At 45.7% G+C, this 72089-nt stretch overlaps 1 long non-coding RNA gene across 1 annotated transcript; it reads right to left on the bottom strand.

Moving 5' to 3' along the window:
• Positions 1-30189: 30189 nt before the first annotated feature.
• Positions 30190-38663, bottom strand: LOC108493851. The gene is made up of 3 exons (XR_001873623.1): positions 38648-38663; positions 32269-32362; positions 30190-30200 (listed from the first exon to the last, which is right to left on the bottom strand). It is a non-coding gene; the product is annotated as an uncharacterized LOC108493851 (long non-coding RNA).
• Positions 38664-72089: the final 33426 nt, after the last annotated feature.

Below are 72089 nucleotides of genomic sequence, written 5' to 3'. Positions count from 1 at the left end.
AGACCGTGAGGAACACCAGGAGTAAGGACTTGCTGGGAATTGAGTCGGGCTGAATGAGGGCTTCAAATGTTTACAGGAATCCGGAGTTATTCTGTGAAATTGTCCCTGAAGGGCTGGAAATTTGGAAATACTGGTAGGATGTTAAAGTGACAGCATCTCCCAGCCAAAGTTTGTGCCTGCACACGCACAGAAGCACACAGAGAGAAACTCCACATTAAATCCAGAGGCAGGCTTCAGATATTTGATAGATCTCTGTGTAAATGACTGTAAAACCCTCTTAAATATTATTATAAATGATCTCCCTGCAGTAGCATTCGTAGTTCCCCTTTATTTGAGACCATCCTGCCCTTCAGTCTGGGCCACACCCAGCTCCAGGATTGCACCAGAAGATCCTGGAGAGCTGCTGGGATTCCCAGGACAGATCAGGTCTGTTCTCCATGTACAAACCACCAGAACCACTCAAAAAACAGGTGTCAGGAGTTAACAGGAGCCAGACACTCTGCCCTGTGTCTGCTGCATGTCAGCAAAGATGCCTTTGCTTTGTCAGAACCTGGATCTTCACTGGTGATGATATCTGGAGTGACTTTGTGCAGGGAGAGACTTGGTGAAGGAGGGGAAATATTGGGAGCGTGTGAATCCCACTCAGTCTGACAACTCTGCACAACTCTGCATGGCCAGTGTGACAAATACAGTCATGGAGTGGTTTGGGTTGGAAGGGACCTTAAAGATCATTCAGTCCCACCCCCTGCCATGGGCAGGGACACCTTCCACTAGCCCAGGTTGCTCCAAACCCCATCCAACCTGACCTTGGACACTTCCAGGGATGGGGCAGCCACAGCTTCTCTGGGCCTCATCTCCTTCATATCCAAGAAGTCCTTCCCAATATCCCACCTAACCCTGCCCTCTGGCACTGGGAAGCCATTCGCCCTCATCTTTTCACTCCAGGCCCTTGTCCCACGTCCCTCTCCAGCTCTCCTGGAGCCCCTTTAGGCTCTGCAAGGGGCTCTCAGCTCTCCCTGGACCCTTCTCTTCTCCAGGTGAACACCCCCAGCTCTCCCAGCCTGGCTCCAGAGGGGGCTCCAGCCCTGGGAGTGTGAACAGTCTGACTTCTGCTGTTCCTTTTACCCTCCTGCTATAAAAGCTTCCTAAATGGAGCCAAGATTTTGGTGAGGTTTATACAATAAACCCCAGCCTGGAATGATTCACCATGTGTTTTGACATCCAGCATTGTGAGACTTAGGGTTTTCCTTACTCTAAATATCTAAGCCTTAGCACTATTTTCCTCTTCTATATCATCACAAGTAGTTTGTCCTCAGCTTCCACCACAAATTGTACTGGCAGAGACTCCCCTGGCTCCGGAGGAAGGTGGTGGAAAAGTCATGTTGGGCAGGAAGATGGATCACATGGGACTTTTGACAGAAACCAGGCCTACATTTGTTACTAAACTTGGATGTACTTTGAATTAAGAAAGTCTACACAATAGGTCCGGACCAGCATTTCTCCTTCCACAGATTCTTTGGGTCCAGTGGGAGCCATGTGAAGGAAACAGTTTTCTGCAGAGGGGAAACCTCAAAAAGATGTTTAAAAACTGAAGAAAGGTGGAGACATTAAAATAACAAACAAGCTGGTTGCTGGTATCCACAGCTGAATTTACCAGGCTGCCTTTCTCTACCTCACTTACACCTTTCAGCTACAATTTATAGGGCAAACACACTGAAGATGTGGAGCAGAAGGCACATTTCAGGAAGCTCTGCCAGTGCTGTCTCTCCCAAACTCTGTGTCTTTTGAGGTGGTCACAGATATCCTGCCAGGCTGGATTTCATGCCACCTAACACAGTTTCCTTGATCCATTTTACGTGTAGACCTGAACTAATCATTCCCTGAATGTGCCTCCTTCCCTCCAGTGACAGTAAAAGGGTCAAGGCTTTGCTGGGCACAGGTAAATGTCTCTTTTGAGCCAGGTGAATCTTCAGGAGAAACTCCTCAGGGCTGTCTAGGAAAAAAAAAAGAGTACAGAGGGACAGAAAAGGTTTAGGAAGAAGAAGGGAGAGGTCAGAAGGGAGAGGGCATGTTTTATCATGGTAGAAGAAAGGCAGATAGTCAGAATGACACTGCAGAGGAAAAGCATCAAAGGAAGAGAGGTTTAAGCTTAGCTCAGCTGCTGTCAGGAAACCTTAAGCCATGCTGGAAGGACAGTGTTTGAGCACTCCACTGGCATTTTCTATCCATTATTTCTGTTAAGCTATTTCCTGTGGCACATATGTGCCTCTGAGTGTGCAAGGCATTTATACTGTAATCGAGGCATGATGCTCATCATTAACATTTTCCCTACAGTCCACAGTGTAAAAACAGACAGGAAAAGTTTGATATCTAAGACAAACATCACAATTAAACTGTTACTGGCTTAACTAAACTCTGGCTAAACTAGTAGCCTAACCAAGCACTGACCCTCTGTTGTCCATATGTTAAACTCTTGGCATGGGTTTGGCTTTGTCTCTGTCCAGACAACACTTTCCTGAACCACACTCCAGTACAGCTCAGGGGTTATCCCAGACCAGGGCCATTCCCAGCAGAAGTCACTATGATGCAGGGACAAAGAGAGCTCAGCAGTATGGATCACAAAATCACAGAATAAACCAGGTTGAAAAAGATCTCTGAGATCATCAAGTCCAATCTCTGACCCGACACCACCCTGTGACCCAGCCCATGGCACTGATGCCACATCCAGTCTGTCCTTAAACACCTCCAGGGATGGTGACTCCACCCCCTCCCTGGGCAGCCCATTCCAATGCCTGAGCACTCTCTCTGTGAAGAATTTATTCCTAATGTCCAACCTAAACCTGCCTTGATGCAGCTCAAGGCCCTCTTGTCCTACTGGGAGAAGAGCCCGACCTCCACCTGGCTCCCCCCTCCTGGCAGGGAGTTGCAGAGAGTGAGGAGGTCTCCCCTGAGCCTCCTCCTCTCCAGGCTGAGCCCCCCCAGCTCCCTCAGCCTCTCCTCCCAGCACTTGGGCTCCAGTCCCTTCCCCAGCCTCGCTGCTCTTCTCTGCCCCTGCTCCAGCCCCTCCAGGGCCTTCCTGAGCTCAGGGCCCAGAACAGGACATAGTAAAGGATGCCAGCTGGCCTCAGGATCAGAGAACTGCCCCTGGCTTGTTTTGTTTCTATCTCTGAGTGCTCCACAGACCCAGAGCTGCTCATTACCCACCTTCGTTCCTCACAGGAGGCAGAGGCTGCTCCGTTTGCTCTCCAGCCTGGTATTTACAGAGGTTTTCCAAGAGGCAGATGTAATCTCCCTCCTGGCTTCCCTGGAGAGCTCCCAGCGAGCAGATCTGTGGCAAGGCCACAACACAGACCTTTTGCTGCATCTATCTACCCAAACAGAATTTATGAGCAGAGAGAAAGTCAGAGAGGACCTTATTCTTTAGCCCAAGGATACAGGAGTTTCAGTTTCCTGTGGTCATAGGAGAGTGAAACTGTGGTTTAAGGAACAGCAGCAGCTTCATGACTAATGGGGTTTTGCTGCAACCTTAAAATAGAAAAGGGGAAAATAAAGCTGGATTGTTATTGTTATTTTTTGGGGGGGGGGAAATAAAGCGATTTTCTGACACTTTTTCAAGGTCACATGACAGAGGGCCGTGAAAAATATTTGCAAAGTTGCAGCAAACCAAACTTCTCAGTGAGGAACCCGTGCCAGAGAGCAAAGGGTGTGATCAATGCTTGCAATTAAAATCTCTTTTGTTTCGTGCTACCCACATCCACCCACCCTTACATTCTGGTCATCCGAGCGTGCTCCACGAAATGTTCATCCCGGGCTTTGTTCTGTGCCGGGCTCGTTCCCTTTCAGGCAGGAAACAAGAGCCATCCCAGCCAGCACATTGTCTGAGCCCTGCTCTCTTTTGTTTGCAGCAACAGCCCCGAACACAAGGTCCCCCCGCCTTTATTTTTTAATTCCCCACAAAACACCCTTCAGAACTAAATTAGCGGCGTGTGCTCTAATTGTGTTTTCAGAGGGTGCACGGAGAGAACAATGCAACGGCTTGTTATTAAAGGAAAAAAAAAAATAATTAAAATCTCAACAGAGATGATACTTGGGTTAGGGAAAAAAAAAAATTAAAAAAAAAATAAAGGAGTTTGTGCACATTTTTATTTCCCAGCCTTTTGTAACAGCTTTTCCTAATAACAGGTTGGTTTGAGTTAAACACGAGTTAAACACAAGTTTCTCAGCATTCTCTGTGAAAGCCACGGGGAAACTGTACCAAACAGAGCTCCTCAGATTGTGACAGATTTGCCCCAGTTAGGTTTGTGATGTGGAAACTAAAATCCCTGTGTCTTTATATAATGATCTGCCCATCCTCTCCCACATCCCACGGGGACAGAAGGACCTTCAGCACTGCAGAACAACCCTCTGTCATTTGAGCTGTAGGATCTGGGAGAAATGTAAAGCTATTATCACCTGGCAAAATACATCATCCTCCTGAAACAGAGTAAAGGGAAAGGAGAGTCTGGGGAATTAGGGACAAGTCAGCTTGACTTCAATGCTCAGAAAACTCTTGGAGTGAGGAGTCAAGCAATCTGTCTCTTAGCACCTAGAAAATGGCAGGAGGATAAGTAGCATCCAGCCTCAATTTCCAAGGAACAAATCACATCCAACCAACCCAATTTCCTCCTACGACAGCGTAATGATCCTTGTGGGTCAGGGGAGCAGGAGCAGATGTAGGACAGCTTAACCTCAGCAAAGCTCTTCAAATGCTCAGGCAACATCCTCTCCATCAATAAACACCTCACTGCTTGATCGCCCTAAACCGGCAATTGGTGCGATCAAAACTCAGACAAATAATTGGGTGTAGTTGGCAAAGGTCCATTTGGGGGCCCCTCTCTGCCACATTTCATGTTTCTGTGTCAAATACTTCAGGGAACTGCCAAGGGAGAGCAGAGAGGAAGAGCCAGTGGAGTTGGAGACCTGGCTGGAGTCTGGAGCAGAGCCAGCGCTAGGAAGAGAGGATGGAACAGATGATCCCACCAGTGGGCCCTTCCAACCTCAACCATCCTGTGATTCTGGGGTTCTCTGAAGGATGTGAGAGACACCACCTCAAACCAGTGGTCAGGAGCACCGACCATACAATCTCATTTCCCCAGAGTGCTGGTGTTGAGATGCAGAGGCTCAGGGGAGTCTCCAGAGCAACAAAACCACCCCCAAAACCATGGTCATGTCTGTTCTGACACCTGCAGGTCTTCCTGTTGAGGTGATGGATCTGCAGACACTGGCTGTGACATAATGCCTTGGTGGGAAAGCAAAACTGATCCTGATTTTCTACTAAAAAAGGAAGAAGCAGGAAATCAAAATCAGTGACTAAAAATTCAGTGCAGAGTTTTGTAACCTTCTCCAACCCCACACATCAGCCTTGGGACTGATGGAAAAACATTGCTGGATTGGAAAATATATATATAAAAAAAATGGGGAAAAGTAAATATTTCACATCTGGCTTCAAGATATATACAAAAATAAAGTTTGAACCCCCAGACAGCGAGACTGAAGTAAAATACCAACTCCCTTCCCTCCTGCACTCAAATCGGGAGCTATTGATGGCTTAAAGACCTTGTCTTAATTTTCTCCATGACTAATCTATTCAGTTTTCACTTAAGGAACCCTCAATGGTATAATGAGACAGCTGTTGCCTTCTATCCCTCCCCCAACTCCCCCAGCTAGGAAATTAAATTTAAAACCACTGCTTTAAATAGGCCTGGCACTGTCTCATCTCCTCCTGAGCTGCTCTGGGAGCATCTTACCCATAAGTGCAGGTGTCAGGTCAATCAAAATTCACCCAGCTCTGCAGGTCTGCCCAAGACAGTAATTTTTTCAGGGAATATATAAAACATCAAGATCTCACCCCCGTGGGCTGTGGGTTGAGTTGGGTTTATTTCTTGCTTGTTTGTTTGTTCATTTCTAAGTGGTAAATGGGGTTGCATTGGCATTTTAAAATAGATTATGGGATAGTAGACTATACTGTATCAGACTAGATTTAAGGAAGAAATTTTTTTTATGATGAGGGACCTTAAAGTTCATCCAATTCCAACCCCTCTGCAATGGGCAGGGACACCTTCCACTAGACCACGTTGCTCCAAGTCCTGTCCAACTGGCCTTGGACACTTCCAGGGATGGGGCAGCCACAGCTTCTCTGGACAACCTATGCAAGGGCCTCACCATCCTCACAGACAAGATTTCCTTGCCAATATCCCACCTAGCCCTGCCCTCTGGCACTGGGAAGCCATTCCCCCTTGTCCTGTCCCTCCATGCCTTGTCCCCAGTCCCTTTCCAGCTCTCCTGGAGCCCCTTTAGGCCCTGGAAGGGGCTCTCAGGTCTCCCTGGAGCCTTCTCTTCTCCAGGTGAACACCCCCAATTCTCCCAGCCTTTCTTCATAGGAGTGACATCCCTGCTGGGATGATGTGAGTCAAAACACTCACATTTGAGTGCTGCCCAATAAATACTGGAGAAGAAAGCACGTGGGAATGAAGGAGCTTGTTTTGTGAGAGACATTGTACTGACCCTGACACCTGTACAACCCTGGGAAAGCTGTTTCCCTGCTCCTGACCTCTTTTTCCTTTGCTGGACATGAAGACATTGCCAACAAAGCCACAGTAACACCTACCAGGGGGAGATGGGGCTCCTCTGTGAACCCAAGGGTGAAAGAGTAAGCCCTAAAAGTGAGGGAAAGTGCAGGGCAGGCATTATCTGGGAGCCATGGAATTGCCTCTGCTAAGTTACTCCAAGCTGCTCCTGTGTTTTGTTGTTGGTCTGCACAGTGGGATCTGTGGAGTCTCCCATGGCCACCTTTTCCTCACCCCGCAGTTTTGGAGAGCTGGCCTCAAAAAAGCCCTTCAGTCAAATGTGTCTTGGCAATTGCTCCCCTAATGATTCTGAAATTAGTAGCTTCAGACAGAAAATAATAGGCATTTTTAATGCAACACAGGGAAAATATTCCTCTGTTTCTTACTACTACACTCTGATTAGGAGAAAATCACATGAACGATAACACATTATTATGAGTCTGCAGGACTCACATTTTATGTGAACAATGTGGTTTAGACTCCCACCTGAGCTCCCCCTGTCATGTTGCTCCCTTCTCTTCCTCATGCATTTCCCTTCTTTCACTTATTTTTAACTCCCTTTGATCTCCCTGAGCAGTGTCTCTTACCCTGTTTAATTCACTTTTCGGCTTAAGCCAAATCAGCTCCATTAAAAGAAAACTTGCTTAAAGGAAAGAAATACAGATCATGGGGGAGTTACACTGTCACAGTCTGTCCCTAATTTCTGAGGGACTGGCTGGAGTGGTTCTGGCTCAGACTGCTGGGCAGAAGAGCCATCACAGCCAAATTCCATGACTGGGTTTGCTGAGGGAGTGAAGCTGAGCATAGAATGAGCCCCATAATCCTGAAGGATCATTCACTTTGGGTGAGGAAAAGGGAGTTTCTCATGAGGAACAAGGGAGCTTCTCATCAGGGTTAAGCCAATTGAAGCACCTCTGAGCTGGTCTTACTCATCCATCCCTCTTCTGTACATATTCACACCCATTCACATCCCATACTCACCTATTTTTACCCTAAGAAGTCCAGAGCACCTCCTATAGAGGAGGCAAACAAGCATTTATTGCCACCTTCTCTTGAGGAGCTTATTCCCATTTATTCTCATGGAAGCAGAATCCATCAGCTGAAGCAATTCCTCACCTTTATTCCTTCGTGGTGTATTTCCAGTGCAAATCCACATCCCCACACAGCACTTCCAGCATTCCCCAGAACTTCTCAATAACTCTGGCAACACCAGGGGCTGCTTCAGAGACCCCAGGCAGCTGGACAATCTGCTCTGCCAGAAAAACACATCATGAAAAAGAAATAAAAATAGACTTTTTACTTACTTTTTGACCTCCCAATTAACTATATTATATCAAGAAGGGACCCAGAATCAGCTCAGCAGAGGCTCCAGTTCCGTGGACAGCTGTATTCCAAAGATAAATCAGACACTGCATTGCATATTTTATGCCATTTTCTTACTGATCAACTCCTTCCTTATGCCATAAGTTTATGGCATATCCTCATGGCATATGGAACATGTTTAACATTACAGAACATCTGGCACTGCAATCATATAAATCGTTGCAGCCACAATTTACCTGAGAGGTCACCATCTCTATAAGTGGACACAGGGGAGGTTTGGGGTGGGGGGGAATAAAAAGGATTAACTTTCTGAGAAATGTCTTCTGGAAATAAAGCCAATGAAATTCCACTTTGGTGTATTAGAAAGGGGAAGAAAGGGCACAGACAAGAGGATGCACTTAAAATGAGGGAGGTAGGCTGAGAATGGCTCTGTCTCGTACGACAGGAATGAGACAGCTATTCAATGCAAAGGAAATATCTTGTCTTCCAAAGTGTAATTAGGCTGAGGGACTCATTTCCATAAGATGTCAATGAGGCCAGGAACTCAGCCAGGCACAGAGATGGCTTGGACATTCAGGAGGATAACCTGAACATCTGAAGTTGTAACAGCCAATGGTAAAAAAAAGTCTCCAGAGAGGTCTGACATCCTGTGCTTCAGACTTGAAATTAGTCTCTTAGTTATTAGGAGGATACCTCATTATGGGGGAACAAATTATTTTGCCTCTATCTTAGAGTGGACCAAGACTTTTCTTTGAACCTCCTGCCAACGCCCACAGCCAGAAGTGGTGTCCTGCATTAGTCCAGATCCCTGAGTGCTGGGAGAATCCTGGTGTGACAGGGGAGGAAATATCCCTTAATTATGTATATTTATATTTGATGATCTAGCTCAGAGGCAAAAGCGGGAGCAGAAGGCAAACCCTGCAGGAAGGTAAAATAGTGTAGCTCCCAACTCCTCTGTGTATCCTGGGAGTTGTTCACACCTGATTTCCCCATGTGGTGAAGCCTTCAGAGCTTGACCAGGACTACAAGGGTGGATCTGTGACCTTCAGCCCGTGAGGAATACATCACTTCACCTTGGTCATCCCGTTGTATACCCCACTTTGGATACCCAGGAGCCCTCACTCACTCAGTCCTTCCAGCCACAAGGAAGCATCAACCATCTCTGCCTTTATTCTCCTCCTACATTGCCATCCCAGAGGCTCTCATCCCAATTTTAAACGTTTATGGCTTGAGACCTGGTGTGGGTCCTGTGGATAAATCAGCCAGTGAGTCGTTACACCAAACAGAGGGATTTTACAGCTCAGGAATTTGAAGGCCAATGGGTCTCAACCCAAAACTCTGCACCGTTGTGTGGAAATCAGCTTCATCATTAAAACACGTTAAACTTCCTCGGAACCTGGAGCAGCTCTTTTACTCTTAATTTTACCCTTTTAGTCTGTGATTGAGGTGACTGTGGGTCTATCTGTGACATCCCTTCTTTGGCAGGAGGGAGCAGGAATGTTCATGGGCTGAGGTCTGCTCGTGTTCCTCAGGTTATTTGAACACCAAAATATTCCCTGGCATGTGAGTGATCTGTGGTGAGGCTGCTCTAGGTTCAAACATCCCACACTCCAGGAATCTGTATCCATCAAAACTTGGGATTTCACTCCCCATGCTTCCTCTTGTCACTCCTGTATCCAAGCACCCGATCCATGGATCTTTACAGCACCAAGGAGCAATTTTTGATGAACTGCCCGTTTCCCGGTGGAAAAGGCCAGAAGGCCACATCTTTGGTGAGATGATGGGAATCTTTAGATGTATTCCAGCTACAGAAAAATGAAAATGTTCTTTAGATCGGGGTAACTAATCCTGCTTATGCTGTAAAGCCCTGGATGAACAGTCGATTCTACTTTCTTGTCAGATCCTAATCTGACATGCTGATAATGAAGAAAGGGAGGAGGAACCACAGGGAGGAAATCAGGAAGAAAGCTGTGTCATCGGGGAGGGGTGGGGGATTTGTAGGGCAGGGGTACAAGGGGAAGGGGGGAAAAGGGAGGGAGCTTTAAAATGAAATTGAATATTAGGAAGCAGAAAATCTAATGGAGACAGGCTGCACTGAAAGTGATACAGGCTGGAGATGGAGAGAGACAAAGAATGACAGGGGATCAGTTTAAGCATGAAAGAATAGAAAGGAAAAGAATAATAATGTTGGCTTGTAAAGCTGAAATCAGATTATAGTTTCCTCCAGTGAATTAACTCTCCAGTAATGTAGTGCAGGGGGCTTTGCAGAGCTGGGGTGATTTCCCTGTTGGGTGGCATTGGGACATTAAACTGGGATGTGTGTGTTTTGTGTCTTATTATAACCCTGCCTGTGTGTGTGTTAAATCTCTCAGAGAGCACTCAAGCATGAGACCTGCTCTGTATATTCCTGTGGGGAGTGAGATATTAAAAGTATTTGGGGATTGGAGGAAGCCACACAGTGAAATGGAGGTGTGCCTGTGTTTTTGTGAGGGTGCAACATTAAATTTCGCTGTGTGTTTGTGTCAGGCAGAGTCTCCCTAAGGCCTCAGGGCTTCTCTTCAGGATGGGGCTGTCAGGGAGCCACTTGCAGCTGGAGATTCCAAGGACTCAAGAAGCTCCTGGCTCCACTCCCCAGCAAGTGAGGTGACCCAGCACTAGGATGGAAGAGGCAGCTGGAGGTCAGATGGATGGTGTGGGAGCTCACAGCTTTTGTGGTACTTATCCAATGGACTGAACAGAGTTGGAGATGTGGTGGGAACACTGGGGATTCCAACTCACAGGCAGAGCATCCTCTCCTTCATGGAGACCTGGCTGGGGAAGAGGAGCCTGGATAGGAGCCAAAATCTTTTTTTTTTTTTCTCAGCCTTAACCATGAGTCACAGAACCAACAAAGTCCAGACTTTAGGTTCTGGTTTCTCCAGCTCTCTGGGATCCCAGATCAGGCTGGGAGTGGGATGAAGTCCAGCTCAATAGGAAGCCTTCCCTATCTCCCTTCTGCCAAATTTTCTCACTTCTTTCCTTGTGGCCAAGATGTTGCCAGTTAGTCCTGCTCAAGCAGGCTGCAGGTGTATTCCTTGAGATTATCCATTACCTGAGCTCCCCCAGTGGTTATTTGTTACAAGGGGACATGTAGAAGTTTTTATCTTCATGAAACCTGCTAGAATCTCTCTCCCCAGGGTTCCCAGACCATCAGGTATGAGTAGGAAACTCTACAAATCCAAGAGGAAAAGAGGAAAGGGAGTCATGGGAGTACAAGGGTACTCCAAGAGGTGGAATGAACACTTTGTGAGGGGTAAGACTATAATCTAAAATGCTACAGAAATGACTGGGTAGTCAGGTAATGGAGTATGTAAAATAATCAATGTCAAGGAAAGAATGAGTGGATAATGGTTGCTCATGGACTTTTCCAGTGCAGGAACTTGGTGGTCCCAGAAAAGGGCAATCAAGCTTTGGAATTTCTTGCCACGGATATATAGCTGGCACTTAAAGTTAACACGGGTTCAGGGAAGAGCAGGAAAGTTCAGAGAAAAATCCAGCCAGGGTTATTAAATTCACAGAGAACATCCTGAAGTCCCTGAGTCTCAAATGGCTGGAGGCAGGGAAAGTACCAGGGAGGAAACACCACAAGCCCCTGCCTTGCCCTCATGCATAATGCATGTGCCTGTAGCTGCTTTTGGGGACGGGGAGTTTGGAGGAACAAGCTGTGGAGCTGTTGTTCTGCATTATCTCTGAGAGAGGCTGAATGCTGACCCTTTGCTCTGTGCAATCCCATCTCCCGAGTGTCCTGCACCTTGGAAACTGAGTCCTACAGATTGTCACTACCCAGAATGTCCTGGCAGGGCTACCTCACATCTAATATGATCCTCTTCTGCTTTGAGCAGACAGGACCTCGCCTGCCCAAGCACACCTGGGGAGGTGTCTGACACACACCTTAGAGGTGCAACGAGGTCAGAGAGCAGGAAAGTCTTGCAGCAAAGTAAATCTAACTAGAGGGGCTGAGGGTGGTGTCTAAGTACTGCATAGAATCATCACAGAATGGTTTGGGTTGGGAGGAACCTTAAAGCTCATCCAGTTCCAACCCCAACACCTTCCACTATCCCGGGTTGTTCCAAGCCCTATCCAACCTGGTCTTAGACACTTCCAGGGATGGGGCAGCCACAGCTTCTGTGGACAACCTGTGCCAGGGCCTCACTACTCTCACAGGGAAGAATTTCTTCCTAAGATCTAATCTGAATCTCCTTCTAGGTTTCAACCACTGCCCTTGTCCTATCACTATCTGCTCATGTAAAGAGCCTCTCTCCCGTTTTTTCACGAGCCCCCTTGAAGTACTGAAAGGGTACACCTGGGATGTCTGAGAAGGGTCAGAGCTGTATCTTTTCTTTGTTAGATCAAGATTCTGTAAGCCTGAGGGGTGTGACATCACTTGAAACCAGAGCAAGGTTTGGCTTTTCCCCACAGTAGCACAGATCCTGGATGGCAAAGAGAAGATGTGACTCCGGCAGCGTTTTGTGTGTGCCTTCTTTGTGGGCCCTGTCTCTTCTGTATTCAGGGCACAAAGCAATCCCCAGAGTGCTTTAGATAAGGGCAGGCCCATCCATACCTTGGTGACACTGTGTTGTGATACAATGACATGTCCAATCCAACTTTCTTCAGCAGCAGCCGGACATTATCCCTGAGAAATGTATTGTCCTCTGCAGCAGCCGTGGGATAATTAACCCTGTCATTTGTGCTTATATGGAGTGCTTTGTTCCACCAGCCCAAGGCTCAGGGCTTTGGCATTGCTTCTTTCTGGTCATTTCCTCCCAGGATCCTCTATCTGCTGGGAAACAAGTTGATAAATTACCCCCTGTAACCACTCTCAGCATTTCTGCAGCACCTTGCGAAAAAGTTATCACTGGAGGAGCTGCAGATGATGCTGAACTTCAATTAGGCCTCAAATTAGTTGTGCAGGGTGACATTTTCCAATCATGCAACATTAGCATCCTCCCTAATTATGAAAATGTAAAGCTAACTTCTGTTTCATAATAAATTAGGCTTGTTCTCTCGGTATCTAAAACACACAAGCACTCACACAGTGCAATTCCAACCAGGGCTTCTCTCCCTGTTTTGCTGATGCTCAGGAACAGACTCAGCCACAACCTCCCTGTCCTCTAAAGGTCAGGCATGGTGGGAGTGTGTCTGATAACTTGGAAGGGGAAGGGAAATTATCAAAAAAGTGGAAAAAGTCAGTGGAGAAAAAAAGATTTGATGCGGTGGGCACAGCTTTAGACATTCTCACAGCAACCAGCACCTTTCTCCACGGAGGCAGAAGGGGCAAGAGGAAAAATCCCATCATCTTCCTTCTCTCCATTGAGCTTTTGCATCTCTGGATTACTCAGCCCATTTGTCCAACCCTGAGAGAGGTTTTGGACCCTCCCTTCCATCACAGTGTTGGCAAACCCATAACCAAGCAAGACTGAAGCTGTGCTAAACCATACTTGGTCCCATCTATATATCCAGGCAGCAGAGCATGCAGGTAAAAAGATAAAAGAAAAAAGAAGGGACAACCAGAACAAGCTTTTGTATCAAACAACAGTTTCTGTAAACACCAGAATTACTCAAGAATAGAAAAAAAAAGTCAGATATCTTTTGCACAGTCAGAAGAACAAGAAGAAAGGTCCTTTTTGGAGCCTTTCCACATGTTTGGGGAACGTGTCTCTACTTAAGAGACCACTTAGAGGTACCCCATTATAGTTTATGCAGGAAAAGGGATCAGGAACTACCTGGCTCTTGCCAGGTAGGTTTTGCAGTGCTTTATGTGTTTCATGAAGACCAGCAGACATTGTATGTTGCAGGTAAGTCAAGTCACCTTTGTGTCTGTCTTTGTGCAGGGTCCAAACCACAGATCCACCCCTTCAGCCCCTCCACACCTATTCTGTGTCACTAAAAACAAGGGGGTCTCTACAAACAGCCTGGAAACAGATGGATTTTCATCCTGGCTGAGTTTGTGTTATTGAATTAATAGGTTCAAGTAATGCTAAAGACTCCTGAAAAACAAGGCAACTAATTATTGCATCTCTGCACCAGAAGTAAAAGGGAGCTGCAGAGAGAGGCTGACAAGCAGGTAAATAATAGACTAACAAGCAGGATGGCTGGAATCTGTCACAGCACTAATGAAGGTCAGGATAAGACACCTGCATATTTCAGGGAATGAGTTGTGTGCATCTGAAGATGCCCAGATGTGACATTTAAAGACAGATCATAAACTAAGTGCAGTCACTGCTGAGAACTGGAGGCTGGGAGGGCACAGGATCTGTGGGTGAAAGAATTAAAACAGTTTAAAAACAGAGAGGAGAAAAGGCTTGGAGTCAGTGGAGAAACTGGAGAACCAGTAGCCTCTGAAGATTACTCCAAGGAAGAAGCCAATTCTGCTGTGGAGCCCTCAGAATGTGGTTAAAATTTTCCAAAACTTGGAGAAAGAGAGACAGCACTCAGCTTGCCATCCAGGGAAAGAGGAGCAGCTGAAGCATAGAAGGGGATTTGCAGGATCCTTTTCTACAGAGTAACCTAATTCACCATGAGCACACTGCAGAGGAACTTAAATAGGGCAAGGGAAAGCACTGTGTAAGCAAACTCACTGCAAAGCCCAGGGAATGTTGGAGAGCACAGGCAGGGCTGCACAGAGAGTGGGCTGGGAACTGCAGCTCCTTCGCTTTCGGCTGCTGCAGTTTTCATCTGAAGGCTCATTTATTGCTGCAAAAGCAAAAAAAAAAAAAAAAAAAAAAAAAAAAAAGACAAAAAAAAGAAAAATCAGGCCAGTTTGGTTCAGTAATCAATTGAAAGCTCAGCCTCCCCTTTAGGAGCCCAGGATGTGAAAAGGGAAATGTTCTCCCCAAAACTACTTGTAAAAGTACTAAAAAGGGTTTGGGGCAAACCTTTTTTGGGTCCTTGTGGTTTTGCTGGGCAGTGAATACCCAAGCTGTGGGTTTTCCCAGCAGAGCCACAGCTCTCAGTCCTCCTTAATCCCACGTTCCACATATGAGCAAAACCCATATAAAGCAATAGTAAAGCAAAAAATGATAGCGAGGAGGGGGGGAAAGGTTTGCTCCCCTCAGCCAGCACGATGTTTCCTTCACCTGCTCTTTTCCCATGCTCTAAATAAGCCGATTTTTATCTGCCACATCGCTTTTTTTTTGTTATTCACCCCCCCAGTCAATCCAATTGCAGCAACAAGCCGACAAGCGTTTTGAATAATGAGTTTGTTTTCGGGGTTGAAGGGTTTTGCTCACTCATCCCAGCTTTGGAAAGAGCCGCCTTTGTGTTTGCAATGCCGGGAGGGAGTCGGGGCTGCAGAGCACACCAGGAAGGATCAATACTTTAAATGCATTAACACTGGTGAGCTCCAAATGAAGTTAGTGGCTGCTGAGCATCACTGATTTCACAGTAAGTCTCAGCTCAGTTGGTTTATTTCTCTGAAGGATCAATGCCACAGCTGATGGTTACTGAAGTTTCTTCCTTCACCAAGCGGGAGGGGGGTTTTGAAATGAACTCCACGGGGGATCACAAACCAACTGGTCCGTGTAAGTAAGAGGAGCATGGGTAATTCTCTTAATCTGTCAAGACTAGCACGGCAAAGACACAAATCATAAAAGCTGAACAAAACCAGCTTCACGTTGTGGATCTAAATTTCACAGTTCCTCTCGTTCCGCGGGGTCAATCAAAGCCAGAGGGTCCGACCTCGCTGGAGCTCTCCAGGAAATTGGACTTGAAAGTCATGATTTCTACCCAAGCAGAATGCAAATGTTGGGTACAGTTCTTGCAATATTGGATCTTTAAAGATCTAAGAATTTTTAGGCGACCTCATTGGGATTCTGTAAACTGGGATATCTGTACACAGCGATCTTTTTTTTTTCCACTGGGCTTGAAGTTACGTCTCTCTCACAGAAATAAGATGTCCACGGGCAGAGTGTTTGATTCCCAGTCCAAGCAAGATAGAAAGGCCATGGATACATGGGTGGAGAGTACAGGCAATAGTGTAAGAGGAGATGGAGGAAAGTGTGTTGGGAGGAGAGAGTGAGACACGAAGACTGGACGGAAAGAAGAGGCAACAAGGCAACCAAAGTAGAGAACTTTCGTCTGGTAGGACAGAAACCTGGGAAAGTACCATTAGGAAAAACAGAGAACAGAAGAATTCATCCCTTTTTAAGGATACTTATAAACGGGAGAAGAATAAACTCCCCAGCCAAGGCTCAAGGAACCCAGGAACTCAGTGTGTTGAATTGCATTTGGAGCTGTGAGATAATGAACCCAATCTAGACTTCCTGAGGGAGGGTCTAACTCCAGTATTCCCAGGTTTAGCTGTCAGGGCTCCATCTTAGCTCTACATTTGCCATGGGTTTGGGTCTGAGCCATTTAAAGGACAGGAATGTTCAGCACAGAATTCCAGCAGAATTTAGGGTCCTAAAGAAATAAGTCTGTACCCACCACACCTCCCTGTGAGGTACCTGATAGAATTTTTCACATTAGTTTTCAGACAGAAACAGAAGCTCATCTACCCAGGAACAGAGCAATGGAAACCTTCATCCAAAGCTGACCTTTGCCTTGTCATTGTTCTAATTTTATTATTTTTATTTTTTTTTTTGCTAATTGTTACAACTTCAAGCAGACAAAATTCCTGGCTTTACCTAGAGGTTATTGCTACCTGGCCTCAACCTTCATATCGTTATCCTGTCACAAATAATTCCTTCACTTCTTTCTTATAACCTTGGTTGTGGCTGCCCCATCCCTGAAAGTGTCCAAGGCCAGGTTGGACAGGGCTTGGAGCAACCTGGGATAGTGGAAGGTGTGGAAGGAACAAAGTGATCTTTAAGGTCCCTTCCAACCCAACCCATTCCATGATTCTGTAATTTCCAACTCCAATGCATACAAAGGTAACGAGACAGCCCTCTTCCAAAAAAAACCCCCCATATTTAAATAATAACTGAGCTTTCCATACTTTGGTTTGCTGGAAATGGTATTTCAAAGCCTTTTCTTCCCCACTGCATGAAGGTTTGGAACATACTTGCTTCCTTTTCCAAACTGAACACAAGAATCACAAGTAATCTTGTGATCCCTGTAAAGGTGGTGGAGCTTTAAATAGAGTTGCTTGATGTACTCGAAATTTCTTCACTGAAACAAAAAGGAAAAAAAAAAAAAAGGCGGGGCTTTTTTTTTTTTTTTTTTTCCCCAAAAAACCCCACAAAACACATCTTGTATTTTGGGATAGGTGGCCTTAGCTTAAAAAAAGTATAATGAGCCTTGTGCTAAAATTGGAAAGCTGTCAACACTGTGCGTTCTTGCTATACATTAAAAGTCACTTAAAAAGAGAAGGGTCTCAGGCTGGGTTTGTGTATGCACAGAACAGGTGGGAAATTTGCAAATTGCTGACAACATTTTCAAATCTGAAAAAAAAAAAAAAGCATCAGAAAAGTTTTGGCCCCCCCAAAAAAGTTTGCGTTTGCCCTCCCTTTGTTTCATTTCAAAAAACTGGAGAATATATGTTGGATTCTTGTTTTCTGACAATGGTATTAGAAGATTTTCAGTCTAAAAGGGAAAATACATTGTGTTACCATCGGAGTAGTGATATTAAAACCTTGACACTCACAGACTCTGAAACTTATAGAGTGGTTTGGATCGGAAAAGAGCTTAAAGATCATCCTGTTCCACCCTCCTGCCATGGGCTGGGACACCTTCCACTATCCCAGGTTGCTCCAAGCCCCATCCAACCTGGCCTTGGGCACTCCCAGGGATGGGGCAGCCACAGCTTCTCTGGTCACCATTCCAGTGTCTCACTCACGTCTCCCTGAGAGACACCATTGACTGGACACTTCCATCTGCATGACAGGAAGATTTAGGAGCTGACACTCATGAAACAGTTTTCCCAGACAACACAATCCTTCCTAAAGCTCATTAGCTGGCAGTTGGCTGGCACTCTGAGGATGGAGCACGTGTGGGGTTGTCTAATCTCCTTTCTGGATGGCCTGGATCCCCACAGAGATGCACAAGGCTTTGGAGAATCCCACAGAGGTTCAGGTCTCGCTGCTGATACCTGCTGGAAACAACAGCCACCGACTAAAGGTGTGGGGACATGTCTCCTTTCATCACTTTGGAGTTTGGCACCTGGAGACCTACGTGAATATCTCCCTTTTTTTTACTTCTATGTTCTTTCTGCAACTGATGCAGGGGAATGAAAAGGAGCAGGTTTGCAGTAGCAAGAAGAAAGCTGCAGGTGCTGAGAAGATAAGCACTGCAGGGTTTGAAAGGCTTTTAGGGAGCTTAACACTTGCTTAACCAGCTGTTAATTAAACAAAGCATCCATATACGTTACAAAAGTACCTCCAGTGCCCCCTAATGCTCTTCCAGCTATAGGTCTAAATATGAAACACGGGACAGGGCATTTTCAAAGCCCCCAGAATCAAATTCTAGATTCTCTGAGATGTACCAGCCAAGCTCTTAATCTTGTCTGACCCCTTTTAATTAACAGCATCCAACAGTGTCATTGGGAAACATCGCTGGGGGATTTTTCTTCAAGAAAAGATCCATGACTTATTTTTTGAAACAGGTAATCCTAATTTCTCTGGGGTAATTACTGCAAGACAGGCTGAGGTAAAGTAGCTGAAATGCTTTTATATCATCACAGGAACAATGCAAATTCAAAAACCTATTAAAAATGACAGGGACAGGAGTAGTTCAGCCTCCTCCATCCTTCACAGCTTTACACTTCCTTAAATTCTTTCCCATGGGTGTTGTATATTCTCACTGCACTAGTAGGAATTTTGTATCAACCCAATCTGACCAATGCTGAAAAGTCATCCTTCCTGATTTCCCAGGCCATCAGCAAAGGAACAGATGTCCATCTATTTTCTGTCATGTGGTGCCTTCCATGTTCCCACCAGAGCCTCCCTCAAAATTCATGGAGCACAAATCTGGTGAGGAGCAGCTGAGGGAGCTGGGGGGGGCTCAGCCTGGAGAAAAGGAAGCTCAAGGGAACCTTCTCATTCTGTAGAACTATCTGAAAGGATGTTGTAGCCAGGTGGAAGTCAGGCTCTGCTCCCAGGGAACGAGGGACAGGACAAGAGGAAACAGCCTCCAGTTGCACCTGGGGAGGTTTGGATTGGATATCAGGCAAAAATTCTTCACTGAAAGGCCTACCAGGCATTGCCTGGGAAAGTGGTGCAGTCACCATCCCTGGGAGTGTTCAGAAATCATGTGGATGTGGCACTTGAGGAACTGGTTTAATGGTGAACATGGTGGTGGTGATGAGCTGATGGTTGGACTTGATCGTCTTAGAGGTTTTTCCGTCCTTAACAATTCTATGATTTAAACACCTGCTGAAATGGGGTAGTGCCACAAAGTTAAGACACTTAATAGATTCTCAACTTCTTGAATGCTCTGCACATATTTTACAGTCCTTTCTCCACTTCCCTATCAAGAAGAGCCCTCCTGCTCCTGGATCAGGAGTCCTGAACATACGATGTTTAAGTGCTTGTAAGCAAAACCAACTGATTCTACCCAGGATCAGCATCTGACAGAGAAACTAAATAGACCTTTTTAGCAACTGGATAGCCTTATATTTCAGTGGTATTGATCCAGTGAAGCTGAAGTGTTATTTTGGCCATATTTCTGCCTGCAAAAATCTTTGATGCCATGCAAAATTACTCAGCAGACAGGGTGTGAATTACAGTCTATAGCCATTAGCAGACTCCAGAGTTAGAAAAGATTTGTTTTAACCCTCTAAAAATGGCACATGTGCTCCCAATTCCATTCATATTAATCTAAATCAGGAAAAATTGCTGCCTTTGCAGGATTTGTTTCTTCATAAGTAGAAATGACTGGAATCAGACCTCCAACAATAAATGCAGGACTGGAACAGTTTGCCCAGAGAAGCTGGGGATGCCCCATCCCTGGAAATGTCCAAGGCCAGGTTGGATGGGGCTCTGAGCAACCTGGGCTAGTGGAAGGTGTCCCTGCCCATGGCAGGGGGTTGGTATGAGGTGGTCTTTAGGGTCCCTTCCAACCCAAGTTATTCTATTCTATTCTATTCTATTCTATTCTATTCTATTCTATTCTATTCTATTCTATTCTATTCTATTCTATTCCTAGTCCTAATCCTAATTCTGTGTCATCCAGAATGGGTTTATAAATGGGATTTCAGTGTGCTGGGACATGCAATCTGCACCCACGTGCAGATAGGTTTGGCTCACCCAACACCAAACACAGGACAGTTGTTTGAATACACAGTTTAGACAGAAGCAATACAGGTTTTTATTTCCCACTCAGCTCCAGGCACTGAAAAAAACCACAACATACAGTGGCTGTTCAGTCCTCTATGAAACAAAGTATTTACAAGTTGAGTTCTTTGCTGCCTTTTAGCAGTGGATGTGAGCACCTCAGACCCTCCTATGCCTCCAAACTCACAGCATCCCCACTCCCAGATAACATGGAACAGGGCTGTGCATTCACCTGCCTGGAGTGGCACATGGATGGACTGGAGAAAGCCAGGGAAAGAGGAGTGGTAGAAAGAGCTGTGGGATGAATTAAACAGAGCAGTGCAGCAGGGATGGGATGGTGCAGGAAGGTGAGAAGATGGTGGATTTGGTCCCACTGTCTGGTTTTCCCTTGGACTCATGTGCTGCCAGGTAAGAGCTGAGCAGTTTTGGTCAGATGCCACCTCAAAAAGGGGACAAGGAAGAGCAAAATCTCAATTTCACGAAGCCTCAACTTTATTTGCTCTTTGCTCCATCTTCACTGCAGCAAAGTGCTGGGGGAGTGTGGCTGGATGAAGGAGAAGAGGAAACAGCAAATGTCAGGTGAGTCTGGGCTCGGGGACGGGGTAACATCACACTGCTGCCCTCAAAGGAGGGAGCACAAGAAAAGGCAGAAAGGTGGGAAACCCCACAGAAAACTTCAGGACTGGGTTCAACCTCTGGAAAAAGGCAAGCCTTGTGGGTTATTAAACAGGGACATGGTGTGGGGTGGAAAAACCTTTGTAAAAAGCACTAGCTCCCTTCCCACACCTGTGAACGGGGGCAATGGCATTGACCTTCCTTTGGAAAAGCGCGCAGGGATTTAAGGACGGAAAGTGCTGCTTCAGCACTGTTATTTTTATTCAGAGGCAGTGCTTCAGAGGCAGAAGGGCTTTTAGTAGTTTTTTTAATTTATTTTTTTTTTATGGCTGTTCATCCAAGTGCACTGAGGGAATCCGACTCTGATCCCTTCTGGGCTGTGTAAAGCAGCACGTGTCACACCTGTGCCTCTGTGTCTCACCTGGAGGTGGTTTTACTGTGGAGAAAACCCACCTAAAAGAGTGGGAACAAATTAGGAAAGGTCCAGCAGAGCTCCCTAAGCTTTTGGGATGGTGCAATGTCACTTTGAAGGGAAGAGGGGATCTTTAGAAGTATTTAAAGAAATTAGTTGCTCTGCTGGCCCTCAGCAAGGTCTTCCCTGGCTCCTGGACACTTTTCATTTGAAGTTCTCTTAGTTCTACCCTTCCTGCCAGGGGTCAGAGACCAAAACCAAGGGACTGAGACATCACAGCAGAGGCTGCTCCCTTCAAGTTTCCAGCCCCGTTTTATGCTGATTCAAAGATATGAATTTTTTTTTTTTTATAATTAGCTGCAACTTTTATGTGAACTGAGCCTCAGGCACTCCAGAATTTTTCCTATTTCTACTATGGAGTCATGGGATTTATTTCTCCTGTGGCCTGTTACAAATTCAGATCAGATAGCTGAGTTTTTCCTGAAATGACCTGACCTGAGTTCATCAGGAATTTGCCTCCTCCCTAGAGCCAGGTGGATCAGGAAAACATCACAGGGAGAGACCACTCAGGCTAAATGTGCAAGGTGCATCCTGCAGAAACTGGGAAAACAATCCACTCCTTTACCCTACAACTGCTTTCTCCTCCCTGCTTTAGGTGAAAACCAAAGCCTGGATTGCTCTTTAAAATATTTAACTGGAGGAAATAATTTGTTTCCCTCAATCTGTTTATAGACAGAGAATATTTTTTCATATTAGAGAAATCAGCACATTTTCCCCTGCAGCAGCTCCAGTGTGCTTTCTATTAGAGAGAGATTGATAACTCTCCAGCACAGCACTCACAGCCCATCTCTGAAACACTAAACACCCACTCACTCCAGAGCCAGTCCCTCTGGCTGCTCCCTACAAAATGAGGGAAGATTTCCAAGGCTGGGGATGGCAAAGGAAAGCCAGGGCAGGGTTTGCCTTCTCTCACTTTCAGGAGAGTGAAAAAGATGGGCCATGGGGATTGACTGGGGGATGCATAAAAAGTAATCAGGTTTGGGGGAGGATGAACTTTGGGAGTATGGTTTAGTCCATTCAAACTGTCCTGAAATCTCAGGTCCTGTCTGATCACATGATCCTTCTGGCTACAATCAGGAATGCCCCTCCAGTTTCACCCCCTGCAAGAGGATCCGTGCCAAGCCCTCAGAGGGACAGGATTTGGGCTGCCAGGCGATTTATCCTCCTCTTGCATCAGGATATTGGTTCATCAACCAACTCAAAAGCCTTAAGGATGTTGCTGGGAGGATAAATCCAAGTGGAAGTGGGGACAGGGTGAACCAGCCCCTGTTAAGCTTCTGTTGGTCTGAGCAGGAACTAAACCACTCTGCAAAACATGCAGATTTAGGGAATTCCTAAAAAAAGAGGGGATGCAACCCTAGGCTGGAAGCCTCTAGATGGGAATGGGCACTGCTGGGGCTGTCCATGTGTTTGTAGGGAATAGAAGAGTGGCTGAAGAGGCAGATGGGAGGATCTTTGTGTCCAGAGCTGGCAATTCCAACTCATCCTGTGGCAAATGTGTCCAGAGCATCTCCACACCAGGGATTCTGCACTACACCCCCAACCCTGCAGTGTTACCGAGGGGTGGGAAGCAGGGGGAAGAGAGAGAAAATGGAGAGAGAAGCTATTGCTACCAGAGCTGGCATTTTAATATTGAAAGGTTGTGAAATCTAATAAGAGCTACAAGGGAGGTTGATGTATTTTTTTCCTCATGCTAGGATGAAATTGGGATTCAATAAGTAAATGTGACAAAATATGCAATTTCCCATAGATTTCATGCAGCAGGGAGCTTCCTGTGTAATAACCTCAAACCAGGATTTTTTTGCCTTGCCCCAACAAAGATCTCTTGCCTCCATCTTATCTGAATAATAGTTCACCCCCACAAAGTACAGCCTGCCACTTTAGCTGAACCTTATCATTGCTTGTTGGTACACGGTTAACAAAAGTAGATTTTTCCCCCTTTTTTTCCCCATAAATGATATCTTCCTGTGTTTTCCTGTGAGAAAAAAGCCTGAGCTGTGAATGCATGAGGGAAGAGCAATTCTTAATTGGCTTAGGTCTCTTTTATGGTGCTGAGGTGTAAAGAACTTTTGAAATATGTTTCATTAGGACCTTCTTGGTCTTTTTGCTTTCAAGGCCATATTGACCATTGTAGAGATGATGGGAAAACTGCAGCAAACCTGCTCCCATCCACTGGGAAGAAAACTTTACCTGGACGGAATTTTCTAAGTGGGATCACATGCTGGACACAGGCTCCTGACCTTGATCCACACGGTCTAACTTTGGAGTTGGATCTAATTCTGAGGTTTGAATGGGAAGGTTGGACCAGGTGACCTTCAGAGCCCACTTGCCACCTCAATTATTTCACGGCTTTGTGCATAGTTATGCTTTAAAACCCCTGGTGTGAAGGGTGAGCTGGAGGTGTGTGTAAATAAAGGGCACAGGGACATAATCACAATGCATTTTCACCTGTTGTTGCCTGTCAGCAGTAATGGCCTATCCCTGCAACCCTCCCCTTCCCCGATTTTGCAGAGTGTTCACGTGCCCTTAACTCCCCCTTTGCTGCAAAAAAAAAAAAAAAAAATAAAATGCTCTTGCTTAACCTACTACCTGAGCTTTATTCCTACGTGTGCCCCTGCCAGGACCTGGAACATGTTAGCTCAGATTGCTGCCCAGTCCTAATCGTCTGAAGCAGCAAAGCTAAAAGGGATTATTAATCAATAAACAATCTCACTTTAATCAAACACGTTTTACTTTGCAGCTGAGGGGAGGCAGGAGAGCACAGGCAGGAGGTCTCATCAGTCCATGGCAACTTCTCGAGCTGCCCAACACTTTGGATTGCTGGGTGTTGGGGGAATGAGAGCACCTTTCCTCCCTCCAACCCCAGGAGCTCTGATTGCCAGCTTAGGAAGCACATCCAGCGCCAAAGGACACCCAGAGTAGCTAAAACCCACCTTTCCCCCCCCTCCCAGCTCCAGGTACAGCACAGCAGGGAATTAAATCCCCCGTCACTGCGAGGTTCGAAAACAGCAGTAATAAAATGTGCATAATGGCACCCTCCCTCTTTCCTCCCCATCAAAAGGCTCAGTCTTTGTTATTGCAGGCAGTTTGATTTTGTCTTATCACTTCCAGGCTGGGTATATGATGATTTTATTGGTGTGCAGTGTTGCTCTGCCTGCCCCGGGGAGGCCGAGCTTTAGACGACGACGCTGGAGCGGCTTTTTTTTTCAGCTCTCCTCCAGCCACACTCAATTAAAAAAAGAAAACCCACAAACCAGCTAGCTAATAATGCTGCTCAAAAGGCAACCCTGCGTAATTAAAAGTGCTGGTAACGCTGTCCAACGTGAGAAGGGTCAGATTTGGATCCAGAGTTTCTCTCCTACTAATGCTTGGCTTGGGTTTCAGCTCGAAATTTAATGGCCCATCTGATTCAATGGAACCTATTGTCACTGCCAGTTAACTGGAGTTGATATCAAGGTAACAGCTTATGAGCAGTTTCTGTGTGGTTCTGATCACTGGTATTGATTTCAATAAGGTGTGGGCTGGATCCTTGACACTCTAATTCTGAAATCAATGGAGCCGGGACGATTCACTCCACCTCAGCGCCAGGGAAATCAGGTACATGCCTTTAACAATAAACCAGCCATTTAAATTACTTGTGCAGTCCTTCAGGGAGCTCTGGCAGGCAAAGCAGAGATCCTGCAGATGTAGATAATATGCCAGGGAAGTGAAAATTCGGATGTCTTGAGCAAAGGGATGGAAGGAAGGGAATTTACTGATTCTCACTCAAAGCACTGCCCGGTGTGTTTATTGAAGGGCAATGAGAAAGACAGTCAAGCAATCCCATCCTGGGATGTGAGCATTGAGACAGCAGAGCATTTCCATTCATTTGGGATGGAGATGTAGGGTCAAAGTGGCCTTGAATTGTGAGTCCTCCATGATTATTCACAGCATATTGGATCTAACATTGATAATGGCATCCCATCTCCAGCTCAAACTTCTCCCAGAGTGCAGCAAATAAAGCCAAGCAGGGCAGAAGGTGTTTAGGAGAGGGACAGTAGGCAAGGAGAGAGCTGGAGATACATCTGCCATTCCTGGTGGAGCACTGTGGAGCAGTGGGTCTTGCAACTGGGATGAAAATACAGGATTCCTGATTGAAATGGAACCCTGGGTGAATGGAACCCATGAAGGGTTCTCTCCATAAAGTCTAGAAATGCTCTTTTCCCTTTCATCTGATTCAGGAGAAAGTGTGATGCCTTCAAATGTGAGTCTGAGACCCTGCTCCTTGGGCAAGATGGAAGTAAACTTAGTTGTGATGCCTGACTTAGGGCTGGGACTTGTTACCAGAGAATTCCCGCTCAGAACTTCCCAGGAAATGACCCTTAGTGGGGGCTGCAGCACAATAAAGGCAAAAACCTCCTGCACTGAAGCCCTGGAGACGTTCCTTTTCTGACGCCACAGCACAGAGTGAAAGTTTCACACTGAGGAAATACCTTGCTAGAATCAAACCCCCTCTCCTGTACCCTCTAAAGAGGTGCTAGCTCAGAGGTGACTCTTAGTGCTTTTTCCCCACATTTTTAGGTTGATGAAGTCTGGTGGACTGGTGGTTGAAAGTCTTGGATGCACTAAAGAAACTCAAATTCCAGTGACCTCCAACCTCATTCCTCCTTGAATTTAAGTACTGGGCATTTCTTGCAAATGGGAAAGCCACACACAGATCCTGCAAGCAATGCTGCTCTTGACCCTCCCTAATTCCTTCTGGACTTGCAGAGACCAGATGTGAACATGTGAACCATCCCAGGGCACAGTTCCTCAAAGGGGATGTTGTAAATGTTATCAGCTACTGGTACCCTGAGACACCCCTTGTTATCATAAGACTTATTTCACTCTGCCACTCTTTCTCAATGTCAAGATCTTCATAAGATTCATTCAGGAGCTGAATTTAAGAATAAGGGACACCAGACTTTTCACAGGCTTGGCTGGAACTCTGGTAATCCCAAGGCTTCCTCAGAGTTTGGTCCATCTCTCCCAGCTCTGGACATGGTTTCCTCACATGGAGATATCACTGTGGCAGTGCTGTAGCCTAAGTAATAAAGCTGGATTTCCTTGATGTTTGCTTTTTTCCACCCTCTCTCATGGGAACTTGGAATAACTCAGACAATGTGGCCCACGCTGGTGTTGAGGTCAGTATTGATTTATGCAGGTGGAAGATAATCATTGTTTCTGAAGGAAATGGCAATATTCCAGTAGCTGTGAGCATGTGGGAATGACAGACAGTCATGCTCCATATTTACTTGCTCTCAGTGTTTTCCAGAGCAGCTCAGCTCCGCTTGAGAAGCAAAAGAAGGGGTTGCTTTTCTCTTACTCTCCATGCTGGGAATGGCACCTGGCGTGTGAATAATCCATCTGTCCATCATCCAGCATCCACCAAAGGAAAGGATCCTGCAGCAGAGACTTCAGCTGCAGGTTGAGGGATAATGTAGAGGTTTTGCTTTTCTCCTGCCTTCCCAGCTGCACAGAGTGCTTGGAATGCAAGTGAGGAAGAGGCTTGGAGGGGGAAGGGAGAATAAACTCCCAATTCCCTGAGTTCCCAAATCACTGGACCATCTCTCCCCTGAGTCTGCACTGCAGAAATGAGCTTTCTCCCTGTGACCTACACCTGGACACAAGCACAGCACTGCAATATCTCTCTCAGAAACTGAATGTGACTCCTTTATAAACTCCCAGTTTGTCTCTCTGTGCTTGTTCTTGCCCTGATAAATGTTCGCTTTGCTGAGGAACCTGAAATAATCAAGCCACTCTATTACCAACCCCCTTGAAGATTTACACATTGTTTACAAACAGACTTTCCCCTGTCACTGCCAAAGTGGTGTCTCTTTCCCAAAGCATCAGACAAGGGAGAGGTGGAGTGACACAGTTAAGCTCTGTCTGTTCCCTATGGATATGGGAAGCGACACATTTCCAGTAGGTAATTACAGGGTGTCATTTCACTGAGCACCAGGCACTGCTCTGAAGTCCCTTGAAACAGATTTGAGAGAAAAGAGCTGAGGTGAGAGTTGGGAAGGCAGATTGTTCCCCTCAACCTGGGGGTAGCATCCAGTGATGTTATTTGGGCAATCCGGAGAGTTTTCTTCAAGGTCCCCCCAAAGATGCAATTTAGGAAAGAAGAGCAAGGAGTAAAAACCCTTTGAATTCAAAATAACAGAATCACAGAATCATTAGGTTGGGAAGGACCTCTGGGGTCATCAAGTCCAACCTTTGATCACCACTCTGACAACCAGACCGTGGCACTGCAGTGTCCAGTCATTTCTTGAACACAAAACCATCCAACAGAATAAACCTGATCCAACAGTCAGACCCTAAGCCCCATATTTCAAGGGACATGACGCAAATCCAGGTTTGGATTTGGCTCTGATTCCCCAAAAGTCCAGGCTATGCCTGGGCTGAACCTTGACTCCAGATGTCTATCCTCACATCCAAAGCTAAGGTGTGCTCTGATCTCCACAGACCCCTCTAGATTTTCCAGTGAGAGCAAGCAGTGTGGTGGTTAAAGGAGGAACAGGAGATGAGGAGCAGGGAAGATGAAGAATCTGTGATGAGACTTGCCATTCTCTGCTCCTTCTCTGAAACCCATGCACCCGTTCTGGGTGACAGTATCCATATCCATTGTCATTTCATATTTGGGAACATTCCCACAGAAGGATGCTCGTTCACACTCTCCTTCAAGGAATGATCATTTTCCCAGAAAGCATCCACATATGCATAAAAACAAGGGCAGCAGCGTGAAAAAAAAAAAAAATTATAATTCCCTGCTTCTCCTTTGCTTTCCGTCTTTCATCTTCTCTCTCTGAACTTTCAGCCACCCACTTGGTAGAAAAAGCACTTGCCATCACTACCAGCCCTGGGGTGGGGAACAGCAAGGAAGAATTTGGAAACAACCCACTGGTTTGAAGCTGTTTATCCCAAGTAGCCAGAGAACAGTTCTGAATAACAATAAGCACTCCCTGAGATCAGAATCTGTTCAGGGACAGATGAAAAGAGCTACATTCATGCCTCTGCAATGAATAATTCAGCCCTCCTGAAGTTGCAAAACAGGCTACTTAGTGTTCTCTGCAGAGGAGGAAGAGGATGGAGATCAGAGGGACTGAGGGGGTTGTAGGTGCCACTGGGGTGGTTTAGGCAGCCAAGTTAAAGACAACTGGAAGACAGTTTGGAGGGGTATGAAATGCAGGATCTCAATGTTCTCAGTTGGCCTATTCCAGGCTGAACAGGTGTAATAAAGTAGAAAGCCTCAGCTCAAGTAACCTGAGCTGACTTCCACATGGAGAATCGGAGGGAGAAGGTTTTCGAGCTGGAGTTACTGCAGTTAATCCAATAAAGATTGTGCCAGAGAAGGCAAGGGGAATTCTCTGGCTTTTAAGCTGAGGGGAAAGCACAGCTCTGCAGAAGTAAGACGGGCTTTTGAAGACATAAAACAGTATGTGTTCCACAGCTCTGTTGCTCACATCTTTAAGTACAGGATTTCAGCACTCCCTGCTTTCATTAAATGGGGACCGTTATTTCCAGCAGTGACAGCTTCACATTCCCTCATTTTCTTTTGGATGTGGAATTCCCTTCTCTGCCCGAGCTCCATGCTGTTTCACAACACCAAGGCTCCAATCACCTCAATTCTCTTGAGCTTTGGCAGATGGAGTTAGGATACAGCAGTGCTGCAGCAAGGCTGCAGATGGTTTCAAACAACTGATTTCAGCACCAAAATGCTTGTAATTCCCATTTTAAGTGGAGCTGGCTTCCCTGGGGGAAGTGCCTGGCTCTCCTAGGTGCTGCAATGAGATAGTAGAGGGAGAGAGACATTCTAAAAGCCCAGTGCTAATAAAGGACATTAGGTGCAACTTGCCCTTTCTGCTGGAGTAAAGCTTCAATGGGGCAGAAAATGCCACGAGGTTTCTTCATCTGCAAATTTCCCTGAAATGCACCCAAACTCTTGGCTATTTCCAGAGGCAGAAGGATCCTGATATGTGTTTTTGCAGAAAATAGCACTGTCATAGATTTCCTCACTGAAAGTCAGGTGGAGATAGTAGAAATAATAACACTAATAGAAAAATAAAAGTAGCAATTGTAGCAGGAATAATAGTGCAATAACTCAGCCTCAGACTACAGTCTCTGTCCGGGGAACTGGTCCAGATTGCAGGGGGAAAGGATGGGATGTTTTTTTAAGCTGGGTTTAGTTTTGGTCACACTCACTGGGGCTGCTTAAATGTTCATCCTGACACAAGAAAAGGGCCAGAACAACAGTGGGAGTATCTGGAAGAAAGTGAAAGCTGCCTCCTTAAGCACCTATTGTAATAATGCTTTGTTTAAAAAGGTAAAGATACATAAATTAGATATTAGGAAGAAATTCTTGGCTGTGAGGGTGATGAGGATCTGACACAGGTTGCCCAGAGAAGCTGTGGCTGCTCCATCCCTGGAAGTGTTCGAGGCCAGGTTGGATGGGGCTTGGAGCAACCTGGGCTAGTGGAAGGTGTCCCTGCCCATGGCAGGGAAGGTTGGAATGAGATGAGCTTGGAGGCCCCTTCCAACCCAAACCATTCTGTGATTCTGTGTTTCTGTGATAAATATGGTGAGGAAACAAGGACAATAAGGAAAATCTCCACAGATTTCCCTCAAAAGAAGACAGCACAAAGAGCTGTTTAAGGGATTCATGAATTAGAATTTTGAGAATTTTTGTGATTCTCTGATTCTGTCATAAGGCTCATGCAAAGTTCGGGGGGGGGTGAAGTTCTCCATTGTGAGAAGCTTCCAGATTCCTGTAGGGTCATGGTGGGATATAGACTGGGCTGTGTGTTTCCTTGCCCTTAGGTCAGTGTCCTTGTAGAAAGTTGCTGCCTTCTGTGACATGGCCATGGCATCACCAGGGCTGGTGCGCTCCTGTGATTATTCTCCAGCTCTTCTCTTTCACTATTAAAGTGAGAAGAAGCAATATAATAATAATAATAATAATAATAATAATAATAATAATAATAATAAACAACCACCTAAAAATGTTGGTGAGGGAAATTAAGTCACCAGAGCAAGAACTCAAAGAACAGAAGCACAGCAAAGGTTAAAAGATTTTAAAGCAGCAAGGTCCTACCCACCGCTCAATTTTAAAGATTCGTGCTGCTTCTTGTTGATGAGATTTGTGGGCTTCAAGGCTAAATTCTAGAAGAAAAACACTCTCCAAATTGACCTGAGGCAATATTTCACACCTTTGGAATTAAAGACATGTGCAGTGTCAAGCCCTGCATCCACAAACAGCTGGCAGGGCTGAGGGTGTTTCAGCATAAACTCCAAGATTCGAGTCTTTCTTTCCTTGAAATGGCACAGGATGCCCAGAGAAGCTGTGGGATCTCCGTCCCTGGGGATGATCAGAAGCTTTCTGGAGATGATTTGGGGTAACTGGCTCTGGGTGGCCCTGTATGACCAGGGAGGTTGGACCAGGTGACCCTCAGAGGTCCCTCCCAACCTCAACCAGTCCATGATTTGGTAAAGCTGGACGGGAAATTATTTTATATCCTGCCAGGATTCAAAATAATTATGTGGGGATGAATTCAAGCTCTTTAAATTTTGCTCCTGAAAAACTGTCTCTCTTCCCTCTGTCGGTGTTCTCCTGGCATTTGCAAAGCCAAATGTTGTGTCCCCGCTGTGCCAGGTACAGAACAAGGGATTTTTCCCATCTTAGGCATGTCCTGGGGATTGGTCTCCTGCTACAGCTCTTCCTTTTTGTAGGAATTATCAAAGGTTTCTGCTGGTTCATGCCCTGAATCTCCACCATCACAGGTGAGAAGGTTTATGAGACTCTTGTCTCTCCAGGAGCACAGGAAACATGTTGCCTCTGTGAGCAGAAACTCCCTGTTGGCACAACTGTGGATCCTTCCCTGCAACAGAGGGCTGAGATGAAATGGTTTTTAAAGCAAAACAACTTCCCTGAAACATCCTTGTGCAGCTCCTGTGCTCTGTGAAGGCTGGAGCAGGAAAGCGGGAGGTGCCCAGAGGAGATGCTTTAAGCCCGGGTGGGAATGGCATTGCAAGGCTCTGCAGGGCAATAAACTGAGCAAAACATACAGGGGAAAAAAAAGACTTATAGAAAATTACATCACTGCCTAAGGAATTTGGGGCAGGCATATCCTGGTGATGCCACCCTGCCACCCTTCACTGCTCCTTCCCACACCTCCAAACCCACAGCTGGCTCTGTATTTCCTGCTGTCAGTGCTGATATCACACCACAGACATGATTTTATAAGTAAAATAAACCCCAGGGCTCCCCTCCCCAGGACACCAGATGCCCACCAGCGGTGGAGGGTTCTGGGAACAGACCCCTCTTGACTTTTCCTGGGGGCTGAGAAGGTCTGAATTCCTGCAGCATGAAGCTGTAAAACTCAGGGATACCAAAGATACCCAAGTTATTGAGGCCACAAGACAGAGCAATAAATCACAGGGCATTACTGGGATGATTTTGTTATCTTTATGACGTACATTCTCTCCTCCTCCCATCCCCCTCCTGTCCACATGACTTGTGGCAGCAGCAGCCCACTGCATTTTTGGGAATGAAATCATCGGGGACAGCAGCAATTCCGACCTCAAAGCAGATGGAGAGGGGAATCTTGTATTTAGAGCACACTCCAGGTTTGCTTTTGCAGGCACAACGTGCCCTTTCCTCCCTTTTCTGCCATTCAGCTCATGTAACAAAATCAGTTCATGCCAAGGAAAAAAGCATTGAGTCTGACTCAGTTGGCTCCTTTCCCTGCCGAGAGGTCTCCCTGGTGGATCTGAGATGGATGTGGGCAATGCCTGCAAGGGGAGGTGCTCCCCAAACCCAGCTTCTGTCCTGCAAAAACTGCTTCCTGCAGCACCTTGAAGAGTCATAACTCGCTCCAAAGTCCCCTGAGACCCACAGAAACCTTCCCACCTTTCCCGGTGAGTTTTAGGTCAGCGCTGAAAATAAATAATCACCGAGGAAGAAGTTTATGGGGGGAAGGCAACTCACCCTGGTGGGAGGTTTGGCACAGCAGATGCTGCAGACGGGACCACAGGCGAGTTGGTGAAGGAAAGGGCAAACATGGGAATTGCGTTTCCTGGAGCTGAAGGAAATTTGGGCAATAAAACGAAATATTCTTGAAATGTGAAGCACGCTTTGACTTTTTTTCCACAATCTGTGGCGAAGCTGCCTTATGTTTGCAAATGTTCTGGAGAGGAAAGAGGCTGTTTGCAGCAGGGGAGGAGGGTTTCGACAGCAGCAAGGATTTGAATGAGAGCAGAGAGAGAACAGGACCCCCAGCAGTTTCCTTCCTGCATTTGCAGCAAGAACAAGTGAAAATATGGACACATTTCCCAGGCAAAATTGTTCCTTCTCACAGAATTGCACTGTTGCACCACAAGCCATTAGTTCTCCAAAAGCAAACTGATGAAACTTCCATACAGTCAAAAGTTCCCATAAATGCATCTCTTACCCCATACAAATAGGGTTAGATTGTTTGACAGGACCCCCTTTTTCACTCCTCCCCCAGTGAACAACACTGGCTTCTGGTGACAACCACAGCTGATATTATTTAAACATTTCAGTATTACATTTCTCTTTTCATATTTCATCACCTTTTGGCTGAAATTCTCCAGGCCTGGGCAGTTCAAAGGAAACAGTTTGAGGAAATGAGAACAAAAAAAAAAAATATAAATAAATATCCCAGGCTAATAATTTTTTTAGAATGATATGATTGCAAAATTAAATAAAAGCCTCCTCCAAACAAATGGTTATGACTTAAACAAACAGGCTGGGACACTGAGAGGGGGAGTTTTGAAAAGAGTTTGGCTGGAGAATTATATTTTTCTAAGGAAAATGGGACTGACCTGGAAAATGCTTCTAATGCAAAGGTTATCCCATGAGGACACAACAGTTGTGCCCTTTTCCAAACACGGATGAGGGGTAACAATAAAGATACACTAAAGAATAATAAAGATATTTTGTCTCAGTGAAGCATGGCCAAATATTTACTCAGAAATTATAAAGTGAAAGAGGCAAAGTCTCCCACACCACTTTTTCTCTGACTTATTATGGGAGCTCACCTCATATTGGAGGTATATTTATAGACATCAGCTATGGATACAGCTTATGGAAGCAGGATCAGCAGGTCATGTTACAGATGGGTGGAGAAAGATGTCCATAAACTCTGCCCTTCCTTTCCTGAGCATCCAGGATGCTCATCCACCCTCTAAGCTTATTTACCACCTGGTGCTCACAGCTCGTGAGTTCAGCCCTGGAAGTTCAACACCTGCCTCCAGCCCAAGCTCTTTTCCCTCAGGTTCTGTCCCTGGCCAGCTACACCCTCCTGACCTCACAGTTAATTATGGAATTACATCCTATAAAAAGGGCATAATGCCTTTAAAGAGCAAACTGCACTTGACTGCAAAATGACACTGAAAGTCAAGTTGTTCACCCTGTGTAGGCATGCTGATAAACGAGTTTGGAAATTATGTGACTCTTCCCTGAAACCCACCTGAAGCTCCCACCTGTCCTAGCAATAAACCCCTCCCATTTTTTAGCACAAGAAATGGTCACAGAGGAGAAATGTTGAATGAAATTCATGTCTGCTGGAGGAGTCTGGGCACAGGATGGCAGAACGTGCTGGTTTTAGCTGGGAGAGAGTTAATTTTCTGTTCAGGGTAGTTTGGGCACGTCCTAATTTTCGAGGTGTGCCACTCTCAAAGCTCAGGAGTGTGTGTACATGTCATTTTGTCAGAGAAGGGTAGAATCATGGAATGGTTTGGGTTGGAAGGGACCTTAAAGATCCTCCAGTTCCAGCCCCCTGCTGTGGGCAGGGACACCTTCCACTAACCCAGGCTGCTCCCAAGCCCTGTCCAACCTGGCCTTGAACACTTCCAGAGATGTGCATCCTTTAAATGCTCTCCTGCAGCAAGTAGGACAGCAGAGTTGAAGGAAATTTGTGGTGGTTCATCTCTCCAGCTGCCACAGCCACCATTCTCTGCTTCTTCTTTGAGGAGCCACAGCTCTGCAGGGAAATATATTCCAGCTCCTTCAGGTCCCAGCTGGAGGCACAGATGGGACAAAGCAATGCAAGATGTTAAATCTGCCACGGGAGAGCACTGTGCTGGTTTCCAGTTCCCATCATCCCAGGAGATGCCAGGAAGTGAAGTGGCTTTGCCAAAGCAGCCTGGAAAACCAGTGGCAGCTTTGGGAATGAGTTCTGGTTTCATCTCTTGCCTTTCAGGACAGAACAGCCTGTTGAAAATGTGGTGTCCCCTACTCACACCAACAGATTTGTCTCCCAAAATAGAGGCATTTAGACCTTCAGAGGCAAAACTGGCCCAAAAATGCCATGATTTAGCTTTCAAGTGAACCAGCAGAACATGAAAAAACAAGAAGCAAAAAAAAATTCCAGATGTTTTAACCTTCTTTTGTGGGAAAGAAATAAATGAATGCAAAAAATGGGGCAAGGAGCAGGTGTTGGGGCATGGGGGGGGCTCTCAGAAGGAACCCCTTTCCTTCACAAATCACAGGCAAATCAACGTGGCTTCAGGGCAAGAGCTCTGGTGAACTGGACTTTTTTTCCCAGCAACCAAAGTGGTTTTGCTGTGACCATAATTCAGTTCCCCAAATTGAAAAAAGGGAGTGTGGAAGTGCCCTGGGGGAGAGCGTGTGGTTTGTGTCTGTGTAAACGTTGGTCCAGACAAACCCCAAAGAGTCCAGAAAAACCGTGGAGCAGCCACAGGGGCAGAATGAATCTGTCAACTGCACATACCACACACTTGCCCCCCTGCACGTGCACATGGCTCAGACAGCTCCTGATGGATGGGATGATTCGAAGTTTTTGACAACAGCTTTTTGTTGTGGGGGAATAAATGGGGTTTTTCCAGCAAGTCGCAGAATGAGCAGAGTTTACTCGAGTGCAGAGAATGCAGAAGGCAACAGAGCAAATGGTTTGTGAGGAGAAGAGCAAATGGAACAGTTTTAAAATTTAAAATTTCAGCTCGAGGAGAGGAGAGGTTCGGAGAGGAGAGGTTTGGAGAGGAGAGACTTAATTCTACCAAAACCTGACAGGACAAGGGGGATTTGTTTTAATCTAATAGAGGAGAGATTTAGATCAGATATTAGGAAAAAATGCTTCCCTGTGAGGGTGGTGAGGCCCTGGCACAGGTTGCCCACAGAAGCTGTGGCTGCCTCATCCCTGGAAGTGTCCAAGGCCAGGGTGGATGGGGCTTGGAGCAACATGGTCTAGTGGAAGGTGTCCTTGGTCATGGCGCAGGTTTGGAACCAGATGATCTTTAAGATCCCTTCCAACCCAAATAATTCTATGATTCTATGGCCCACTGACTGTAGCACTGCTCACATTTACAGCTTCAAGACGGTCCCACAGCAGCAAATGTTCCCAGAGCAGGAATTCCTTGCTTCCCTCATCTCCTGTCCCATGTGATGCTCCACGTGGGTTCTGGAACAGGGCATGGTCCCCCCAGCCCACAGTCCTGCCATGTGGAGTTTCACCCACGGACTCAGCTGGACTTGGGCCAGTTTCAGCAGTGAAATCAAGCGGGTTTTAAGTGAAATAAAGCTGGGTTTAAGTGAAATGCAAAGGGCTGCAAAAGGTTGTGTGGGTCCTGGGCAGCTCATGGTCAGCACTGCTCTGAGGACAGACAGGTCAGAGAGAGAAACCATCACCTTTCTGCAGGGTGAGCTGGAGCCAGGAGTTTCTCATGGAGGCTGGAGGATTTATCTTCTAGAGGTGTGACCTCCAAAAGTGACATTTGGAGTGGAAGAGGCCCATCACTGAAACCTCCAGCACAGGAATTGTTATGCCTAACAGGAGGAAGTTAAAGAAAGGACAAAAAGGACAGCTGAAAAAAAGAGAAGATAATACAATGACTTCATATAAGTATTCCAGGGGTGACACAAGGGATGTATTAACGTCATGGAAATATTGACACTGGGCTGAAAATCTAAAAACCAACATAAGATGTTTCATGGTCTGTTAAATCACATGATGAAAGGCATTTTGAACAAAAAAAAATTATTTCGTACAAAGGAGCGTTGCTCTCCAAGAAAACAGTCCAATAACAAATGGATTTAATACAACAGAATGAAAAATATCTAATAATAATAATAATAATAAAAATAATAAATCCTGCCATTAGATTTTCACAGCCTAATTATTCACAGTGTTAGTCACTAATGGCCTGAGACATCCCCATCACAGACATCACAAACAGTCAGGACAAATGTGATTGGAGATAAGTGGCCTGAATTATAAATAACGATAAATAGGAAATACATTTTACAGTTCTTTCATACCCCCAGTCCGTGACCCTCAAAGAACTTAACGAATCCATGTGACCCTCTGGTGGCAGAAGACTTTGCTCACCTTAAAGTGCTGCATTTGTGAAATAATTAGGCAAAATATCCAATGATCCCTCAATTTGTGGCAATTAAACACTTTGCCTTAATCTCTGGACGAAAATGCCATTATTCTCCAACCACGGACTTGAAACTTCTTGAAGGACCTGACAAAACTTCAGGTTCTCCCAGTTTTTCAGAGCAGTGGTTCAAGCATTTTCACATCATTTATGTGAGTCTGTGAAGTTGTTTAGTCCATGAGTACTCAGTCTGGTCGGGGTTGTTATGGTTCACTCACAGAAGAAGAGAATGAGAAGTTTGTCACCACCCTGGAGGATCCAGGTTCAGCTTCCTGACTTACACCTGACTCAAGTCCAGAAACTTATTCTATACTTTCTTTTTTGGAAGTTGGACAAGTGTAGCTTTTACTGTTTCACATTTTTCAGATGTATTCTTTCCTTATTGTGGAAAGTCTTAGAAACAGCTGAGATATCAAAATGTTGACTGATTTGATAACCCAAGTATTTGCCTTGGAAAGGTAAAAGAAGATCTCTGACCTAAAGTAATGAGCTAATAGAGTTTGTGTTCTGACTTTAGAGAAAGGAGGAAAAGAGATGAGAAATTCATAAATATATTCATGCCTTCAATCCACTCCAAATGATTGAACTCCCCCAGGCTTGTAAAAAACAGAATGCAAAGGAATTCTTGGATTTCCTGGTAAGCAAATCATTCATTAATAAAGAACACTTCATTGTGGATAGAAACACCTTCTGTTTGATTCTTTACAACACAGAAGCATCATCAGCTGCCTGGTATGGAACTTTGGAAAGGTCAAGATTAGCATTAATCATATTTTGGAATGCTGACAGAGAGTATTTTTGCTGCTAGACCAAAAAAAAAAATAAATTTAAAAATATAAATAAAAAAAAAGAACTTCATTTTACAAATTCCCAGCACATTATTCAAAGCAAGAGAAAAACAATTTCCAACTGATTTAGAAGCAGAAATCCTGATTCTCTGTTGATTGGCAACCAGTTATTATTGCTCTTCATCATTTGGACACTGTAGCCTGAGGATGCACCGATGTGACAAACACTGTGCACATTCTGGAATGGAAAGTTCCTTCCTAAATAACCAAAGCAAAGCTGGGAGGAGAGGGAAGGAGTGGAGGGGTGGAGTGATTTGCTCAAGGTTATTCCACAGGCAGCACAGTCCCAGTCTCTCCAATCCAAATCCAACAGGCACGTTCTGGGATTGCAGGTGGAGGTCTTGAGCTCTGACTCTGAGCACGCCCCCTTTGACACCATATTATATTATTTGTACATGTATTTGTCCCTGACAAAGAGATCACACAGTGCCAGAAGAGCCACTTGAGCTTTGCCACAACCACCCACACACCAGGCAGATGTTACTGAAAACAACACCATTTTGAGACCTAAACACTTCACCTTCTGCAGAGCTTGAGTTCCAGCTGTCTCCGTATCATTTACCTCAGAGATTTCTTGCTCAGGGCAGATTCCTGGTCCAGACTGTCACAGTGGGTCTGCAGGACACTGTGAGAGTGAAGGTTGAACTTGGAAGTTCATTCATGGGGTGAACACAAGACTTGGGTTGGGTAAGTGCTTGCCTGTGATGCTAGAAAAAGCATGAGAGCTCTCAAGGGAGAGGAGAAGAGCAGAGAAACAGGGAACAGAGCACCAGGAAATACAGATGGAGCACAGGAAAAGCTCGGGAATTGTTTGATGGTGGCCCCAAGAGTCCCACTGCCCACAGAGACATTCCCAGCACAGCAGCTACCAAGGGGTGCCTTGGAGGTCAGCAGCAAACCTACAACCATAGCACCTGACCATCAGCCATGTGCGCCATCAGTGTATCCCTGGCTTTCCTGACTGCTGCCTTTTGGGATGGCTGTTGTATCCATAACAAAAGCTGGGTGACTCAAACATATTTGTAGCTACTGCACCACTAATTGCAGTGATAGTTCAGTAGGTTTGCATCAACAGCTAAGGGAAGATCATGCACTCACCAGAGCTCCTCTTATTCCTGTGTTCAGTCTCCCAGGTCATGGTTCTTCCACTACATCCTCCAGGAGAGGCCATTCTGCAATAGTGACAACAGTTGTGTGGCAGGAATTGTTCATCACGTGAAAAGGAAGAGCAGAGCAAAAGCCACTGCTGTCACTGGGAAATTGGTGTTTCCTTCTGCCCCACCTGACTGAAGCTGGAAAATCTTCAGGAAGGGAAAATGAGGCAGTGATGGCTTCTTCCATGTCTGGCTTTCTGATCAAAGGGGAGAAACAGGATCCTGGGGAGACTTGGAAAAGTCCACTCCCCATCAGCATCTTGGCATTTTGGAAGGCCACTTTCTCCAGGTACTTTCTCCATGCAGCTGAATTACAGAATAAAGCTGAGAGAATTGGGATTGTTCAGCCTGGAAAAGAAAGGCTTCAGAGTGACCTTTGCGACCTTCCAGCACCTGAAGGGCCAACAAGAAAGATAGAGAGAGACTATTTAAAAGTGCACGGAGTGACAGGACAAGGGGGAATGGCTTCACATCGAAAGAGAGCGGGTTTAAATTGGATATTAGGAAAAAATTCTTCCCTGTGAGGGTGGGGAGGCCCTGGCACAGGTTGCCTGGAGAAGCTGTGGCTGCCCCATCCCTGGAAGTGTCCAAGGACAGGTTGGGAAGGGGCTTGGAGCAACCTGGGCTAGTGGAAGGTGCCCCTGCCCATGGCAAGGGGGTTGGAACTGGATGATCTTTAAGGTCCCTTCCAATCCAAACCATTCTGTGATAAAATAAAGCCTGTGGGTAGACAGAGAGATGTGCTGTTGGATTCACAGCACAGACATCATTCTTCCCGTGCACTGGGACTCTGGAGTTGAGGAGACCACTGTAGACCCCTGTGTTATCAGTCTATAATGCTGAACTAAAGAAAAGCAAGGCTCAAGACAAAATTATCACTTTTCCTTCCACTTTTAGGCCCAGTGAGCTGTGCGTGTCTCCTGCTTCTCCTAGAAAACCTGGCCACCCTGCACAGCCCATGCAGAGGGAGGGAGAGCTTTAACCTTGTGACTGATGGAGCCATGGGGCATATTCCCCTTCTCACATGAAGTATGTTTTCCCCTTATTTCAGTGCCAACTTACCCAGGGAGCACAATAACCAGATGTTTTAATACTGGATAAATTACTTCTTCCAGCAAGAACGGCTGGGGGGAAAAAAAAAAAAAAAGAAAGAAAAAATAAAAAAAAAAGCCTGGAGGGGGAAAACCATAGCACAGCTTGTTCAGTGCTGCTACAGGAAAAGCTGGAATTCTGGGTAATGGTTTTCAGAGGAGGAGTGCAGGCATGGAGGGGCTTGGGGGGGGGACCCTGAACAACTTATCTGCTCTGTTGAACAGAAGGAGAATAGGAGAGAGCAGCAACCAAGATGCCAAGGAGATGATAATATACACAACTGCTCTGCAAGAAGTGAGGGCTGTGGCTCGTGCAGTGTCAAGGTAAACACAGAAGTTGCTCTGTGTGTGCATGTTTTGTTGCCTGTGGGGCTCTTTTACAAAGGAAATCAGGCAGCTCTGTGGCTGAAATCACGGCGGGAGGGTGTCCAGCTCCGAAGCTTTGACAGGACATTTGGGAGGTTGCTCAGTTTTGCTCCCTATTTCCATTTCTCAGAGAGGAGGGTGATACCTGGGTTATCACAGTCGGGTCTGACCAGGCAGTGAGACCATCCCTGCTCCTGAAAGGGGCACTGGTTGTTGCTCCATGGATATGTAAATCAACATCCTGCTGTGCCTGACCTATGCAGGAGGAGGGTTTTGCTGTTGCCTGCAGGAAAAGCACTGAGCTGTTTCCTTTGGAACCGCAGGAGCTGATGCTCTTGCTCCTGAAAGTTTGGGGTTCACTTCCCAGCAGATGGAAAGATGGTGATGCTTGAAAAATGGAAAATATCCCTGTGACTCAAACCGTGGGAGGCCCCAGCCCTCGGGCAAAGCCCTCCCTTTGGAACGTGACTGGAGTGCCTGAATTAGGAGCACGGGTGTCCTGGTACTCTTAATGTTCCATGAAGGGAGGGGGAGCTTCCAGAGAGGGGTTTGGAACATCTTCTCATGCCCTTCGCCCTCTTCAATGTCACCTGAGGCATCTCAGGGCAGGGTTTCTGCTAAAGTCAGACTGAAAAACTGGTTCTTAGAGCAGCTCTGAATATGTTTCATGACCTCCATCCTGGATCCCCAGGAAACAAGGCTGTTAGGCTGTCCATGACAGCATCACTCTTTGGAAAGAATGTGATTTGCTGCAGAGCAGTAAATGGGAAACAGATGAGCTCTATAACCCAGTAGGCCATTTATGTTACATTTCTGCAAATGCAGGCTTGAACATACGGTTGTATTTATGTTCTGGGTGTGCAGAAGGGGGAAAAAAAACCTCCCTAAAGCCTAAACCCCTGTTCTTTATCATTTGATTGGCCTGGACACTTTGAGTATAAACATTATACTGTGCAGACAAGAAGGCAAAATTTCTTTATGTCCTCTAGTGTCTAGACCAAAAGCAATAAAGGCTTGTGCTGTCCTGTGCACCTCATTGTAATGACATTATTCAGGGGAGAGCCTGTCAGATGGGTTGAAAAATGGAAGTTTCACCTTTTTAAAACTAATTTGATAACTTCATTACGCCATGAGACAGGGAAGTGATTGGAGCCAAGGCACACGCTAATGTCTTGTTGAATGCTCTTTGATTTTATTTTTTTTTAACAGCCACTGGGATCAGTCAGGAGTTCTGTATTATCTCATTATAATTGTCCCAGGAGAGGTACTTCGATAATTTTTATTACCAATGGGAATGAAAATGTATGTTTTATTTGGTAATTTCACAGTAATGGTTCCAACTCTGTAACAAACTCTCAATGAGCTGAACCATTATTATGAACTCGCTTTGAAAACATGGGATGCAGGAATCAAACAGCAAGTGCACTTACAAAGGGAACAGGAGCTGACAAATCCCTTTCCATTCATTTTAAATGGCAGCAGAGGCAAAAAAGTTTGAGAGGAATAACCACAGCAGTGGCTTATTATTCAGTAGTGAAGTCCAGCCTCCAAGACCTCTTCCAGCCTGGCCTTCCCTTATTTTTTCCCCTCCATGGGGGATGGTATCTTAGGTACAGAAGGGCTGATGTCAGCCCAAATTTTAGCAACCCTTGACAGTTCACTTTCACTTGTGTGATTTGCAATTTGTCTCAGCCCCCAGGCCGTGTCATGGCCAGAAATGGTGCTGAGCTGACTTTCCAGCCCCCTGGCTGTGCTCACCAGCAACCTCAGATGAACCTTCAGGAACCTTCATAAACTTCGTGCTCCATCCCTGGAAGTGTTCAAAGCCAAGTTGGATGGGACTTGGAGCAACCTGGGATAGTAGAAGGTGTCCCTGCCCGTGGCAGGGGGTTGGAATAAGATGATTTTTAAGGTCCCTTCCAACCCAAACTATTCTGTGATCTCCAGTTTAATACTGGTGCTGGGACCAAGCTCCAGTCACTCCAATCTCCTGAGATTGCTGGGCCAGCACAAAGAAGAGAATCCAATGGTTCAGGAACTCTCACAATGCTCAAACCAGGGCTTTTCCTGTGACATTACTGGACTGACCAGAAGCAAAGGACGTCCACGTGTCTTGGAGATAAGCTGGGGTATTCTTAGGAACTGCAAAAAACCACTCATAGAAGAAAAGTCAAATCAAGAGCTTCTAAGCACAAAGAAAACAGCTATTTCTCAACCACTTTATCCTCCTGCTGGAGACTGGGAGAACATATTGGAGAAATATCACTCCAGTGCTGCCACATGCTTGCCCTGCTCCCCAGGCATCTGCTGTTAGCCATTTTTGGAGGCAGAAAGGTTTGTCTGACCCTCTACAGCCCATCTTCTGCTCATATCATTCGTGGAGCAACACAGTTTTTGGTCTGATAGCTCAGTGTCTGTCTGCTCCTCCTGCAGTGGCAGGCTGTGCAAGCTCGGAGACCTCGCTTAAAGCCCGGGAAGCCACGCACTCAAAATGTCCCTGCCTTCAGTCCCTGCCTTTATTATCATTCTGCGTGTTTGCCATGGCAGAAATTATATGGTGTGGTTGCCCCCCAAAGCAATTTGTTTGCTCTGACTCAAAAAGAGCCCCAGGCAAGAGCTGCCCTGAATTTAAGAGAGTGAGAAAAAATTAAATATCTGAGTCTGTCGAGAATCATCGTCTTCTAGATCCAGAGATCACTTCCCCCAGATTTTCTTTATTCACACTCTGCTGGAGGTTACCACCTCTCAAGAATTAATCAATTCTCTCGTTTCTTGACTTGCTGCAGCCAAAAATACAATTTTTTCAGTAAAAATCTGCTGGTTAGACCATATAAATTAAGCCCACTCGTTTTCACTGAAGCAGGTCAACATAACCTTACTGGAGAGCTCTGTCAGCTGATAGAAGGTGAAATGTGTTTTATGAGGGGACAGTCTGTTTTATAGAGGAACAGACTAGACTAGACTAGATTAGACTAGACTAGACTAGACAAGAATAGAATAGAAACAGGCAGGAAATCAGCCCATGCTCAAGCAGAACCAAATAGATCAGGTTGCTCAGAGCTCGTCTACCCAAGTTTTGAATGTCTCCAGGGATGGAGAGCCCACAACCTCTCTGGGAAGCCCTTTCCAGTGTTTGAACAGCCACACAGGGAATTTGTTTTGCCATTATATCTAATTAGAATTTCCCATGTGTGTTGCCTGTGGTCCTTCCACTGCTCACCTCTGAGAAGACAGGCCCCACCTTCTTTACAGGCTCTCACTGGATATTTGCAGATGGCAAAAACATGCCATCTTTTTCTTCATGCTGGGCAGACCCAGCTCTCAGCCTTTCCTCTGCCATATGCTCCAGGATCTTGAACCTTTTGGTGACCCCTCACAAGAATCCCTCCAGTATGATCACTCCACTATGATCACTCCAGTCTTCGTTGTTCTGGGAAGCCCAGAATTGGACATGGCACTCCAGAAGTGGTCTCAGAAGTGCTGGCCAGGGAAAAGAATCCCTTCCCTTGACCTCCTGGCTGATACTACACAATTTGCCACAAGAATGCACTGCTGACTCATGTGCAACCTCCCGGCTGCCAAAACCCTCAGCTCCTTCTCTGTAAAGCTGCTTCCCAGCCAGCTGGCACCAGCCCACCTCGTTGCACGGGGTTATGGAGTGCTAGACACAGGATTTTAATCACGGCTTGAGCGGTAAGAGCAGTTAAGAGCCCTCACATTTCTTTAAGTTCTCTTAATTAAGGGCTAATTTAACTTTCAAAGCTTTGTCATCTCTTGAGATCACCTAAGGAGTGGCGTGTCTTGAAGCCCAGTGGTGCCCCCAGACCCCACTTCAGCCCCCCAGAGCTCACATCAAGTGCTGAGGGAGCTGCTAAAGCACTTCACAGGGAGGTTTCCCCACCAAATTCCAGGGGGGATTGCTCAGGTGTGTGCTCAATAATGATGTCCCTGAGACAGAACATGATTTTCCTTCAGCACAATAAACCCATTCCAAGCCACAAAGAAGCACAGACATTCTCCCATGTTATCTCCCAACAAGTAGCAATTTTTCACACAGTTGCTATCAGGCAGACTGGTTTCTAGGACACAGATGCATTGCTTGCTCAGGCAGCCAGAAGTGTCGAGGCTGGAGTTAATTGCAAATTGATTGAATGGAGGTTACATTAAAAAAAATTATTCCAGAAGTTACAAATTCATTGGGTGGGTTGAGAAAATGTTTTGTGCTTGTTCAGCCCCTCCCATCCAAGCTCTCTGTTAATGCTCAGGAACCAACAACTGATGCTGTCTGTGTGTTGAGACATTCCACATTCCCACTCTTCACCAAGGGAAAAAGCTAAGCCACAGGGAAACATAAAACCATAATGTATCCCCAAAAATATTAAGATATAGTATCTTGCTCCACCTTGAGTACAAGTACCCACTTACCTCAAGAAAGGTGTCCTCTAGAATAACTAGAGCTGCCTTGATTCAACAATATGTTTAATGTAAATATGTGAAGAATCCAGATCAGTGTGTGTGCATTTTGCTGGATAACAAACAATCTTGAATATCTAGAGGACAGTTAACCTTAGTGTGTACTAGGTTTTGAGTTGTTTAGTAACTCACTGCTTATATCTCCTCCTTTTTGCCTGATGTGGCACATCTCTCAAATAATCTCAGCTTTAAATTATATCCTGAGTTTATTAACCATGACATCAGAGAGAAAACCATCCACTATCATCTTTTTCCTTCCTAAGGCTGAAGGTTTCTGCCAAGTCATCTCAAACTCTCTTCTTTTCTATTAAAAATAAACTCCACTGCATTAACTCCACTCCATTAACCTTTCCTCTTGGTTAAAGGTTTCTAAACCACTCCAGGGGCTGCTGCTTCCTCTTGTTTCATCCTGCCTTTAATGTGAAGTGAGAATGAGAAACAAGAGGACAGGACAGGGATGGAGAAGCTTTTCAAAGTTTATCAGGAAATGCAAAATTTTACAATTTTACAACCACTCAGGCCAGTTCTCAGAGCTAGGCCAGGATTCTTCCTTATCAGGAGGAGGAGCTGAAACTGTGCTAGAACACAATAAATGGAAATAAAGGTAGGCAGCCCTCAGCTAGACCATCACAGCACTGCAAACCCACAAGGCTCATCCCAAGGTGCCCATTGTGGGTTGAGGTTCAGCTCCATCAGGTGATACCAGCCTATAACTCTATTCAGCCATAAACTGATAACCATAACCAGCCTATAACTCTATTCAACCATAAACCACAGTTTAAAGAGAAAAGTTGGCCATTGTTCCTCGTGGGAAGTGGAGCTTTAATGCTGTGCCTGTCTTTAGGGTTGGGGTTAGTGCATAGTGTACAACGAGCAGCTGGTTTTCCCCGTGTGGATTGAATCCCTTAGCAAATCATTAATTACAGAACATGATGTTTCCAGCCCAGATTTACCTGACCAGTGTACCTGGAAAATGAGCAGATTCCAAGGAAGACTTGTAATTTATAGGTTTGCAATAGGTTGATGGATTTAACGATGATAAATTAGCAACTCAGATCCCTGTGTGCAGTTCTGGCACCACTTGATGATAATAATGGAAAAGACTGGGGAATCCTGCTCTGGTTTCTGGACAGAACTACAGAAGTAAAAGGATTCACAAGCTCTGATGCTGTACTAATATCACTGTCCTTGAACAAATCACCTCAAGGAAGATTTTACAAATTACTCTATTGATGACTGAGAGGGCTTGGCTCAAAGCGTGGTGCGGATTGAGCTGCTCTGAGAACTCAACCTGAAGTTTCACTAAGGACTTAGAAAGCTGGACCTCAGTTCTCCAGTGAAAAAAGAAAGTGTCATCCTCTTCCTCCTCATCCATAAATCGTTTTTGTCTGACTGAGTTAAACATTCAGTCTTAGAGGGGTACTCCTCTTCTGCTTTGTGTGTGAAAAGCAGCCATCACAGTCTCAGCCAGGACTTCTCCCAGGCACATTTGGTCCAGTGGGTCCCCACACCCCCAGGTGGCACATGGGGACTTGTCAGAACATCTCACACATGCAACACCTGCCACACCTCCCATGACCTCACAGCAGGACAGCCACTTTTCAGGCGTGACCACTGGACACAACAGAACCTCATTTCACCTCCCTTTGTGCAAAGCAGAAAGAGAAACCCTTGATTTCTTCTCTGATGCTCAAGACTTCTGACAGAGGTTTCTGCCCCACACAAATATTTCTCATTGCTTCCCAGCCCTGGGCTCAAAGCCATTACCATGCAATGTCTTGCTGCATCACTAAAGATCCTCACTGCCAGACCACCTGTACCCACCCAGGTGACAAATGCCCCCACTCTTCCCTGCTCCTGGGGGGCTCTTTGAATCTCATCTTGGTGGTGAAGCCAAGCCCCAGCTCTCCCCAGCAACAGCCCTGCTGACAGGGCTCTGCAATGGAAGCTCATTTTGGAAACATTACTGAGGTTCAAGATCAAGACCCAGCAGTTTGCTGTACAAGCCATTGAGCGACTTCATTTGATTTAATGATAATTTGTTATATTCATTTCAGCAGCACAGGCTCCCTAAAGTGATGATCTGTGTTTTGCCAACAAAAAGGAAGACGTCAATAGACATTTGGGTTAAAAGCTGTCCTTTGACACAAAGGAAGTTCTGCTGCAAAGTTAATCTTATTCTCAGTTCTTTGGAAAACGAAAGTAACATGTTTTGACTTGCAGTGTGATTGATATTTTTTTCCTCATTAGTTTCTAATCTCTTTGTTAAGTTCTGGGATCCTTCTGTGATAACTCTTGCCGAAATCAATGGCCTGTGGTTTGGGTTATGGAGCTGTTCTCTCTTGCTTTTAAGTTTGTGGCTTGAGAGCATCTCCCCCTGGTAATGACTGGGAGATAACTTTAGTTTCAGAGATCCTCTAGAAATGAAACAGCAGTGTAGGAATTTTCAGGAAAAAAAGGCATCAGCAGAGGCAGCTCTTTAACTGGCACAGCCCATACCCACAGCCCATGGTTCATGAAGTCAAAATTTCTTCTCTCCATTCTAAACCAGAAGTCATGTCAGGAGAAAGGATGAATTGACTGAGAAGCTTTTATTCCCTTAAGTTCTTAGCTGAAATATTATGGCTCCATCGAATCCAGTGACCAAATCCATCCCAAGCAGCCTGAAGGAATGTATTTCACCTCTTCTTTCCGTGCTGTTTGCTGCTGTTACCTTTTCCATTAGAGGAATTAACAGCTGGAAAACAAAGTATCTGTCTGGTTTATCAGCACAAGACTGACCTAAATATGCATTTGAGTATAAAATAATGAATCATTGTGTAAGAACCCCTCAGAAACCAGACCCTGTGATAAGTGGAGAGAACACTGCAGCCAGACAGAACATGCAGCATCCTCATTTCCCTGGGAAAAGTGCCACCTACAGATACTTCCTATCATCACTGTTGAAAACCATGCCCTGACATTTAAGTTACTGCCAGTGATTAGCTAAAGTTGCAAGGTCCCCAGCAAGGCATCCACTTTTAAGGTCAGCTGCTGTGAAGATGACTTGTGCCTCCAGTAGAGGCATTAAGGGTGTTCTCAGACAGGGCTTGAAAAGCTCATCTGCCCGTGTTTGCTTTCCAGCCCATCACTCACCACAATAGTCCCTCTCAGCTTGGAGGGAAAAGCAAACGATCCTGCAAATTTAGATGGTGATATTTTATGCAATTGCCCAGGTAGCATTAAAGCAGCTCAATTACCTGGAAATGTGATTGATGGTGCTGATGTGCCCTGGTCACAAGCCTGTGCCTGCTTCCCACGTTGCCTGAGGGGGTGGAGGGCTAATGCCAGGGGGACTGAGCTGCCCCACCATCCAGAAGATGGGAAGATCAAAGGTTGAAAGGCATATCCTGGGCTTTCCATGCACACTTGCACTCCAAGCCGACTCCTCTACCTTCCCTGCCTCTGACCCTGACTTAGAATCATAGAATCCCAGAATAGTTTGGGTTGGAAGGACATTAAAAACCATCTAGTTCCATGGGCAGGGACACCTTCCACTAGAGCAGGTTTCTCAAAGCCTCATCCAACCTGACCTTGGACATTTCCAGGGATGGAGCATCCACAGCCTCTCTGGGCAACAGCTTCCTCAGGCAAAGATTTGCATCTGGAGAACGAATGTGCCAGTAAAGGGTTTGAAACCCAAAGGTTTGTTGCCTTTTGGAAAGCAAAGACTTCAAGTATATTCTCAAACAACACCGCAGGGACAACTTGCTCACAGCCACGGAGCGTTGGTGATCTATATTTCATGCTTGTGATGTTCTCTTCAAACAACTGACAAGCTCATTTTCTGGCTCCTACAAACAATTATTTCAGTTTGGATTCAGCCATTTTCTCTCCCTCCAGCTTACAACAACAGTTCTTGGATCATGTCAAATCCGCAACACCCTGTAAATTATAAATTACAGTGGTAACACCACACATGTCCGTCAATGCCAGAGGGCTCCTTTCTTTCTAAACTATGTTTTCTTAACTTTTCTTAGAGATTTTTCGCAGACACATTCGCAGGAGTTTGGGAAATAGAAGGATGAAGGTCTCTCTCAGGTGAAAGTAAGTCCCTCTAGATGTGTTTCCAGAAGGTCTTGGTGAATTCAGACAACTTGCTTGAGTATCATGTTTCCCATTATAGACCAGGAAGGAGGTCCCAGAATATTTATCAGTGCCCCACATTGATGAGACAGTAATCACCAGAAGGAAAGTTCAGAAGTCGTTCCATTGTTTTCAGAGTTGACAGTGGGAAACATTTTATTTTAAAATATACTTCAAAGAATTTAAGCATATCTTGTGCTTGTTTAGTTTTGCTTCACATTCTCTCTTTCATTTTATCTTTTGCAACACTAAACTTTTTAAACATCTCAATTGTGGAAAAGTTCTAGGTTAGAAGACTTAAAATATCCCTTTCTTCTTTGTTTTTCTTTTCTTTTCTTTTTTTTTTTTTTTTTTAATTTAGCTATTTCCAACGAGAGAATCAGTTGGTGGGGGGGGACCCTGTTAAAATAAAGTTTTTTAAAAGGATGTGGAAAGTCAAGACAAGATTACTTCTTGTGCTAATCAGGAAGCAGAAGACTAAGGAAGGAAAAAAAAGCCCTTATTTCAAAGCTGAAATAATTTTGAAATTTGGAGGCTTTCTGTAGTAGGCTTCAGAAGTCTTTGATTTGAAAGGTCATTTTTGTTTCACCAGAAACATTGGCAAAGAAAGGTGTCAATGAGATAGACAGACAGACACACACTCAAATTTTATTTGGATTTATATGTATACAGTATTATACTGATTTTGCTGAGGCAAATAATTCTCTGCACTGGGGAGAACCAGACTTTTCATTTTAAGACAGGAAAAAAACAGGCAATCACAATTAAGCAAACTCCTGTTGTGTTTCCTCACTGATTTATTCTGCAGTGAGCTGCCTTCTGACTCTGGTATTTTATCAGGAGAAACAATAGTTCAGCACCACTTTTCCTGTGCCTGAAATCCCAGATTATAGCAGAAAAATATGTCAGAATCCCATTTCAGCCAGTGCTCTGTGATTCCCAGGAGACTCACCAACCTCACACAGCCAAGCAAGACACAATCGAGGGACCAACCTCCTGCTGCAAACACACTTTTTATGGGTTTGGGGGCTCCAGAAGGCTGAACAAATATGATATTTTTATTCTCTGTCCTGCAGTATATCTGAAAATCAGACCACATGGACAGCACACAGTCCTAACTCCCCACACAGGACAACGATCCAGAGGAATCAAGGAAAAGCTCAGTGCCTCAATGTGAGATACCTGTGTTTGAAGGTGTTGCCTGTTTTCATCCTTTCTGGAAGGCAACCAGTGTTCCTGGGTACAGGAGCATCCTCCAGGAGCCCAAGAGCAGGAATGTGGAGTCAGAGCCAAGGGCCATCCTGGCTTCTGCCTTCTCTCTGATGGTGATAAGCAACATGTGCCTGAGGAAGCACGTTAAGGACACAACCCCATAACAAGTCTTAAAAACAGGGCTCCATTACCGTGTTTGTGCCAAAAAATTGAGTGTTTTGAGACTTGGAGGTCAGTGATACAAGGGGAAAAAGAAAAAGCCTTAAATCTCTGATTTCTTGAGGAAGAAGAGCTCAGTTGTCTCTGCAAATTCCTTTCAAACATCAATGAAACACAGTGGCTGATTTTAGCCAAATACCACTGAGACACAAAGCATCTTCCAAGTTTTAAGGAGAAAGAGAAAACAGGGAGAGGAGAGACTGATAAGAAGTGTTTGGTTCCCCCCAAATGAAGTCATGAAGTTCTTCTGGAAACCAAACTCCAGTTCTGGTGTCATGAGACTACCTGTTTTTGATGAGGAAAGTGTGATTCATCCACAGAGAACTGCTCACACTTTTGTGTTGTGCCACATGTCCACCCCTCCTCCCACCTCACTTTTATTTTGCAATCTCTTCACTTTAAGTACCCTGGTAGATCTCTGGATGAATATTATTGCAATACACTGCTGCTGCTAATCTATTCATCATCCCTTTTCTGAGACTTATCTGGGGATTTAAAGTCTCCTTGATTGTAATGATCTTCAGGAATTAAGGGTATAAAGGAGATCTTAAAGTCCCTGATGCCTTCTAGGCATTTTTGTATCTCAAAAAGGAGTAAACATCAATTATGCCAAAGAAAAAATGTATCATTAACTCTTCAAATGTCCACCTGGACTTTGTGAAGTGGAGTAGAAATTTATAATACTGGGAGCTGGGAGGAGAAATTGGGTGACTGGGATAATCAAGGATTAAAAAGACCAGTTTGACCCTTGGTCAAAATGACTTGAAGGACTTTGGCCACACATGTGTGGCAAAATGCACAGACTTGAATGTCAATTGACCCTTTGTGTGCCAATAACCACGACTGCAGCTCTGCCCATGCCCCTGAGAGCTGCAACATCCCCTGATTTCTGGATTCCAGACCACCACTTCCACCATCATCATCCAAACACTGGGATGGGAGAGGAATCATATCCTACACTCACTGGCCTGACTAAAAGGAAACCTGATCTGCTTGAGCAGGTTTGACCTTCTGGTTTATAGTGAACCATATGGGGATCCCAGGGAAGGAACAGGGATTAGGGAACATTCACATTCCTCCCCCAATTCTCGTCTGCCCCAAATAAGATTTCGTCCACCTGTTTAGAGCTCACTGCTTCATCCCTCAGTAGGATTTAGTAAAACAGAAGCTGTGAGCAATTCACAGAATCACACAGAGACAGAATCATAGAATAGTTTTTTTGGGAGGGGCCTTTAAGGTTCTTCTTTTTCCACCCCCTTGCCTTGGGCGGGGCCCCTTTCCCTTGGCTCTTTTTGTTCCAGGCCCCACCCACCTTGTCTTTGGCCCTTTCCGGGGTTGGGGCTTCCCCATTTTTTTTGGGCGGCTTTTGCCGGGGCTCACCACTCTCACAGGAAAGAATTTCTTCCTGAAATCTCATCTCAATCTCCCCTCCTTTAGTTTAAAACCATTCCCCCTTGACCTATTACTATCTACCTGTGCAAAAAACCTCTCCCTCCTTTTTTTATGCTTCTTTAGGCCCTGGAAGGGGCTCTCAGGTCTCCCTGGAGCCTTCTCTTCTGCAGGTGAACACCCCCAGCTCTCCCAGCCTGGCTCCAGAGCAGAGGGGATCCAGCCCTTGGAGCATCTTCGTGGCTTCCTCTGGATTCACTCCAACAGCTCCACGTCTCTCTTGCGCTGAGGACCCTGGACTTGGACACAGCACTGCAGCTGGGGTCTCATGAGGGCAGAGAAGAGGGGGACAATCACCTCCCTCAACCTGCTGCCCACTCCTCTTTAGCTGCAGCCCAGGATGCAGGTGACCTTCTGGGCTGTGAGCACACACTGTAGGCTCATGTCCAGCTTCTCCTCCATCATTCCTCTTCCCCTGAGCCCTCCAGTCCCTCACTCAGACCCACAAAGGTTCTCCTTGCCCCATACATTTGACGGGATCTCAGCATCCAAGACAACCAAACAACATTCCCACTTTTCCTTCCTCACCCCAGCACAGATGTTCTGCCTCTGTGCACGACAAGGGCACATCTGGGATGCACTTGTAGCACAGGAAGCAGCAGACCCACAACTACTGGAGCTGGTTTTGGAGATGGGGGTGGAAGGGACTATTTCTCTGATTAAATCAGTGGGGAAGCTCCTCTGAGAGAAACCTGAGCTGAAATGGAAATACCAAACATCTGGTTATCACTTCTTTTAGATATATCCTTGCTCCTTTCTTCCCGCCAGGGAAAAGCAAATAATAACAAAACCAAAACAACCAATAACCTCAGGTTTAACACAAGAAGATAGAGAGTTCATAATTCCTGCCAGATGCTTGGGTGACAGGGTCAGAGATGAGCAGACTCATCTAGAGAGGAAAGATTTGCTTTCTGAGCTCACAGGGCCTGGAGTCCCATAAAAGACCATATGCTCAGGCAGCCACAGTACAAGACACAGGACCAGTGTCTGGGGGTGTCTCTAATTCTTCTCCCTCTCACTTTTTTCCCTAGTGCTTAATCCAGAAAAATAATATCACCCAAGATTTTTTCCCTATTAGCAAACTGTGAGTCAGACCCTTTGCATTAAGGTAATAATTAGCAAACTCTGCACTTAGTAATGCATTTCTAGGTGTGCTGGAAGGGCTTTCTCTTGTGAAACTCTCAAAAAATACTGGGAATACAAACACTTTAATGCAAAGGAGAGGTCTTGTGACAGTCCCATATGGAAAGGGAAGGTTTTGTGGCAGAGTGGTTGATGAATCTCCAAGGAGCTGGTTACAGGTGGTGACTTCCAGGGATGGGAATTATCCTGCGTTTGTTAGGGCTGAGGGGGAGCAATAGGTTTGGAACATACTGAGGTGTCTGAGCTCCCAGTCCTGATCCAATGAGAGTTGCCAGTCTGAGAGGGTAAAGGCAGGTCCTCTTTTACTTTCCAATCTTTACAAGATCATATTTGGCAGGACTTGAGCCACAGTGCATCTTCCTCATAAATAAAACCATCACAATTCAAACAAGCATTTCCACAACCTTTCTCTCCAGCGCCCCAGAACTGTGAAGAAGCCAACACTCCACTTGAAATCCTGAAAGCACAGACCATTAATTTGAGCTCCAGGTTATGAAGGACCAGGAAAACTTCCCCATCTCCCAATCCTGAATCCTCCTAAGGTATAAAACCAGCAACAGGTCAGATCCTGAAGGTGCAGGAATCTGTATTCACTTCCCCACATGGCCCCAATTTCTCAGTGTAACCTTGGTCAGGCTGGAAAAAAAAAAGGGATGAAAGTCCCCCTGTACCTGCTTTATTTATTTAGACAGTTCTCTCCAGCTTTCTCTTCCCACAGGGACAAACAACACCCATCACACCGTGCACCCAGACCCAGACAAAGCTCAGTCCTCCACTGAGGCAAACAGGAGTGAAAGATGAGGCAGTGTCAGCATGGACTGTGATACTCCAGCTCATCACATCTAATCCTTAACACTCCTTAATAAAACCTTCCAGGTTTCCCTTTAGGGTGGATTTTTCTTCCTCCTCAGGGACATCTCATTAAGCTCCTTTTTTTTTTTTCCCCTCCCCGTGCTGCAAAACATTCCTTTACAATAAGGTCGGGAAAGAGGAGGATTTTTAGCTATTGCTTACTTTACAGACCATTTCTCATTCTTCCTAGTGCTCCTGGTAATACTTACTGAGAGACAAAGCTATTCATCTTAGCACATTCCCAGCCAAGTGTGGTTTGAAGCAGTTCACTGGCACTGTCAGAAGAGATATTACTCGCTATAAAAAGCTGCCTTATTCCCTCAAGTTGCCGCACTCAACGCGTGACCCTTTTTTGCTGAAAGATTGGCACGATGATTGCTTACTCCTAGTCACCTGGAGCTCTTCTGGCTGCAAGACATTTTATTGAAAATCACATTGTACCAGTCAATCACCCTCCCACCACCATATGCCGCTCTAGCAGGAGTCTGTTCATTGTGCTTGTTAAACTGCGGGTTGGGTGACCTTACGAGGAACACCATCGCCACGCTCTGCAGAGGGGTGGTGGGAGCAGCTGGGACAACTTGTCTTGGATGCTTTCCCTTGTAAGCTTCATGCTTGTTCTTCTTTGTCCTGTTCCCAGGAAAATCCCCCCTGGCTCGCACTTGTTATCTGACGGCAGCAAAAGCTTTCGTGGTCATTTCCAATGGGGTGACACTCGGGAGATGGTGGGACAGCCAACTGACTGGATGTATTGGTCCTGAAGCTGGGTGTGCACTCCTTTTGGAGCCAGCAAGCAGGAATAAAGAAGTGAGGGAAGATCATCCCAGTGAGCACCTCAACCCACTTGGGAGCAGCAAAGAGAAAAGCAGGAGGTGGGATGTTCACAACGTCTCCCCCCAGGCCAGGATAAGGCTCTCGTTGGAGCACTGGGAAGAATCATGACAGCCCTAAAGTCCTGGAAAGAAGGGCTGCCACAGCAAGTTATGTGTGCCTCTTCTTTGAAGGAGACACTTTCTGCAGTATTTCTGTCACACAGGAGTTTTGTAATAAACCCACTCAGTTTATCTCCAAGACAGCTTGGATGTGACAGCAATTTTCCTTGCCTTGACGCAGATTGCAAAGGTGTTGCCTCAGATATCAGTCTCCATCCTTGAAACCAGGACAGCTTCCCCGTGCACATCCTGCAGGGATGGGGCACTGCAGAGCTGTCTGTAGTGAAAGCTCTTGGTTTGCTGTGGTCACTACAGATACAGTTTGTAAGATCCACCGTCATCTTTACAAGGTGAGTAGGAGTCGTAGTTTTTTTTATATGGCAACATCTCAGTGTGTAGTTTTGGTAAATCCACATACCTTTACAATTCAGTCCAGCTTGGGTTTGAGGAAGAGACTAAAAATATGCAGAGTCAATGCTCTCAGGCACATGGTGGGACTGTTGGGGTGTTCTGTGCAGGGCCAGGAGTTGGACTCGATGATCCTTGTGGGTCCCTTCCAGTTCAGGATTACTATGACTATGACTAAGACTAAGCATCTGCTAACCAGGGTCCTAGATCTATAAGAATCCTGCCTGAATCCTGCCACAGCCTTTGCTGAGTAAGTCTTCTTGTTCCCCAGGCTTTTTTATCTGCTTTTTCCTCTCCTCTGCCCCCTGAGATCCCTCCTCCCATTTAAATTCCTGCTGATGGTTTTACCTATTGGCACCGGCTCAGTCCTACCCTCTTGCATTCATCACCTCTTGCCCTGAGGCTGTTCCTGAGCCTTGAGAGACAGCAGCTACCCCTGGAAAGGTTGGAAACCAGCCTGGGGACCGTCACATCCAGTATTTCCTTGCTGGTTTTACATGCACAGTCACAAGGAGAACTGACAGCCTTGGCTCCATGCAAATCACAAATGCACATGCATGTACAAGGAGACTGAGCAGGCAAGTAATTACCCAAAGGAGGGAACAGGGATTTATTTATGTGCCCAGAGAAGATGGATCTGAGCACCCATGGGCTTTGGAAGGATTTAATAACTCTTCCTTGGTACAGGAGCACATGCCTTGTAAAGCCAGCAGTCATTTGAGCTGAGCAGTCACTCAGGCAGTGACTTGATTACTGACTTGCCAGGGCTGGTGCACAGACATTATCAGGCTGTGCCTGTGCTGCTAAATAAAGCAGGACAGGGATCATCTCCTGGTCCAGGGAGCACAGCTCTCTTCCATATAACTAAACTTCTTTTCCTCACACCAGAACCAGGCAGCCTTGCCCATCCTGACTGATGGGGTGCCCTCAGCCTGTGTTATCCCTCAGGCTATGCTTGGATATAGGATGTGACAGTACTTAGCTGATTTTGGTCACAAACAGTGCCACCAAGCACACAAGCAAAGCCTGTGGATGGCTGTAAACAGCACTTGGACCAGTGCTCTGGCCCTGTTTGGTTGGTTTAGGAATAGCTTTGGTGAACATCACCTCTGGCCTGTTCTGCTCATCCCCATCTGGCTGCCCCAGCCTTGCTGCACCAGCCTTGGGCTTTCCTTGGCTACAGAGCCCCAGCTGTGCCCCCAGATGTACTCCAGCTGTGCTCCCAGATGTGCCTGGATACCCATCTCTCAATGGGGAGATAAGCACACTTAAAAGAACTAGCCTCATATCTGAGCAAACCTTATTTTTTCCTGATCTCCAGACAGGTCTGATATCTAAAATGTCTTCAGACAACAGGGAGGAGCCATCAGCCATCAGGTCCTGTTATACTGCAGTGAAAAGGTGTGACCCTTTCCTGCCTTGTAAGAGCAACAAGTTCCCCCAAAACCTTTTCCTGATCAGTTTAATATGTGCTAAGACAGCATCTTTACCGTGTTCTTCCCTTCAGATTCCACTGAACCTCTTACTTGGAATGTCCAAAGAGTTGTCACTTGCCACCTCTCCCTCCTGCTCCCCAGGGAGATGGGTGTGCTGTTCTGCTGCCAGCAGGAAGCACTAGTCACATCTTGGTTCTGCTATCGACTTTCTGACAGAGCTTGGGAAAACAAGTCCTTTCCCCCTGCTTTGCCTGGCTTAATTCCTAAGACAACCCTTTCCCTCATGCACTCAGAGTCTTTGGTTACTCTCCAAACAGCACCCAGAACCCACTTTTGGTTCTTAGAGTAGGTTTTGGGCCTAAGGGTCCTCTAGCTTTCTGCTACCAGAACACATCAGCTTATCTGGACTGGCATTATTTGAGAACTGGTTAATTTTGTGGGCTTTTTGTTTGTTTGTTTTCCATACGTTTGCAGTGAATTCTATTTCCTGGTTCTAAAACAAACGTAGGAATTCCAATTCTTATTCTCCAGTATCCTTATTTTAGTTTTGTTATTTCCAGACTTTCAAAAGGGAAATAAGAAGATTATTTTCATGATACCGAAAGCAACTGCATCGTTTGTTGATAGGAAAGTGCAAACAGACTCCAGCAGCAATGCTTAGAGGTAGGTCTGGGTCTGAAGTCCCCCAAGGACAGGAGAAGCTGTCTCAGGTGTCTTCCCTCACATCTGCTACATGGTATTGAGCCAAAGCATGAGCCTGGCCATTGCCTTCATTTACTGCTCATTAACTGGGTGATGTAAAGGCACAAACAGGTTCATCATGTGGGTTTTGTACTTGGACCCCGAGTCTGTGTTATGTGGGAGAGTCTCTTTAACTTGTAGATCAGCTTTGGGTCTGGACCAGGGAAGGTCAGTGAAGGGAGAGAGTGGCATTATCTGACTGTGGCAGCTAAAAGAGCCTCTCACTAACCGGCAGGAATCCAACCCACCACGCTGACCTTCCTGCCCGAGAGACACAGGGAGCTCTGCCCTGAGCAAAGCAGGAACTGGGGAGGCACATTTATTATTTTATTGCTTGCACAAGAAATGAAAATATTATTAATGAGTGTAATTTATAAGCAGGGGAGCAGACAAAACCACGCTTGGAGCGGGTTGCTGTGCTCTGGCTCGGGAGGGCAGGGGAGGAAGCGATGGGTAGATACCGGCTATTGTGTCTGGGCTTGCAAGGTTACTTGTTCTGATAGAGCTTCATTTCACATCTATCTGAGAAAACAAATTCCCTTTCAGGCCTTTTCATAATGAAGAATAAAGAGGCCTATTGTTACAGAAAGCTAATTGTGCTTTTAAGCCGTTTTCTGCAGCCGAGCTCGGTGTTGCTCTGGCTGCTCAGGCTGCTGCAGGGGGGGCAGTGCAGCCTCCCCTCCACACCTGTGGCTACCAACAGAGAGATCTATTCGCCCAGAACTGAAAAATCACCTTCTGTGACAACTCTTAATGTTGTATCAGGAAGCTGCCTTGATTTTTTCCATGGTGGAGCTTCTGTTATTGCCTCAGCACAGGGGTTCACACGGTCTGCAGGGACCATGCACTGCTGCAGAGATGTGACTTCCACTCCAGCTGACACATCAGGGTTTTTTCCCTTATTTACCCAAATTCATGCACCATTTGGCCTGTTCTGAGAGACAGGTAATGGTTAAAAAACTTACTGTGCTTGACTGTCTCTCCTAAAATTCCATTATATTCTTTAACGTTAGTGGAGCTGAATTATAGTTAGAAATGTTTCAGCCACGTTAGAGTGGTTTTAAGACAATTTAGAGTCAGGAAATGTTACCCAGAGGGAATACAGGAAGAGCAATCATTAAAGATGCTTGTCATTAGACTTTTAACCTTCGTGCTTTCCCTGTCTCTCCCTACCAGGCAGCTCCTGCAAGGATCATTCTTTCTACAGCTTGTTCATTTATCTCTATCCTTCTGGTCTGACTGAAGTCAAACACCAATTAATGCTATTAAAGCAGAGCTGTTATGTAGGTATCTTCAACAGAAGCATCTTCTCCCTGCTGTCTTTATCCCTTTTTTGTCTCATAAAATCCCGGCAGTGTTCCCCAGACAAACTCCATTTTCCCAAAGTACAGCAGGCAGCCTGGATGTGTTTTGCTTTTCCTGGTGACCCAGTGTGACAGGTCAGTCTGCTGCCAACTAAGCAAACAGGCCATCTGCCAACTCCACCTTCAATAGTCTGGCCAGCATCCTAAACTGAGGGTCAGATTCCTCAACATCAAAACACTGGCTTAAAACTGACTAAATAAAGATTCAAAGTGATAACATGGCCTTCTTTTATTTGCATCCTGGATTTCCACCATTAGGCTACACTAGGATAAATATTTTTCTGGCTTCTAGAAACTGGGCAGGGCAGACCATGGATCATGGATAAAGCATAAAATCTCTGTCAATCTGAGAAATTTTTTGCAGGTTTTTTTTATTCTTATGCAAGTATTATCCCTGAACCACTGGGAACTTCAGAACAAGAGAAGAAGTCTTGAAATACTCACAAGAAAGTCAGTGATGACTTTTTGCTTCAGGTTCCTCTCCTGCACCATTGCCATCAGCAAGTTTTTAGGTAGATCCCAACATGATTCCCTGGCAGCAGAGTGCAAGTCTCTTGTCCCTGAGGAGCAGAACCAGGATCTTGGATAATCCATGCACCCCTGTGAATGAGGACAAGCCCCATTTTTCCCACTGTTAGGCATTTGAATGGATGAAAAGCAGCATCCAGTTATGAGACATAGAATGAGGACAGTTTGATATCATTGCCCTGGAAATTTCTTCAAGGATTTCTACCACGCTGTGGTCATTATTTTCCTTCCCTTCATGTGTGATCCAAAAGATGTTTTGTCTTCCAAGACGAGTGTTTCAGGACTGGCTGAATGGTGCCAACCAGATGGTGCCAATCCATCTGATGTCAAAGCTGAGCTTTTCCATGTGTTTTGGAGAAGTTCATCTGACACGTTTAAATCACTTCTGGTCTCTGGGTGGTGGTCAAGCCCGTAAACCTGACTCAGCTGGAGCCATCTCTATTTTACCTCAAAACTGGAAAATCTTTAATGCTCAAAGGTGGGGTTTTTTCTGTGCTCTGGTTTCAGATAACATCAAGCCTCAGGAGTTATTCTGACATCTCTTCAGTCTGGGGTTGTCTCATATCTGCTCCAGCCTGCAGCCAGTCATATCTTCCACATGGGGTCATGTCTCAGAGGAGCTGCAAAATGTTAAGAGTGGGGAAAATCAAGAACTGGGAAGAAGTTTCCTAGAGAAAGCCTTTAATCCTGTAGCTTTCTGTACTCAGGGGAAGGTGGTGAAGAAGCCTTTCAGAGTGGAGAACTAACCAGATGAGAGAAGCTGAGACCTTTGTGGAGATCAGTGTTGACATTGCTGGAAGAGGGAGCACACCAGTGATGAAAGGATTTTCTTCAGGAATTATAACTCCAATCAAGGCTCCAGGCAAAAGGGAGACTTGACCTCAATTCTGGAAGTACAAGTCCAACCTGACATGGCTGTGCTGGTTTTCAGCTTAGTTTGTGTCACTGCTGTAGGGCACCAAGTTGAGTTCATTGAAGAAGTGAGTGTGGCTGGGATGGAGGAACCACAATGAGACACAATAACTGTGTGCAGACACTCCACCTCAACAAGGCTTTAACCACCACCAGAAGTGATCCAAGATTCTCCAGGTCCTGCAATGACCCTGTTTTATTTCCCATTGTCACAGACTTTCCCCAGCTTCATGGCTTCATCTCACCTGAGATGCAGTTGCTTCCAACAGCAGGTTGTGTGTCCTCTTAAACCACTCCACCTTGTCCCTCTGTGGTCTAAGGCTCATCAGAGTCAAGAGAATTGTCTTCCTTGGCTGAAGATGAGATATTATTCATGACCCACCACAGAGACACAAGAGACAATGACACAGGAATTAGGGTGAGCTGGAAACTTCCTTGATCCAGGTAACACAGTCACTGAGCATCACCCTCAAGCTGTAAATCCCAGGACATCTTTGTGTTAGGCTGTTCATCCCAACAGATATTTAGCCCCAACATCTTTCCACTCCTCTTCCAAATCCCATTTGCAGAGCAGTGAAAACCAAGCCTGCTTTTACACATGAAGAGCACGTGTCATCAAGACTTTTATTTCCTTTGGGAGCTGCAGCAGGAAGAGAAACAGGAACTGGCAAAATTTTGCCAGCTGAGATTTGGTTTTGAGATTTAACCAGCTCTGCTAGAGGAAGGTGTCCATTATAAGAGGGGATGGATCTGTCTCCAGATCAGAGAGGAACTCATGCTACGAATTATGTTTATCCCTGCCATTCTGCAGGTGGATGATTTTGGAGCTAAGGCTTGTGCTCTTCCCATCTCTTCTATCAGTACAGACAAATCCTTTACAGCTTTTCCGAGTTCCCACCAACATCAACACAGAGATTTGTGGGAGGTTCAAGGGTCGTCTGAAACATTGCTGAACCTCCTCGGGACTTCATTTCTTTATCAATACCTCTAATCTCACAGAGGATCTTCATTCCTTATTCCAGGCAAGCAATATTATATCATCAGAGAGGTGGCATGAGCACAGGCCAAAGTCATCACACTCATATTGGTGCCATCAACAAGCACAGACAGAAAAATCAATGCCGTGCACTTCATGCCTTTAACTCCAGATCCACAGTGATCCCTTCACAACCCTCCCTGTTCCCTGGAAATGGAGACAGACACCTCCCAGTAAACTGGATACCCCTTCCCAAAGCCCCACTTCTATGAAATAGAAAAGAAATCAAGTTTGTAAACACCAATATATCTGTAAGGTGAGAAGCAAGGAGACAGAGGTTTATTTAAAATTAATGTCAGCCCGAAGGATGGTTGTCCTGTCCCTGTGGTTGCTTGTGGGGTCAAAGGGGACAGGACTACGAGCAGGACTTTATTGTCTTCCCATGGCTGAGTGTAGGGGTTGTAATTAAAGCAGCTGTTGATGCCAATCTGAGTGTGAAAGGTGTCAGAGCTGCCAGGTGAACTCCACCTCAAGAGGTGCCACAGCTTGGTACAAGGGTTTTGTAGCAGAACTGGAAGGTGGAAAATAAATAAGGTGTGTCTGGTAAGGGGGATTCAGTAATTCCTTCACTCTCCTTGTGGATGGACGGGTTTTCCTTTTTGGTGATCATCTAATTCCAGACACTGGACCACTGTAAGTGCCCCCATGGTCTGGGTGATCTGTAGGGTATGACAGAGCCTGCAGGAACTGGGTGACTTCCAGGATCAATCTGTTGCCAACACCATTGCTGGTGTAAAAGGACATGATCCCACTGGCCACCAAACATCCTTCCACACATTTCCTGGCACTCCACTACCTGTTTTCACAGGCACTACTGCTTGTACAAAATCAGGGGTTATTGACTCCAGAACCATTTGAGCACATGTTTGATGGTCTGCTTCAAGTTGTCTGGTCTCAGAGGCACTTAACTCATCTAATGTCTCCATTTTGGACATCAAAATGCCGTTTGCTGAGCGAATTGAGACGATTCTGGATCTTTCGAGGGGCTATTCTCAGGGATATTTTTAGTCCCTGTGCAATATACTTTCATTGTTTAATTCTTATCCTCCCCAAATCTACTTCACCTCTAGAGCAAATCACCATCTTTCCCCCATTTTTCTCTTCTTCTTTGTCCCTTCTCATGTCAGGAAAATGAGACAATACTTCATCTTTCTCTTCCAGGTTTAATTTTTGCACAGAATGAAGGGCTCTTCAGATTTCTCTCTCCCTGTTTTGTAGTTGGCCTCTTCTGCCTGGGCTAACTGAAAACCATTAAAAGTATCAAGTGATTCACAACCAGCACTTGACAGAAATAAAGTCACCTCCTGACTGCCTTCCATTCTCTGGTGGCATCCACGGTTTTCAAAAGCAGGCAAAGTACTGCTTAATATATCTCCCTCTTTCTCCTTATTTTCCAAGAGTTTTGATTCTAGTGGGTCTCTTAAATGTCCCACTCTTCACCTACAAGGTGTTTATTTCTTTTGCTTTGTTCTAAGTGTCACAAGCTGCTCAGAGACCCATCAGGTGTGAGTAGCTTGGCACAGGTTAGACTTTTCCCTTGGTGCCCAAACTCTCAGCTCTGCAAACCAAAGGGGATAATATGGATTAACAAACCCATCCCAGAGATCTGTGGTGAGGACAGAGGTCCCCACAGCTGATGAAGATGAAAACCATGAGCACCACACTGGGCGTACAGACCAGCGTCACATCAACACCCAACAACTTCTTGGGGGAGATAAATCACAGCTCTACCCGGAAGAAATAAAGTAGAAATTTCCCTCCATCTCACCTCAGCCTGAAGGTGTGAATGAGCATGTGATGGTCATCACATCTAGCACAGGAATATAGGAAAATGACCCATCAGGACATCTGCTGCTCTTCCCTACATAAGGTCCCCAGCCCACCCCTTACCCTGCTGCCTCCACTCCTCTCTGCTCCCCAGACCCACCTTTTGTAATGCAAAATAGCAACAGGCCTTGTTCCCTGCCTTGCCTGCTTTTCATCTGAATTAGAACTCTGCTAATCTCATTAATGAGCTCACCCTGGTGCCACCGTGTTCTTTGGATGCCCCCTAACATCATTAGGGACTTATCCAGGGAAACAAAAGGACATTACTCCATGCAGGGAATGAAGAATTAGTGCAAAGGTGGGGGGTGCTTTGCAATTGTCCCCGTAATCACTTGTTTGTGTGCAATCAGTGGCTTTAATCTCCATCTCATTGCCACTGCAGCAGTTTGCAAGTGTGGGTTTGGGTGTCTGCAGAGGTGCAGAGACATGCAGTGGACAGCAGGACACAGGTCAGGAGCACCAAAAGAGGTGAAATGTGTTCAGAGGACACGAATGTGGAGTGAAGAGGTCTCAGACTGGGCACAAACCAAAATATTTCGGCCTATCATCAGCTGGGGTGTCAATCAGTGACAGAGCAGAGCTGACAAGGAGGCCTTGGAAGAGACAACAGAGCGTCAGACCATCCTCCCAAGGGACACACCTGTGTACAGCTGAGCAGGAACATAAGGCAGGGACATCTGGGAGAATTTCTTCACAGAAAGGGTTGTCAAGCACTGGAAGGGGCTGCCCAGGGAGGTGGTGGAGTCTCTACCCCTGGAGGTCTCCAAGAAATCACCAGTGCTCTGGTCCAGTTGCCAAGGTGGGGATTGGCCACAGGTTGGACTTGATGATCCTGGAGGCCTTTTCCAAACTAAATGATGGGGTTTATTTACGTCCCTTTTCCTTAAAAAAAAAAAAAAAAGAATAGGAGCGATACTGAATATCAAGGAAAAAGAGGGGAAAACAGAGTCAAAGAAGGAAAAGCCTTTTTTTACACCACTTTAGCAAATTCACCTGGTTAAATCACTATCCTGATATGTCACTGAGCTTCCAATTTTAATACAGTTTGACAAGCACTTCTGTGAGCAGAAGCCACAAAGTTTGGTTTCTTACAGAAATTAGTCCCATGGCTGGGTTATCTCATGTCTAATAGTGTCTGAATGTACTTTTCCAGTACTCTCAGCCTGGAGAAGGGAAGACTACAGGGAGACCTTAGAGAAGCCTTTCAGTACCTAAGCGTACAAGAAGGTTGAACATGGACTTTCACAAGGGCATGGAGTGAAAGGACAAAGAGGAGTGGCCTTAAACTGAGGGAGGACAGAGTTAAATTAGACATTAGGAAGAAATTTTTTATTCTAAGGGTGGTGAGACACTGGCACAGGTTGTCCAGAGAGGTTGTCAACTCCCCACTCCTGAAATGTCCAAGGCCAACCTGGATGGGGCTTGGAGCAGCCTGGTCTAGTGGAAGGTGTCCCTGCCCATGGCAGGGGATGGAACTGGATGATCTTTAAGGTCCCTTCCAACCCAAACCATTCTATGATCCATGATTCTCCCCAGCAGTACCACTGAATACATCAATACCAGCTTTAATTCCTTTTCAGCTCCTAATTTTCCCAGGGCCACACTGTGTGATTGCCCCTAATACCTACTGGGGAAAGATGCAACACAATTTGATCCATCTGGTGGCCAAAAAGGAAAGCTTATCCAAAGTCATATAATCAAACACTGGTATCCATATGCCCATCCAACCCTGCTGTTCCCATCTAATCCAGTGATAGAACTTCCAGGCATGAATTCAGCTGTTTCTACCACTGATGACTGAAAAAAAAATCCTCTTCATCTCCTTCTCTCTTTTCTCTTTGAGGTTATTTGTTCCTACTTATTCTTTCAGATAACTTGAGAAAGGAAGTTTCTTCTTATCTCACCAGATTTGGAACAATGCAGAAGAAAATGTTTTTCTCTTTCAGTCTCTCCTCCTGAGAGACCTCCTGGGGGCCCTTACAATCGTTCATCTCCAAGCTTCTGGTGGCATCTCCTTGGGGAAAAGAAGAGGGAAGAGATCCTGTGTTTTGCTGTTGAGATCAAGCCTGGAGAAGTGAGGCATCCCAGCACTGATCCACTACAACCCAATTTCTTGTTTCCAGTCTGATCTTCCCAGTACCCTGCATATTGGATTTTTATTATTATTTTAGGGCCTGCTCCCAGGACACAAGTGTATTTGTCACTCAGTGGGGCTGCCAGCATCAAACACTTCAGTATTAATGTTGTTTCATCTCAGAATTGAAACTGTGGAGTGGTGGATTGTGGGTTTTATTGAGTTTTTATTGAGTTTCTGGGTTTGATCTGTCGAGGCTCTGTGATGAGGGGAATGTGTGTGGCTTTGGCTGAGGTCAGAACCACAGCAGCATTTTGTGTATTGATTAACTGAGGGGAATTGCTCTGGCTTGGCTTTTTAGCCCATTGTAGAGGAGTTTCCACACCACAGTCTCATGAAGGTTTGCAATTTTGGGGTAGCAGTGATCAAAGCAAGCTTGCTTTAGCCAGAATTTTAAATGGAAGATCCCCAACACATCTCTCCTTGTAATCAAACATATGGCTTTATAATTTTGGGAAATTTTAATCCCTGGGACAATTTCTCTAGAGTTCTTCATGGCATAAGAAACCTTCAGTGTTTTTTCAGTGTAGTTATTTATGTGGGTGCTTCTTGCAGTAGTTTGTTAGTCAATGCTCAGCTCTTCAGGTGGTTTCCTTTATATTCTAAAACAATATGGAGATGTAAACTTGTCATGAGTTCAGTATCAGCCTGACTACAGTAAAACGTTTGAGAGGGTTTTTTCTGAGAGTTCATGCTGCCTTGTGAATTCAACTGAGAATAGATTTGAAAAAAAAAATTAATAAAACCCCTAAAATCACCAACTTCTTCCTCAGTTTTCCATCCATGAAGGGAGCTTCACAAACAACCGATCCAGAATTTGGCACAGAAATCTTGGAGGGGAAAAGGCAAGAGGGAAGAGAGGAGGGACAGAGAGAAAGATGGGTCTGTCTCCAGTGCGGTGGGATGGACATATCAACATCAGAGTAAATGATGAGCAGTTAAGCCATCAAAACACAGCTGTAAGTGGGAGGTAGGTCTACTAAAGTCAATTCTTCTCCTGGTGGAGAGGCATGATATGTGCCTGGAAGCATATGGAATGTCACAGACCGTTTTAGGATGTGTTTAGAGGTCTGGGGATCCGTAGGGTGTGTGCGCGCCCAAAGGGGTGTGAGCATGGCACAGCTCAGACACTCTGTACACAGACACTCTGAAGAATATGCTTGTCTTTCTTCAAGCTACAATTATGCTGCCCCTCTCCAGTTCCTCTCCAAGTGCCCCCTCCCTCCTGAGACGGTGCATTAAAGCGTGGGAAAAGTGATACTTAACACTGAAATTCATCATTAATTCCTCCGTCTTTTATTGTCGTAACATGAGCCATAATGAACTCTTCCTGCACTGATGTCCATTTGGTGTGTCACTTTCCCTGGAAGTGCTTCATAACTTAGCATTAATTAATGGTGACTTGCTGCAAATTGTGTTACAGAGCTGATAGCACTTCTGGGTAACTAAGTGTCACCAACTGCAGTCATCAAACTTGCCGCGGTCGCCAGGCGTCGTGCAGGATTAGCTGCTGGATCACACACCAAGACATCCCTTTTGGATCTTTCCGAGGAAAGGAAGGAAAGTTCATGGCTTGGGAATTTAACCTGGTCTAATTCTCAGCTCTGCAATCGACCTCCAGCATGGCCTTGGGCAAATCAGTGAAGGCATTTGGACCATTCCAGGGAGCCACAGCTGTGGCTGCAGAAGGACTGGGGGAGGTTGTAACCCCAGGGGTTGGGTGGTTCAGCCCTGTCCATGAGCCACCCTTCTCCTCTCCGGAGCTGGCTGCACTTCCATGATGTCTGCAAAGTTCTTCCCAGTTGGAAAGGTGCTATAGACATCAAGGTGTCTGCACTTCATGGAGCTTTGACTTCCCAAGGATCTGCCTGACTTTGCTCACCCGGACTTTGAGATGTGGCTGTTTGCTCCCAAATCCAGTTGGGTGCAAGTCCTTCACTGGCAGCTCAGTCAGGGGAGTTTGCCCTGAAGTTACACATAGAGAATAACAGAGTCACAGAATGATTTGGGTTGGAAGGGACCTTAAATTTGTCATTTCATTCCAACCTCCTGCCATGGGAAGGGACACCTTCCACTCTTCCAGGTTGCTCAGAATCCCATCGAGCCTGGCCTTGAAGCAGCTCCTGAGGGACAGATTGCATCCACCCTGCAGCAGCAGTGGTCAGTTCTGACCTGTCCTCCCATCCCTCTGTGTCTACCACGGTGACAAATCCACAGCTTTATGCTGACTGCACACCTGTGGGGCTGTGTTAATTCTGCTGCTCTCCTGACTTCCAGAACAAGGTGTCCTCATCCATGAGCGTAAACTGTGTTTGGCCTATGCCAACAATTTAGATTTCGTAGTGCTGAGACCCACGACGCAGAACTATTGAAGTTATTAGAGTAGATAAAAACTGTGTCCACCACCAAAATGCTGCACACAGTCCTGCAAGAGTGAAATACTGACAGCACTCTGAATGTACTACTATATGCAGGAAAGCAGGAGCACCAGTACAAGCGATCCAGCTGTCTGGATACACATCAAAACCCTTCCAAGGTCAGGTTCTGGTGCTTTCCTGAGCTGTCTTCACCACTGACAGATTTATTTCCTTCAGACCCCTTTGTCACCAACACAGTTCAGATCACTCAAAAAAAAAACCCAATAGGATTTTACTCCAGAAGGCAAAAAGTCACATTTGGCTGGTTATTGAAGGAGCCTGAAGGGAAAAGCTTGTTTCTAACATCTACAGTTTTGATATCAAGGGCTAAGACTTGGGTTAGAGATGGAGACACCCACATTTAGGTGTCTCTCTGTGGGTATCTCTGCTGAGTTGCTTGTTTGAGCTCTTGGGGTGGCCACTGGAGACCTACCTGGTTGATGGTGTAGAGTCTGACTATACAATAACTTGCCTAAGACTAAAAGATAAAATAAGAGGCCAACTTTCATCAGCAATATGAAAGACACTAAGAGAAAAAGAAGTTTAATTTTTTCTAAGTTAGAAAAATCTGTTTATCAGATTGAACTGTGCCTTTTGGCTTAAGAAGACTGAGGCTCCAGCCCCAAATTTAGCATTGCTGTGTGCTTTAAATATAATATAATGCTAAACAGGTCTGTTTTCCTCCGAGAAGGGACTCAAACATCCTCTTCACAGATATTAAAAATGCAGGGACAGGCTGGTGTTTAATGAGTTCACTTGCAAGGTACTAAAGTCGGCTACCACCTGTCAGTGTCTTCAGATGTGCTCCTCAGCCTTAATTAAGAGCTGCTCTCTGTTTAATTTCATTCCTTCTCTCCCCAGCCCCACCTACCTCCTTCCTCCCTCTTTGGTTTGCCCTGTTTCAGAAGACAGAAACCAGCCCCAGAGACATTCCTTCCAAAGTCAATCAAAAATTAATTTCAGGTGGCAGCTGAGTCACAACTTCTCATTTATCCATCAAAGTCTGGTGAATTCTCAATCTTCTAATCACAGAATAGCAGAATCATGGAATCATTCAGGTTGAAAGAAACCTCTAAGATCGTGGAGTCCAATCATGTCCTCAGTTGTCAACTCAACCCCATCATCACCATCATTAAATTGTAGACAACCAAAACATTCCTAAATATACAAGGATGCCCCAGTGCCTCTCCTTGCCTGCCTTATCCCTTCTGAAGAGTTTATTGCCATCCATTGCAGCATTCCAGTTGAGTGAGTGATCCCATCAAACTTTCCATGATGTTTGTCATCCTTTTCCACGGTGCTTCCAGCCCCTCCTGTTTGCTGCCCATCAGTGGGACAAAAGCAGCCAGCCAAGCATGCAAATCAGATTAACAATTCGCACCTTTGTGAAAGGGATTAGCTGCTCTGCCTGCTGCGGATGCTCGAAGAAATCAATCTGCATCTGTCAAAACCTGTAACCTTACTTGTGTCCCTGACTCCATACTTGGGTTGGTTAAGATAATAATAATTAATTAACAGCCTGCTTTAGATTGCATCTTCTCCCGTATGGGATTAATCTTGTATTTCCTTAGGGAGCTGATTTTCCAGGCTGGCTGTGAATTTATTCTTTGCTGCTGTAATACATGATGGTGTTTGCATGCTTTCAGGGTCACAGCTACAGCCGGGAAAGCATTGGAGTTAAAGCAGTGGAGCCGGTTTAGGATTGTGTCCAAATCCCATAAATGCCACATGTGACTTCAGATAAGTCACTTAATCACCCTTTTTCACACCCTATATTTACCAGATCAGTCAAGGCAAGCGGATTTACAGGGATGATTCATCCCAAAAAAGGGCCAAGGGACATCGCTTCTATTCCTGACTCCACTCTGAAACTTCGGAAAAGTCACTTTACTCGCACCATCCCGACTTCCCAGCTGCAGAGGGAGGGCAGCATCTGCTCGCTGCTAAAACCTGAGGGACAGCCCTCAACCAAGACACTCTCTCAGAGATATTCCCAGCCTTTGGAGAGGTCAGCTTTGTGGGTGGTGGCTTTGCAGTGGGATATCATGCCTCTGATTTCAAGGAGGGAGGTGTCACCTGCAGGGAACAGCTCTAAATTGTCAGTTCCCCTGAGTAATGATTAGGTTTGAATTAAGCCTCTTGTACTGCAGGTAGGGATAAGCCTGAATTTCTACAAAGTGGAAGTAAACTCTTCTCTGGGAAACCGTCTCCTGCACGTGGTAAGGAGGAAGGGATGAATAAACCACATAAAACTCACAGCAGCACTTGCAGTGCACTGTGTGGCGATACTGCAAAGAAGAGCCTCTCCAAGCCCCATTTCCAAAAAACCCAAGACAATTATTTCATTAACTGAGATAATTAACTGAAGTATTTTGGCAAAACAATTAAATTTTCTGTACCAATGAGCTCTCCCTCTTTTTGCTTCACTGTTGACCTTGGCAGAACAATCCCCCCAACAGTAAGACAACAACCCTGCTTGGGAGGTGCAATCTCCTTTTTCCTATGCCCTGTTGATGCAACCAGTTAAAGGCCAGCAAATGTCATCTTCCACAGCACAGCATCCCATACCTTGCAATGCTTTTCCCCATGGAAAGAGGGGAAAAAGGGAAAGCAGGGGGAGAGGCAGGGAAATGCCTGTGTGGTGTCCACTGTGTTTCTTCAGGTGTGAAAGTGAAAATCTCCACTCTCCTCCTCCCCCATCCCCATTTTTCCTTCTTTTTGTAGCCACCCAGCACAAAACCTCCAAGATCTCCTGCTCTTTACCATGGTGGTCAAAATACAGAGGCCCAGGGATGTGAACTATACCAGCCTTTGAGATACCCATCCTAGGACTTCTGAGTTACCTCACAGGTTTCCAGGTAAGACTTTCTGCATTTCCATTCCACCTGGTGTAGAGTGGGGTGGCAGAAAAAGGCTGAGCAGCCTCTCTGGAGATACTCTTGGCATAAGGAATGGTCTTGATGGTGGAGTCTGGAGCTCATCACCACCAAACTTACCCCATGTCTCTTTAGAGACACTTTGGGTGAGGGAACTGTTGTCCTGTTGGCCTGGGATCAGCAAGAATCTGCTTCTTGGCACACACATATGGCTTCTAGAATGTGTGTTCACCTTCACCTGCAGACAGAGTGAACCTGTGAGAAGGAGCAGCAAGACTGGGATGGGGTGGAAATGCTGGAGAAAAAGGGGCAAAGCAGGATTTGTGATGGGCATGTCAGACAAAATTGTAACTTGGGTCAGGCGTCAGGGAAGAACAGAGGCCTGAGGGAGGTCCTGGGCAAACTCACACATTCCAGCAGCTCCTGAGTACTTAGATCTTGTCAAGCAAGAATGACATCTCCCTTTGAGCAAAAGTCTGTCTCTGGAGTGTCTTTTTGTCCACTGTTTCCTCTCAGAGGGATCCAGGCAGTGCTCCAACTCAAGCAAAGCCCAGTCAGCACAATCCTGACCCCTCTGGCCTTGAACCTTTTTACAGGACAATGACAAAACCACCTTCCTCCTCATATCACAAGCTGGTCCCGTTGGACTGGGATCAGCAAGAATCTGCTCCTTGATACACAAACGTGGCTTCTAGAATGTGTGTTCACCTTCGTCTGCAGACACAGTGTGAACCTGCAGCAAGACAAAGTTGGAATGGGGTGGAAATGCTGGAGGAAAAGGGGCAGAGCAGGATGTGTGATGACAAAATTGTAGCTTGGGTCAGACATCAGGGAAGAGCAGAGGCCTGAGGGAAGTCCTGGGCATACTCACACACCCCAGCAGCTCCTGAGACTACTTAGACCTTGTCAAGCAAGGAATGACATCTCCCTTTGAGCAAATGTCTGTCTCTGGAGCCCCGGTGACGGCCCGTCCGTGTCCATCCATTAAGCAGTTTGTTATTGTGACAGATGACACGGTGATTGCTCGGTATGAATTGCAATTACTGTCCAAGCACAAGGGATCTAAACTTATAAACAGGCAGCTTTAACTAACCAACAATTCTGCTCAGAGGGACGGGTCTCCTCCTGGGAGTAAAAGGCTCCTGAGATTCCCGTAGCTCCTGTTCCAAAAAGGGATGTGTGCCTGGACAACAGCAGGGCTGGGCTTTTGTAGGAAGAATGCTCAGGTGTTAAACAGAGAGGATATTTTTATTTGTTCCTTTGCCAAGCACTGAGAGAAACAGGAGTGCTCCTGAACTGGAGCCACCCTGCTCAATTACCCCACAGGCAAACAGGGAAGGTCTCCCCCACATCCTTTCCCCACACTGAGAGAATCAGATGCTAAACTCCAATGGAAGCTGGAAGAAATTTGGATGAAAAAAAAAGTGCGTGAAATCTCTGATTTTGGTGGTTTTAGACCTACAAGGTCTCCAGTCTCAAATATACTCAGGGGTCACCCCTCAGCCCCCTTCCTACGAGCTTTCACTGCAAGCCACAGGAGGGAGGGAATTGCAACCCTGCAAAGTCAAGAGCCCAAGGATGTCCCACAGAGACACCCCAGAAGGTTCCCATATGGTTGGATAAGCTGCTGGAACTGATTTCCTGGCAGCAGCCACGGTACACAGTTGGAACAAACCTGTCCCAAAGCATCTCACCTCCCTCCTGCGTGCCAAGCACAGCTGAGCCGTGGTCCTGCCTCAGAGCAGCCCAGGAGGAGCAGATGCCAGCACTGGAGCTCATCAGCAGACCTGGAGGTGAACTGGGAACTGCTTTGGTTGGTCACAGGTAAATTCTCCAGCAGATAGG

This window comes from Lepidothrix coronata, unplaced genomic scaffold (genome assembly GCF_001604755.1).
Source record: "Lepidothrix coronata isolate B3197 unplaced genomic scaffold, Lepidothrix_coronata-1.0 Scaffold20, whole genome shotgun sequence".
NCBI lineage: Eukaryota > Metazoa > Chordata > Aves > Passeriformes > Pipridae > Lepidothrix > Lepidothrix coronata.
Note: the sequence above shows the minus strand (reverse complement) of the source record. Positions and strands in the feature narration are given on the sequence as shown.